General features: G+C 39.0%; 2 protein-coding genes, 1 long non-coding RNA gene and 1 pseudogene across 3 annotated transcripts; 3 read left to right on the top strand and 1 right to left on the bottom strand.

The window, feature by feature from the left end:
- Window positions 1-19,608: 19,608 nt before the first annotated feature.
- LOC133800387 (polyadenylate-binding protein-interacting protein 3-like) lies at window positions 19,609-25,660 on the top strand. The gene is made up of 15 exons (XM_062238344.1): window positions 19,609-19,770; window positions 19,849-19,995; window positions 20,205-20,341; window positions 20,705-20,895; window positions 21,133-21,310; window positions 21,409-21,642; window positions 22,139-22,266; window positions 22,435-22,498; window positions 22,999-23,091; window positions 23,168-23,342; window positions 23,940-24,098; window positions 24,311-24,393; window positions 24,505-24,675; window positions 25,037-25,240; window positions 25,325-25,660. The coding sequence occupies exons 1-15, from the start codon at window positions 19,629-19,631 to the stop codon at window positions 25,559-25,561; spliced, it is 2,343 nt and encodes a 780-aa protein (XP_062094328.1). The 5' UTR covers window positions 19,609-19,628; the 3' UTR covers window positions 25,562-25,660.
- Window positions 25,661-27,925: 2,265 nt separating this feature from the next.
- LOC133802577 (uncharacterized) lies at window positions 27,926-28,514 on the top strand. The gene is made up of 2 exons (XR_009877392.1): window positions 27,926-28,033; window positions 28,284-28,514. It is a non-coding gene; the product is annotated as an uncharacterized LOC133802577 (long non-coding RNA).
- Window positions 28,515-34,059: 5,545 nt separating this feature from the next.
- Window positions 34,060-36,185, bottom strand: LOC133802575 (L-type lectin-domain containing receptor kinase IV.1-like). Its single transcript, XM_062240915.1, has one exon. The coding sequence runs from the start codon at window positions 36,183-36,185 to the stop codon at window positions 34,125-34,127; it is 2,061 nt and encodes a 686-aa protein (XP_062096899.1). The 3' UTR covers window positions 34,060-34,124.
- An 18,643-nt stretch (window positions 36,186-54,828) lies between these two features.
- LOC133800386 (small ribosomal subunit protein uS15-like) lies at window positions 54,829-65,542 on the top strand (annotated as a pseudogene).
- The last annotated feature ends 6,547 nt before the right edge of the window (window positions 65,543-72,089 follow it).

Genomic DNA, 72,089 nt, shown 5'->3' with positions numbered 1-72,089 from the left:
GGCTTACAATGTAGTGCTCGGGAGACCCCTCGGGATGGCGTTACATGCAGCAGTATCTATCTGGCATCTGTCTTTGAAGTTCCCCACAAGCGTAGGGCAAGGATACGTATAGGGTAACCAAAGGGAGTCATGAGAATGCTGTAATGCATCAGTGGTCAAGGATAAGAAAGGACCATGTGTAAAAATCATGGTAGTAGCCTGCTGCGAAGGGAAGGAAAGAACTGATGAGGTTGTCAACATGGAAATTGACGTTGAAAGAAACACTCTACTAGAGCTGAGGGCTCCTTTTAATGAATATTTGTTATTATAGCAAGTTTCCCAAAGAGAGGGAAACGACATCGATCCTCGCTTTGGGGATGACTTCATGGGGGTAGGATAAGTCGAAGAACTGGACAAAGTCCTACTAGATGAGGAGGACCCGACTAGAGTAATTAAAGTTGGGAAGGACCTAAAGGTGGAAATTAAGGTACGGGTGGTAGAATTTTTTAAGAAGAACCAGGATGTCTTTGCTTGGTCACATAAGAACGTGGTTGGAATTTCTCCTTCCGTGATAAGCCATGTCTTCAATGTGGACAAGAACTACCCACCAGTGCAACAAAAGCAGAGACTGCTTGACAAAAACCGATCTCAAGCCCTGAAGGAGGAGGTCGTGCGGTTAAAGGAAAACAGTTTTATAAGGCAGGCCTACTACCCAAATTGGGTATCAAACCCGTGCTTGTCCCAAAGCCAAATAGGAAGTGGAGAACATGCGTGAACTTCATAGATTTGAACAAGGCTTGCCCCAAAGACTGCTTCCCACTACCCAGAATAGACCAACTGGTCGATGTAATAGCAGGACATGAAATACTCTCATTCATGGATGCGTATTCTGGGCATAATCAAATAAGTATGCACCCTCCCGGCGAGGAACATACAAGCTTCCAGACAGACAAGGGATTTTACTATTATAAGGTAATGCCATTCGGCTTGAAGAACGTAGGAGCCACCTACCAGTGTTTAGTGAATGGCATGTTCCGAGACTTGATCGGCAAAAATATGGAGGTATACGTCGATGAAATGTTGGTCAAGTGCAAAGAAGATGGAGGGCATATTCCAGACTTGGAGGAATGCTTTGCAGTACTTAGAAAGTATAGCATGACGTTAAACCTTCTCAAGTGCTCCTTTGGAGTTGGTTCTGGTAAGTTTCTAGGACACATAGTCAATTCACGTGGAATCGAGGCTAACCCTGAGAAGATCAAAGCATTGATCGACATGAAGTCACCTACCACAATCAAAGAAGTGCAAAGCTTAACATGGAGAGTAACTGCACTAAGTAAGTTCATATCGAAGTCAACGGACAAGTGTGTCCCCTTCTTTAACCTACTAACAGGCAGCAAGAAGATCCAATGGACCGAGGAGTGCAAGAAAGCTTTCCAAGTCTTGAAGGAGCATCTTTCTCAACCTCTCGTCCTAACAAAGCCAATATATGGTGAAGTATTATTAATCTATTTGGACATCACCAAGCATGCAATCAGCGATGCTTTGGTAAAAGAAGAGAGCAGGGTACCACACCCTGTGTACTATATCAGTAAAAGGCTAGTAGGCGTGGAGTCTAGTTATCCCCCTCTTGAAAAACTTGCCTATTGTTTAGTAATCGCTTCTCGAAAGCTACGTCCATATTTCCAAGCTCACTCGATCCGAGTCCTGACTGATCAACTGCTGAGACAAGTTCTACAGAAACCAGAGGCCTCAGGATGATTACTCAAATGGGCAGAGGAACTAGGATAATTTGATATCACTTATCATCCGAGGACGACGATAAAAGGACAAGCATTGGCAGACTTCATAGTCGAAGGCACCAACCTTGCAGACCCTTCCTACCAATCGGAGAATGGAGATATCGAGAAGGAACGAGATACTCCTATATGGAAGCTATATGTTGATGGAGCATCCAATGAACACAACTTAGGCGCATGAATCATACTAATTACTCTGGAGAATCACCGAATCCATTGTGCTCTCAGATTTGGATTCAATGCTTCAAACAATGAGGCTGAGTACGAGGCATTATTTTTAAGATTACGCTTGTATTTGGATGTGCTTGCACAGTCCCTGGAGATATTCAGTGATTCCCAGCTAGTAGTGTACCAGGTACTGGGGGAGTATCAAGTCAAGGGACTTAGGATGGTGCAGTACCTGAACAAGGTGAAGGACTTGTTGGCACAGTTCAAGAAATACTCAATTATACAAGTCCCGAGGGAGCAAAATGCCAATTTTGATGCCTTAGCTAAGCTTGCAAGTGCAAGAGATGCAGACACCCTGAATGTCATTCCCGTCGAATACTTGGCAGAAAGAAGCATAACCGAGGAGGAGTCACTACCTGTTGAGATAGGAGAAACATGGATGACCCCTATTATTAACTCTCTCAACCAAGGAGTAGTATGCAACGATTGAAACAAAGCAAGGAAGTTGGTGAGACAAGCTGCACGATATCTAATAGTCGAGGGGGTCCTGTACCACTATTAAGGTGTGTTACACCCGACCAGTCAAAGCTATTAATGATTGAGGTACACTAGGGGTTTTGTGGAGATCATGCTTGGGGGCAGAGCCTATCAAAGAAAATCCTAACACAAGGATACTTTTGGTTGACGATGAATGAAGACTCGATGGAGTATGTCAGAAGATGCCACAAGTGTTAGATGTTCTCCAAGATACCTCGGGCGACACTTAACGAATTAACACGAATGCAAAGCCCTTGTCCCTTCGTTGTATGGGGGATCGACCTGATCAGAAAGCTACCTACGGGAAGGGGAGAAGTCCAATTTTCTGTTGTAGCCGTGGACTACTTCACCAAATGGACAGAAGCAGAACCACTCGCCACCATAACCTCAAAGAAAGTCTTAGACTTTGTGGTGAAAATATCATATGTTAATTTGGCCTACCAAGGAAGATAGTCTCAGGCAATGGGACTCAATTCGACAGTGATATGTTCATCGATTTTTGTACGAAGAATGGAATCACAAAGAGCTTTTCCTCGGTAGCACACCCCAAGCTAATAGTCAAGTAGAAGCAATGAACAAGACTATCAAAGACACTCTGAAGAAGTGCCTTGAACAAGCCAAAGGAGTCTGGCCAGAATTACTTCTAGAGGTCCTATGGTCACATTGAACGACGACATGAATGACAATAGGGCATACGCCATTCTCTTTGGCATTTGGGTATGAAACAATGTTGCCAGTTGAACTCACTCCCGCATCGCATAGACGAGAGGCATACGATCAGGGGATGAGCCATCAACTGATAGAAGAGTCACTCGATTTAATCGAAGAAAGTCGAGAAAAGGAAAGTCTCAGAGTAGCAGCGGATCAACAAAAAGTGGGCAGATACTTCAACTCCAGAGTGAAAGATCAAAAATTCCAAGTTAGGGACTTAGTACTCACGAGGGTATTCCTAAACACTAAGGACACTACAACAGGGGTACTAGGACCTAACTGGGAAGGGCCATACCTTGTGGAGGAGGTGATCCCACCAGGGAAGTACAAGATAGCTCGACTGAATGGAGAACTAATAAAAAACTACTGAAATGGTGAACACCTCCACTGGTACTATTAGTGAAGCTGTTCAGCAGCGACACAAGTTTTAATTTGTAAATGTAGTATTTTTCAAATTATCTATGTAACAGTCGTTGTGCTTCAATGAATGAATTTAATTTCTTAAGTTTCTCTTAATTCTTTAAATTACATTCAACGAGAGACAAGTCCTAGTACCTTGTCACCAAATTTATGGATCATGTTCGATCTTGGTTCTTGAGGAGCCTATCGACCCATACGATCCAAAAAAGAGACTGGTCCAAGGACCTTGTCACCAAATTAATGGATCATGTTCAATCTTGGTTCTTGAGGAGCCTATCAACCCATACGATCCAAAAGAGAGACAGGTTCTAGGACTTTGTTGCCAAATTATGGATCATGTTCGATCTTGGTCCTTAAGGAACCTATCGACCCATACGATCCAAGCGAGAGACAGGTCCTAGGACCTTGTCGCCAAATTTATGGATCATGTTTGATCTTGGTTCTTGAGGAGCCTATCGACCCATAAGAACCAAACAAGAGACTGGTCCGAGAACCTTGTCGCCGACTTATTTGATCATGTTCGATCTTGGTTCTTGAGGAACCTATAAACCTATACGATCAATAAAAAAGACTGATCTGAGGGCCAGTCGCCATTATTTGATCATGTTTAATCCTGGTTCTTGAGGAACCTATCGACCAATACGATCAAACAAGAGATTGGTTCAAAGACCAGTCACCATCATCGGATCGTAATCGAATCTGGTCCTTGAGGGGTCGATCAATAACTTGATCTAAGACTCGTTACAGGCTCGATTAGCCCATCTAGAACTGGTTGGTCCAACTCAGACACTTTTGTCTACAATCATTATAACGAGTACACGAGAGATTACGTAGATCGTGATCGACACTTGCTACACAATCTGCATCTGTGTATAGGTATCATTACTACTGAGATGAAACCATCACCCGACTACAAATGAGGGACAAGCATTTGCTGCTTGCATCATTGGGTGAAAAAGGATAATATTATGTGTCTAAACGCTCGAAGCAAGGCATGGTCAAGTAGCAAGTGACCAAGGCTTTTAAACCCATGATCACTTGGGGGCATATAGTACATACCGATCGGGGTGTACACAAGCAATGAGGGCATGACCTTAAGTACTAAGCAAGCTCAAGTTTTTCTAGGACATTTGTTCAACATATGTTCCAAAAATGCAAAAACAAAAACAAATAAGGCATCGGTGAGGTGACTCCTAGCCATGTCCCTTATAGGGTGGTCGGCCTATCACCCATGGGGTGGTCGGCCTGGCCTATTTTGTTCATGGTACTTGGTGAAGTATCAAACTACTCACATTACCATGGTTGTTGGCATTAAAAACATAAAAGAGTAAGGTTAGTACGACACGTGAAATACATGTGTTCAGAGTATACTGATACCTGAACCAATGAAGGTTGTGAGTTGATATACTCAGTCAGCATTGGAAATAAAAAAATTTGAATCAGTACATTGAGTAGTCATAACAAAGTTGCATAAAGGCATAAAATTTCATATGTAAAAACTGTCAAGTACAAGGTGCCCCACCAATGGCATGAAAAGAAAGACAGAATAAAAGACCAAGAGAAGACTAACTAAGGCGAGGAGTACCATCTGAAAGATCACCCTGAGCCTCAGTAGCCTCACGAGCCAGACACTTCCTAAGCTCCTTCGCTCGCGTCTTCTCGGGAAGGAAATTCAAGTTCAGATCTTTTTTGGCTTCTAGATCAAGTAGAGGCAAGAGAAATTTCTCTTTGAATACTCCTATTGAGCCTTGTACTAGGAAGCTTTGGCCTCTTGCTCCTTCTCGACAAGAGCATCCTTCCGCAATTGGTCCATGTCAGTAATCAGCTTCTCTTTCTCAGTTTCAGACTGTTGGAGCAGAATGACAAGTTTCCCCTCCATTTGGGTTATCCTAAGAGTCAACTTGGCCACTTCCTGCTGTTTGAGCTCCATAGTACCGCGGAGGGGGTTGATCTCTTCATCCTTTGAAGCAATGTCAGCATCCCTAAAGCCGAGAACACGCCTAAGGTCCAGCACCTCTTGGCGGATAACTTCAAGCTCAGAACGAAGGTTGGAGAGCGTAGAGGTATACTCCACAAATCTATCACGGACATGAGAGACCAACATCAGTGCCTGCAGAAAACATATAAGTGTTAAATAAATGTTAGCACACAAGCTAACGAGACAAGAAGAAAAATGTAAATGAGTCACACTCTGAATGTCTAGGAGTGACTTTGTTAGAATGGTGCTCAAATCATCATTCTTAATCCCATTAAAATTTGTTGTCGTCTGCTCCAGATGTGACTCTCGTTCCATGAGGGCACCTAAGTTCCGTATAGCAGATTGGTGTGGCTCAGATAAAGGAGCGGGCACTGAACAGGAAGCATTCGCATCAGTGAAAATGGGGGGAACTGGAGTAGGCAGAGATGGCTCTACCTCTGCGATAGGACTAGACGCCAAAGGAGTCAGAGGAGACACCTCGAGAAGAACCTCCATTACCAACTCAGCCTCAACCGTGGTCCATTTTGCCACTCGAATAGAAGGACTAACCTTGGTGGGAGTAAACCTCTGCTGGGAATGAACAAAACCAAACATGTATGAGCCTACAAAAGAAGATCAAATGTTAAAAGGATATTAAGCACATATGAATCATAAAATAAAAGGGATAAAGTGTTGAATCTTCTTAATGAGATTCAGGCTCGAACGTAGTCTCATCAAAGTCGTTTGAAGCAAGCGATGAGTATTCGATGGATGCACCCACCTCTTTACCCTCCTGTCTAGCTAGCACAGGCAAAGAGGGTACATCCTCAACATGAATGGGTCCTAGGGAGTCTATGGTGTTCACGGCCTCGGGACCATCGTCATCCGGAACATCTACTATAGTAGGAGGGAATAGCCCGACCTTCCTAAGGTTCTCTAAAGTAACGAGGGTCTTGACATTCTTCTCCTCAGGGGTCATGGAAATCAATGCCTTGGACCTAACTGACATAGCCTGGGTCAGGAGCGGTCTATAAAAAGGCCCAACGTGCTTAAGCTTGGAGTAGTTAGCCTATGTGTCCTTAGTGAAGAAATAGTTGTCGGCATATCTGAACGCTTTGCTATTTCCTGAGATCTCTTCCAAGAAGGTATTGATACCCTCGATCATATAATGGTGGAAGTAGAAATACCCCAAGTTGCGTTGAGAGGGGTTCGTCTTCAGGTCAAACAAGTAGTGGGTCCCTTGAGGCACTGGAGCAACCCATTTTTTGTAATGATAGATAATGTACAACGCAGATAACACCAAGATCGCATTGGGCTCCAGTTGAGAAGGACTAATACCAAAATAGTCTGCAACGCTACGGAAGTATGGATGAAGAGGAAGTAGGGTGCCCGACTTGATGGCAGAACGTGTCCAAGCGCACATACCCAAAGGGGGGTCCTCATCTCTGTCATCTGGACATGGGATAATAATAGACACGCCAGAAAGGTCAAAGGTGTTCCTTAAGTTCTTTACCTTCTCTTCAGTCATGTTAGAGGCAGCCCCCTTGAACCACACAACCTCGTAATCAGCAGGGTGAGGCTTCTCAACCAGTTTCCATATGATCTCACTGGCTAAGGTGGCCCCAAAATCTGATGAATGGAACTCCTTTTATTGTCTCTTCTTCTGCTGCGCACCTGGCAAGACTGTCTTGCTCTTGGAAGAAGACAGAACCACCTTAGGCCGGAACCTATGAATAGAACACTCCTGAGGATGAGTAGCATGGCGATGAGAGCCCTCGGTATGTTCTCACTGAGAAGAAGAGTGATGAGGAACCCGACTGGTATCCCGATGCAAAGGGGATTGCAATGCGTCTTGTTGACCGGACATATTCTACTGAGAAGAATGACTTTGCTGAGATGTGCCTTGAGAGTCGCGGGGAGTACTATGCTGAGAAGAGATCTGAGAAGAGCCAGGCAAAGAGCCTCCAGTGATGTGCCTGGCAATATGAGGATCATCTTCGGAAGGTTGCTGAGTTGTCTATTTTACTCTGGCCATTGGGCTATACCTTTCCAAGAAGTCTTCCTCATTGAAAAAATATAAAGCGGAGCGAGGGAAAATCCTTTTCACCCTTTTGGAGAACTCCTGGAGAGTACGCTCGCTTACTGACTTGTCTGATGAAGAGAAGTTGGACATCTGCAACAAAGGAAAAATAAAGAGTACAGTTAGTAAGTGAACATAACGAAGCCAATAGCTGGGGACATATGCATGAACTAAGGAGAAAAATGAAGAAATCAAGGAAAAATGTCTATATAGGGGGTTGTCCCAGTGAGACTAAGCTCAGGTCGACCACCGTAGGACTCCCCTAGATTTGGAAAAAATGATCGAGGTCTTAAAGGGGGGTTAGCCAAGTGAAACTAAGCCTGGGCCGACCACCCTGAGTCCCTAAGATTACAAAACATGAAAGAAGGGGCATAGGTGGTCGGCCTACCACCTTAGGCCGACCACTCCAGGGATGCAAACCTTAGAAAAATGCTAGAAGACTAAAGTTCAAGTCTCCAATAAATTGTATTGTACAAGGAAGACCCCAAAGATATCAACATGAGAAGAGAAAAAAAAAATTTAGGGTCCCAGGTGGTCGGCTTATGCTTGGGCCGACCACTCTGGATCCTTGGAAGTCACCCAAGGGTGTGGTGGTCGGCCCATGAGGTAAAAACTGCTCGGCCCATGAGGGAATGGACATCCCTGGAAATCGCATAAGGCATGGGAAATGCAAGGGAAGCCCTAGAGGTACTCGACCCATGATGGAAACCCCAAGGGTAGTTGGCCCATGAGGGAATGGACATCCCTGGAAATCGCCTATGCTAGGGTTTGGAATCCTAGAAATTGCCAGGCTAATGAATTTAAAAGAGGTGGTCGGCTTAGGGTTTTACATCCATGAAATCGCATGTGCTAGAGTTTGTAACGCTGGAAATCGTCCAAGCTAAGAAAATTCTAGGGAAATATCAGACTTGATTCAAACAATTCAATTATTTTGGATCCAAATAAAACAAAACAAGAAGATTCAGACAAACTCCTCAAAGATTCAAAGTATTTCTTCTTAATCTAAGCACATTTAAATTAGATGATGTAAGGATTAGGAGAAAGTACTTACCCAAATAAAGATCTAAGTTTGATGAAGAATTTGAGAAATCAGGCTTGGAGACTCCTATGGGTGAGGTGGACAGAGCAAGGATGTGAGAAGTGAGGTCCTACTTATAGCCTCTCATGCTAACCATATATTTTTAGGAATTCAAATTTTCTTGAAAAATATCTTGTATGGTTAAAATTTCAAATTCCTTGAAAAATATCTATTATTTTTAGGAATTCAAATTCCTTGAAAAATATTTTGTATTTTTAGGAATTAATATCCTTGAAAAATATTTTGTATTTTTAGGACTTCAAACTCCTTGAAAAATATATTATATTTTTAGGACTTCAAATTTCCTTGAAAAATATACTTGATTTTTAGAAAATTAATTTTTCTTGAAAAATCTAGTTATTTTTAGGAATTACAAATTTTCCTTGAAAAAATCGTGCTGAGAAAATTATCGATAGTTGATAAAAGTACTACGTAATTTCCCGAGGGACTTTGCTATTAAAGTACTGCTACAACATTTTTCTCGAGCCAAGATCAGGTTTACCGTAATGTTGAACACATTACAATAAACTTGGGGGGAAAATGTTATGTTATAATATTTCAAATAATATAATGTTAGATTAAATAATATGACAAATGTGATTTGTCAAACAAACGTGATTTGTCACACCTTGTAACATATTATTGAGAGTCACAAAATTAGACACATGTGTGTGCCCAAATGTGACATATTTTGGAGTTACAAAACCATTTACAAATTTGTAACTCCCAAATATTACCCAATAATGTGTATATTATATGTTACACATTATGGATTGGATTTCACAAAGCCATGATGAAATATGGCTGTTGGAGACATGTTTTTAACTCCCAATAGGTGTTTGGAGGTTACAAAATCATGTGGGAAAGGATTTGGGACGTTTTGGAAAAATGACTTTTTTGTGCTAGAAATGGCCTGTGGCCGCTTTCAGTGACTGCGACCTGGGGGACAGAAGCCAGTGGCCGCGGCCAGTGAGGCTGACAGCCTATATGATTTTAAATTTTTTCCAAATTGAACGGTTCTAACATCCCAAATAACTCCCAAATCTCCATTTTAATTCCATAAACATCCAATTAAACATTGGTAATAACCATGGGGGTTGGTGGAATTTGAAATTCAAAGGTGTGAATGCCAAAAATTGACCAAAGCCATAGTCAATTCTCAAGAGAAAAAGTGAGGGTTACCCTCATTAGCCCCTGGCAAACCAAGCAACCCGAAGTCTTGCCCCACACGAGACCCATGTCTCATAGGAGGCCTTAGCGAAGGTTCCCAAAAAGACCCAAGGGCCACCCACCATGCGCGCGCGTCTGCCAAGGACCCAAGTGCCTCGCTATGCGAGGCTGCCAACCATGCGCGTGCGTCTGCCAAGGACCTAAGTGCCTTGCTATTCGAGGCTGCCCATCGTGTGCGCGCGCTTGCCGAGACCCCTAGGGCCTCCCTATGCGAGGCTGCCCATCGTGTGCGCGCACCTGTCGAGACTCCTAGGGCCTCGCTATGCGAAGCTGCCCACCGTGCGCATGCAGCCGTCCCATGCTAGCACCCGCCTAGGCACCAAGGGTCTCGCCTTGTGAGACCCATCCCCGAGCCTCGTGAGTGCCCAAGTCACACATGGGTACTCGTCTTGTGAGACCCATCTCCGAGCCTCGTGAATGCCCAAGTCATGCATGGGTACTCGCCTGGGGACCAAGGGTCTCGCCTTGGGAGACCCATCCCCTAGCCTCGTACATGCCTATTTCAAGGTCTCATACATGGAAATAGGGTCGGGATGAAAGAAGTATGGTTCGACACTTACTAAAATATGAAGAACCCTAGAGAAGATATTTAAGTAAGCGAGACCACTAGGCATGAGATGAATGTACAAGCACGGGATGTACAACCCTGAAAAAGGGCAAAGGCATGACTCTGACATCTGTGTCCTACAAGTGGTGGAGGTATGGGTTTGTACAGAGAGTGGAAGCACTACATGCATACCTCTGACTGTGTACCAGGCCGACACCATAACCTTCTGCTCCACCACGACCTGTGCCACTACCCTGACAATGTAACTATGTACAATCTTGTCCCCTGGGACCACAATGTATGGGGAGTCATTAGAGCTCCAGTATAAATAGATCATCACCCCTCCAGAAAAGGGGTTGGAAAATTGATTGTATGCTAAGGCTGTTAAGTAATATACAATTTCAACTCCATAGTAGTTCTGCAGATTTACTCTTTCAAGTTGTCTCCATCTTCTTCTAAGATACCTTTGGCAATACAGTCTTAGTTTTCTAACCTTATATCGTTGACGAGATTTCACCGTCAACAAAAGGGGTATCTCAAACTCTATAAATAGGAGCCTAATGCTCACTTGTAAGACACTATTTTCCTTCCACAAAGCACTTGGCTGGAAAATACACCATAGAGACTTGATAATTATAGAGAGCTATTTCCTAGAGAGATCCCTTAGTGCTTAGAGAATAGGGGGAAATAAACTTTTGGACAAAGGTTTTGAACCTTGTTCAAGTTGGTGATCCCCACTACTCTACACTTTGGTTGTGTGAGAGTTTGTTTTTTCCATTGATATTTTCATTCTGTTTTTCTTCTTGTATTCTTAGTGTATTGAGTTTGTAATCCTCTACTTGTATTTCTATTTACATATTTATTGGTGTCTTTTGTTTTAGGGTTTTAGTTCTTATAGTTCTCTTCCTTCTCTTATTTCCATTTACTTGTATTTTGAGCAATTGAGTTGTAATATTTATTTAATCAATTACCTTGTCTATTGTATTTTTGCATATATTTGTATTTTGGTTTTTTCCACATTTCCATTGAGTATAAATATATATTCTCTAACATGTTATCCCTAAAAAATCCAAGGATGACATGGAAAATGAGAAAGTGGCACGTAGCATCACAAATCAGGGAAAAACAATAAAGTATTGAAAAAAGACTGATGAGCAAAAAAGATAGGTCCAGGACCTATAGAGAAATCGACCAGGCCTAAACCCCTTATAGGTGTTCAGGCTGGCCCTAGCCCTTAGGGGTGGTCGGGCTGACCCTAGCCCTTGAGGGTGGTTGGCTTGACCCCAACCCCTAGGGGTGGTCGGCCTGGCCCTAACCCCTAGGGGTGGTCAACCCAAGCATGCCGAAGAACCCCTCCAGGTGGTCGGCCCATCCTATCCTCCATAGGGTGGTCAGCCCACACTTTCGAAAATGGGTAAAACTCACACTCGTTCATAATGAGATGAACAGGCCTGGCACCCAGAAGATCAACAAGCCTAGCACCCAGACGATCAATGCTAAAAGTAATTGTCTATTGAGTGATTCAATACTAAAAGCTAAGTGGATTAGGTTATTACTATTCATCAAAACATGTTGAACCACAAAAAAATTTGTGTTTGTTTGTTTAAGATATTTGTACTCTATCGTTTATTATATTTTTTTCGTTCAAAAAAGTCGTATACTGTACATACGATTGTTGGCCGATTTCATAGGTCAACAATTTCCACCTTTAGCTCCTTCCCAACTTTAATTATTCTAGCTGGGTCCTCCTCATCTAGTAGGACTTCGTCAAGATCTTCGACTGGTCCTACCCCCATGACATCATCCCCAAAGCGAGGATCGATGTCGTTTCCCTCGCTTTGGGAAACTTTCTATAATAACAAATCTTCGTTAAAAGGAGCCCCCGACTCCAGAAGAGTGTTTCTTTCAATGTCAACTTCCATGTTGACAACTTCATTGGTTCCTTCCTTCTCTTTGCAGCAGGCTACTACAATGTTTTTTACACATGGTCCTTTCTTTGCCTTGACCACCGACACATTATAGCATTCTCGTGCCTCCCTTTGGTTACCCTGTACTCATCCTTGCCTTATGCTTGTAGGGAACTTCAAAGATTGATGCCAAATAGATACTGCTGCGTGCAACTATATCAAGAGGGGTCTCTCGAGCACTACATTGTAAGTCGATGAGAAATCTACCACCAGGAACTCTGTCATCATAATCTTGTGCTTGGGGGCATCTCCCACCGTGACCAGTAGTCTGATAGTTTCTGCTGGTGCTAGGCATTCTCCCCTGAACCCATATATCACTTGGGAACACAGTGTCAGTTCCTTAATTGTGAGCTTCATCTTCTTGAGGGATGTTTTGTAGATGATATCAACTGAGCTTCCCATATCAACCAAGCATCTCTTCACTCGGGCATTGGCGATATGAATGGTAAGGACCAGAGGGTCATTGTGGGGGTACCTCACATGCTTGATGTCATCCTCCATAAAAGTGAGAGTTTCACTTTCATATTTTGGATTCTTTGGAGACCGCTCCTCGACTGCCACCCACTGGGAAGTCCCCCTACCTCATTTCTTAGGTTCCTTGCATATCGCTCACGAGCATTGTTACTGTTACCTTCTATGTGGGGCCCTTTCATATGATATCCAGTGTGAAGTCTACGACTGCTGGCTCCATTGGTGGACTCCTCTGCCTTCAGAATTCTGGATTCCTGCTCAGGGTTTCGGTCTTGACTCAATATCTCGAGAGTTTTCCTGATCGCAGAAGAAACTCTATCTCATCCTTCAATTGTTTCACTCATTTGTGTCGTGTCTCTCTTTCCTTCTGAGCACAAGGGTGGTGGCTTTCGGTATGGTACCCCCTGGTATGTTGCCAAGTAAATCTCAGCCCTTGATGTAGTCAGGACGGTATAATTGGTGAACTTGGGCTGGTAGGACTGATGCTTAGGCTGTTTGTCAGCAGGTGCTGACTTAGCTTTCTTCTCTCCACCCTTCTCGACACCTGAGGTATTCCTCTTCTTACCGTTGCCCCCACTACCGCCTTGAGGGTTTGCACTGTTCTTATCTACCTTGACAGTGGTCGGATGGTTTATGCCTTTTGCTTCATTCATGATAGCGTCATCTAGCTTCGTGTATTTGTCTGCTCGGTCCAGGAACTCCTGAAATGTGTTGATGGGGTTTTAGTGTATGCTATCCCCAAGGGACTACAATAAATTATTCCTGCTGAGATGGAAACAAACTTCCCTTCATTTCCTACTGTGGATGCTCGATTTTCCTCTCACATGAATCTTTGGATGTAGTCCTTTAGGGATTCATCCTTCCCTTGCTTGATGTCAGCTAACTGATTGGCATAAACTGGTTGAATCCATCAGGCACTGAAGACCTTGCAAAATTCCTTCCTGAACTGCTCCTAGGAAGTGATGGATCCAGGTTTGAATTTCCAATACCATTCCTGAGTTGAGTCAGGGAGAGTGGTAGGGAATACTCTTCACCTATAATCATGCTCCACACCGAGTAACTCCATTTGATCCTCGAACTTTCCAATGTGTCGTACTGGGTCTTCCTTCCTAGTGTATGTTGGGAGTTTAGGGGTCTTGTATTTTGGTGGTGGTTGGGCAGCTTGGATATTAGAATTGAAGGGACTCCGACTTCTATGAGCCAGCTCAATATTGGAAGGTATCTTTATCAAACCCTGAACAACCATGACGAGTGCATCTATTTGAGCCTGCACTTCTGGTGGGATCACTGCTCTAGGTGGGGTAGACATCCCTGGTACCTCCTTCTGAGCGTTGGTCCTCCTGCTGATTACTTCCCTTAGATCCTAAGGTTGTGCATCATTCCTGAGCCTATCAAACACGGTATTGGTGATGTTCGTCGGTTCCTTTCCCTTGCGAGAATGAGGCTGTAGGGGTTATAGGTTTGCCTTACCCTTATCAGTGCGACCCTGCCTCTGAGCCTCTCCTCCTACATGACTTTGAGACTTTGAGCGGCCATGTCCATTCCTGTCACGCCTCTCAGATGTTTGACCCTCTTCTCCTGCGTTGTTTCGTTTGTCCCACTGGGAGGGGGCCTTTGGGTTGGTAACACTTTTACTCCGAGATGAAGTGTTATTCTTCTTAGTCATGGAGGAGGTAGTCTTGGACTGTGCCTTTTCATTTAGTCTCTGGGAAAGTGACTCTGAGAGCATCCTAGGGGTTCGACTCCTCCCCTGGGACTCCATGCTACTGTTATCTCGCATTCCTGCTACTTTGGCCTGAACCTCCCTCATCGCCTGAGCAGCAGCTTCATTGTTAGCTTGGGCTAACTGAGTAGCCGCCTCTAGGGCCACAACAACCTCTTGGTGCCTCTAGCCAGTTTCCTGCTCCCTCTGGATCATCCTTTGGACCTGCTCATCTATCTCCCGCCGTTGTCGTTCCATAGTCACCCTCTGGAGGGCAATTTCTGCACAAAGGCCTCCTGCCTCGCCAGAAATTGCACCATCTCCTCCTGGTGAGCATCCTGTGGATCTTCTGCATTAGGTTGGTCTCCAACCTCCACCCGAGGTTCGTTAACAGGATCGATGGGATCCTGAGTGGTGGAATCCTTAGGAGCCGTATTCTTTGTCTGGTTGGGTTTTAGAGGCATCGAAAACTGATGAAAGTGTGTTTCTTGATTTCATACTCTCAATGAAAGCACCAAAATGTTGACCTGTGAAATTGGCCAATGGTCGTATGTACAATATACAACACTTTTTTAACGAAATAAATATAATGAACGACAGAGTACAAATATCTTAAATAAACACACAAAAATTTTATAGTGGTTCGGCCCTGTTCTGATGAACAGTAATAACCTAATCCACTTAGCTTTTAGTATTGAATCACTCGATAGACAATTACATTGATGAACAAAAGTATTTACTCGTTACTAATTTGCCCAGAATTTCTCCCAAAATATTCGTCAATCCCCTTCAATGAAGCCCTGGGTCCTTTATTTATAGTACCCAGGGGCTGTTACATGATCAGTAGTGTTGGGATTTTGGTTTAGTACATGATTATTAGGTAGTGGAGATACATGTCTACATCCCCATGATTATGAGATCGTGGGTCTTCTCGTTGTTTATCTGGATCGTGGTAGATAATGCATGATTGAAACCTCTGGGAAAATGCTATGTCTAGATTGGTCTATGAGACTTAGGTGCTAGGCTTGATGACCCTTTAGAGCTTGGGTGCTACGCCCGTTGGTCCTCTGGGTGCTAGGCCTGTGATATTCTAGGTGCTATGCTTGTTAATCCTCTGGGTGCTAGGCCTGTTCATCTCATTATGAACGAGCGTGAATTTTACCCGTTTTCGAGAGTGTAAGCCGACCACCCTATGGAGGATAGGGTGGGCCGACCACTCCGAGCGATTCTTGGGCATGCATGGGCCGACCACCCCTAGGGGGTTTTCGAACATCTCTGGCCAACCACCCCTAGGGGTTGGTGTCAGGCCAACCACCCCTAGGGGCTATGGCCAGGCCTACCACCCCTACGAGGTTTATGCCTAGTCGATTTCCCTATAGGTCTTGTACCTATCTTTTTTTTTCTTTCTCATCGGTCTTTTTTCAATACTTTATCATTTTCCCCTGATTTGTGATGTCACGTGTCGCTTTCTCATTTTCCACGTCATCCCTAGATTTTTTAGGGATAACAAATTTCATCCCCTATATCTCTCCCATTCCAGGAGCCTAGTGATGCGAATGTGGATAAGGTGAATTATTGATGGAGCCAATGTGTTTAGCCTAGTTCTATTTAGTGCCATAGTCCTATATTTTGAACATTACAGATGTATTTAATTTGGAACCTAATGGTCTGTATATCTAAATTAGCTATGCAATAGTTAGGAATGAGGAATTGTGGATGCTAAGTATTATTTTGGGTGTTTTATGACTTATTAAATTTAACTGTTTGGTGACTACATAATTGTGGGGATATTATTATTCTATGTATAATGATAAATGATCATGCTTTTATCACTAATATTTGTATATATAATTATAGGAGTTATTCCATTGTTTTGACTTATGATTATAGTACTATTTAATATAAACTAAAGGATAATTTATAAAGACTATTTTCCAACAAGGGTCAAAGTTTGACCTTTGACCACCCAAGTTATGGATATTACAAATCTGCCACAACCTAGGGCTCAGGTCGTGATATTATCTATTGGTTGTGAGTAGGTTATCACTAGGGGCTCGGAACCGGGATCGTGCTCTAGGTCGTTCTTAATATACGTTGTAGTCGGACCTAAGGTAAGAAAAATGCTCCTAATACGTGAAATATGTGATTAGAGCTTGGCCCGGTTGTTGATTATAACTATTAATAGGGCTCGACCCCTGAGAATGAATGTGATTTAGATAATGCTTGAATGATCTATGTCTGGATAATTGTTTAATGAATGCTTGCCTTGTTTGCATAGGTAGGGCTCGACCCCGTTAAGGAACATGATTATTATTGTGTTTGTGTTTGATTGGTTAAGATACCTTGATTTATATGTATGCATACTTGTTTCTGAAGTATGCTTATCTATATCTGTATCTGTTTGTCTGGTTATCTGAATGCGTGATTAAAGTCTTGACTTATTAGTCAAGGGCGGCAATAGCGCGATGCGTGCTAGTCGAGAGGCTTAGGCCCAATCAGAGACGTACAATTACAGTGGCCGACCCTATGGTCATTGGAAAACAAAGCACTTGGATAGCTCTATGGCTAGTTACTCAGAGCTAAGGGTAAGGGCCCCAAATGACTCTATGGCCACATAGCTAGGGCATAAGGCCCGAGGTTGAATCTATGGTCATTTATTCAGGGTAGCGGGCCCCAGAATGATCCAATGATTATTTATTTGTAATTGTATACATGAATGAGTAGGTTATTACTGTTGGGTATACTAGATATTTATTTGGAATTTGTATTTGTGTTCATGCTCATGTTTAAGTTTTCTTGCCAAGCCTTGGCTCACGAGTGCTAAGTGGTACAAGTAAGGGGAAAGGAAAGCTAGACCAGCCATGAGTTGGAGAGCTTTGATGGCGGCGTGTATATATGCGACTGCTGGTCCACCATGACCGAGGATATCCCAGAGGAACTAGGGTTGTATCCCTTATTTTGCTGCTTAATTACGCCGACGGGTTGTAACTTTTGATTGTTTATGTTGGGGTTTTATGCCCTAATTAAAACCCAATTTCTTTGTAATCTCATTTATTATCAATAAAAGAATAGAAATCATTAATTGACTTGGTCAATCACTTTGCTCACATGTTTTATTTTCATGATTTTTTGTTTGATATAAACTTCTATTAAATCCTGAGCATATAGGTAATCATATTTATAGTGACGTAATAAAAGTGGAATATAAATACGATTATATGTTCAAATATAAGTTAGTCCTAAGATTAGTCAGTGCACAGGATTTACACTGACTTGTCAATCTACGATATGATCTACTTACACATTGTAGTGTAATGTTCTTTCCAGAACATTAACAAAGTGGATAAGATCGGATGTATTTGTTACATCGGACTGGACCAATATTGACAGAAGATATAATAAGTAAACATACCGTTATATCTATTCTAGTCATATCATATAGTTGACCATACACTACACCAAATACCCATTTCCATAACACATGAATATAATAGAAATGAAAAAGAGTTATGGTAAATGTTATGTATGCAGCAAAATAAAAAGGCGGTAATATTTTGGGAGCCCGCCACTCGTACATTTTTTTTCAGAAAAAATCACATGGACTCACCATTTTCTTCTTCGGCTAAGCAAAGTCCGAACTTTATCTTCGGTTTCATCATCCCTGCTTCAAATCTGAGCTCACATCTCCTCCATCCCTCAAATCTCAGCCTCCATCCCTCATATCTCCTCCATCTCTCTCTCGTCTTTCTCTATCTCTCTGTCAGTAGGGTTCCATTCGTTGGGTTGTTTCACTCCTCTTCGGTCTTGGCAAGCCAGGTAAGGATATATAGTTTTAGGTGTTATTGATCTGGGTCATTGGGTTTTTATGCTAATCGAGCTTAATTTGGGAATAAATCTAATGGGTTGTTTGATTTTCTATTTCCCTCTACCTCCGGCCTCCCCCGACCTCTGCTCTCACACACTCTCTCCATATTTCTCGGCAACGGACAGTCCAGCAAGTCGAGCAACGGAGGAAGTAGAGCACCCACCAACGGCGACTTCTCCAATAGGCTCTCGGCTCGCTCTCTCTGACTAGCAACGGCACAGGAAGGGACTCCTCCAACAGGTTATGTCAGCTCTCTTCTTTCTTTGTGTCTTGGACTGAATTAACTGGTCATAGCGAATTGAGATGGATGTGAATTTTGAAGCGTGGTTTGATTTTTTCTATGTAATTTTCTTCAGTCCAATTTTCCTTACATATAATACAAATTTTTCTCTTAGAGTGTCCCTCAATAATCTGCAAATTGGTTTCCTTCTCCATCCGCCCCTCCTCTCTGTATATATACTATAAGCACATAGGCTAAATATTAGATAAATGTAATTTGCAGCAATGGTATGTCGAGTATCCCGACGAAGGTCCATGGTATGAGCCTTGACGAATTCAATCAATATTAGAGCCTTGACGATAATGCAAGTGATAAAACTTCAATTCACGGGCACTTAAACAGATGCTTAGAATAATATGATCTTTCTTATTTTTGAAATTATACTGTGCATTTGGATTGATTCCTCATTCGTTCTGTTTGGGTAGGTTCATTGGGACTACAGGAGCTTTAGTGGGTAAGGTGAGACTTTGATTTGATTAATGTTATAATCTTCTCAAAATTTCAACATTATTAAATATGGTTATCTGGATCAGGACATTATTTTGAGATATTTTGGCAGTGGCATATCTTGAAAATTGTTATTGCTATTCCAATTTTGGTCAACACTTTTTGTGTTTTCTTTGCACTATGTTATATGTTGAAGGAACACAAGTCAATAGATTTTTGTAATAAAAATGATCTCTGGATAAGAATTGCAGTGTTTACTTTCACCTTGGTTTATTAGCATCATCTGAACATGGTTTTTAGAACATTGATCATTCATTCAATGTATGTTAATGCAATAGAGTGGCTTAAACAGATGCCAAGTTCTTTGTCATAGGTTAAAGGGTTCTGTGAAGGATGAATATGCAACCGGCTGTCCATTCCAAATCATCTGCCAATGGATTTGGCCGTCGCAGAGGCGAAAGCGATGTGGGGACCAGGCTGGAGAACAGGTCACAGAGTGGGAAGTCAAATTCCAATAACAGATTAACATCTACTGGTGAAATTCGCTTACAATTTCTGTTGTTTCTTGTTAGGATTTATTTTCCATTGTTAAAGAGTCTAAATTCTATGACAGGGAGCAAAACTGGTGGCCATGGGAGTCCTTCGCATGATCGCTTAGTATATATAACTACTTGTTTCGTTGGTCAGCATGTGGATGTCCATGTGCAAAATGGATCCATATATTCTAGAATATTTCATGCAGCAAACGAAAAAGATTTTGGTAGGTTTCACTTTTTCTATTTTTGTTGAAGAGCTTATGTTTTACAGGTTTCAACCTTTTTTATTTATTAAAGATCCAATCTTTAATATCTTAGTCTTCATTGAGTATTTTGCATTTTTTCTGGCGTTTAGTATTACTTTAGTCAGTTGACAGTTCTAATCCTGTATTTTAGATGAGCTTTATCACATTCACCTGTTTGTTACATTCAGGAATTATATTGAAGATGGCTCGCTTGACAAAAGATGGTAGCTCTCGAGGACAAAAGTCTCCCGCGGAGTCAGTTAGCAAGCCTCCCGCAAAGACATTGATTATACCTTCTAAAAAACTTGTGCAAGTTATAGCAAAGGTTTTGCAATATTTATGTTCTGTTCTTATTTCTGATTTCAATTTGTTGCATATATTTTAAAAAGTTCCACTGCTTATGGTTTTTGTTTGAGTTATGTTATTGTTTTGTTATTACTATAACTAATAACAAAACTATTGCTACTATTGCTACTATATTACACTAATGCCTTGCTTGGTAAAATTTTTGGTTTCAAAAGTGAATAAAGGGTGGAGATCTTATCAAGATGTTACTTCAGAAAATCTTCACAATTATTTTGAATATTGAAATAGAAATGTTTACGGGCAATAGCTTAATAGGTAGCTACATTAGATATTACATAATTGGATAGAGTATGATGATGCAGTGGTAATTCAACTATGACAGGATGTTTCTGTTACAAGTGAGGGGTTTTTAGATGAGGCTCAATGTGAAAAACAGCAAGAACTTATGATAGATTCTGTCATATCGCAATCTCGCCATGTTGAGTTGGAGAGAGAACTTGAGCCATGGGTCCCTGACGAAGATGATCCGCAATGCCCTGAATTAGAGAATATTTTTGATGGCCATTGGAATAGGTTGTTCTAACATCTATTTTTTCTCATATTTATTGGTGATATATTGCTATTTCAATGTTGCAAATGATTTTTTCTTTCAAGTAGGGTGCCATTTAAACAACTTTGCGGTTCGATTGGTAATTGTCATTTTCTTTTAAATTTAAAGCTAATTTGTGATAAGTCTTTAGAGCACTGATGCTTCTTTAGATTTTTTTTTTTTGCTTTCCTAAGTAATTACTAGTGCGCTTTTCCTTTTAGGGGATGGGACCAGTTTACAGTAAATGAAGCATTGTTTGGAGTTAAAAGCACATTTGATGAGGAACCTTACACCACAAAGCTTGAGAGAGGTCCTAAGACTCGAGAGTTGGAAAAGGAAGCTCAAAGAATTGCAAGAGAAATTGAGGGTGAGGACACTCGTGATCTTCATTTAGCAGAGGTGAGGCTTTGTTGATGGTATTTTGAACCTATAAATACTTTTTTTTTACCTTCGAAGTTTTCTAGTTTTGGATGTTGATTTTTTTAAATGCAACACAGGAAAGAGGCTTTCAACTCAGTGGCAATTTAGATATTGATGAGGAGACAAGATTCTCTTCTGTCTATCATGGTAAGATAGCTGATGACAGTGGTTATGATGAGGACGTATTGGTGGATTCACATAATAATGATACCTTTGGAGATTCCTCTACCTCTGGAATTTATAGTTCAGCTGACTGGAACAAAGGAAAAAGTAATGATGTGGCTCGAGCTTCATCAAGTTCTTGTGCTATGGTAGCTCCTTCATCAGAAATCTTTCTCATAATTTTTTGCTCAGCATGTTAGCTATTGAAGCTAGTTGTTGTTTAGTCTTTTTAATTATCTAAACAAGTTTGTTGCACTCTGGATTATTGTCAAAGTGTTGGTTGGCAAACCATATGAATATTTTGAAGCAAAATGAACTGCAAGACCTTTCTAAAATTTTGTTCTTAATTATATTTCTTTTTTGGAAATTGGGTTTATTGAAGCAACAACCTATAAATCTCCATGCTATCTCCACCCCACTCCCCTTCCTCTTTATCCAGAAAGGGAAAAAAATTAAAATAAATAAAGAATAAAAAAGTTTCTTTTCGAGGCGTGTTCCATAAATTTATGCATCCTTTTTTTATTATGAAAATTTAAAATTTATTCCTGATATAGTGCTGGTTTTTCCCCGTACATTATTTTGTTGAGAATGTTTTTCTCTATATATATTTCTCTTTTATACAAATGTTATAGATTTCTTTTGTAGGATCAAGCACAGTCTTTGCATTCAAGTGTTGGTGTGGATTTAAGCAGGTCTGGTTCCTATGATCATGCTGGGCAGCTGGCATCAGAACCACCTTTTAAAAGCTCTTCCGCTACAACCAGTGAAAGCAGGTTCCCAATAGAGTAATCATATTCATTTCTTTAGGATTTTTTTTTGGTGTGTGTGTGTGTGGAGGGAGTGGGGAGAAGAATTTTAATTTTTTGATGTACTTTAAAGCAGCACCCGCCTATTTCATAACCGCCTATTTCATAACTAGCTTCTCTTGTCTGAAATTTTAGGATCTTGGATAATCAACTTTGCGAACATGGAGGGAGTGTGAAAGAGTATTCAGAAAAACAGGCTGTGAGAGGTATTATCTTTGTGGCATCCCATGCCTGAATGCCCTTGTATTTGGCATCTGGCATGAAGCAAAAGTAATGGAGATCATATATTATTGTATATAGTGTGCTCGTTTGACATATCTTTTGCTTTTACTTTTATATAGTAGAAGAAAAGAAGTAAAAGGCCTAAGTTTTTTTTTTCAATTACGGTTTGGATAGTCTATTTTATTTTATTTTTTTAAATCACAAAAAATATTTTATTATATTTAATTTTATTTTATTAATTAGACTAAGGATAAAATATGTAATCTGGTGTACTAACTTTGGCATGTAACAAGATTCTATACACCGTTAGTATCCTTGTTGCTAACTTGGCACAAGTAGCTGAGCATGGTCACATGCTTATATCGTAGAATTATTGCAATGGCAGTGTTTCTTTTTCTGTAATCCTGTAACTATTTTCCTTTTGACCTTTACAATTGCTTAAACATGTCAAGAACTTGATAATGTAACTTCCTCCAGACTTTTGCTCTAGATGGTGAAACTGATCTAAAGACCAGGTTTATTCCCTCAGCTTGCATGGGGATTGATCTAGAAGTCTTGCACAAAATCAAGGTAAGCTTTCCATGAAGATTTCTATCGGGTTTTATTTCACTTTAATAAGTGATGATGCATTTCTCTCTCTCTGCAGGGTGTGATTGAGTGCCCTGTTCCTGACAAGGACATTAGAAGATTTGATGCAAATTTACGGTTGTTTCCTCCTTTTATTGATAACGATCTGTGCCCATTAACCATTAAAAACACAATTCTTCAGTCATGTTACTTGCGGAATACCGAATGGGCATGTGGAGTAGCTGTTTATACAGGCAAGTTTGTTTATTCTAGTTGTCAAGGCCATATTTTAATGCATACCTCTCTGTTCATGCATGCACATATTTGTTTTGTTTTGAAGCAATAAGAAAAGGGAAGTTCTCATAAATGGTAAGTGACCTTATGCAGTATATGAAAAAAATTATTAATAAAGTATGAAAATTTGTACTTTAATCATGACATCTGCTAGTGAAGTCAACAACTTTCATATTAATTATCAACATCAATATGCCAAGGGAAATATCTTAGTACCTCCCAAACTTGCTACTGTATCTTAAGAAATAATAATTGATAAAACTTGTATTTCTGATTGATGGGAATAGCACAAATTTAAGTGAGTCATGCTTCTTCTTCTCTCTCTCTTTCTCTATCTATCTATCTATCTATCTATATATATATGTCTCTCTTTAAAGGCTGTCATGTGGTTGATGGCTTCAGTGCCTACAAATTTTGTACCTTCTCTGCAGTCTGACCAATTTTAGTTATGGAAGTTTCCAGAGGATTGATGCTGTAATGTTAGAATATCATAATATACGTGTATCTTAATGTTATCTCAACGAGTTTACATAGTGAATTATTCTTATTTTTATCAGGCAATGAAACCAAGTTGGGTATGAGTAGGGGCATACCTGAACCAAAGCTTACAGCTATGGATGCTATGATTGACAAGTTGACTGGAGCTATATTTGTTTTTCAAATTTTCGTTGTTATGGTTCATTTAATCTCTTCCTTGATGCAACATCTGATTGTTGGTAACCTGAAAATTCTATTATAGAGAAGTCAAAGTCAAGGCCATTGTTGGCATTGCAGTTTTATATACTAATAGAAACACTATCGTCTCTAGTGTTTTGATTTTTCATCAGTCTGAATTTCATTAGTCTAGGATATGCCTTGTAGCTGCCCTTTGTATTGATGTTGCATATAGTTACTGCAGAAATGAAATAGATGTAGTTTTCTCTTACAGGAAGCTGTTTTGTGAAATTTGCAACAACTATTGAAGCCGACAAGGCCATCGCAGCTCTAAACAATCAACATTTTTTTCCTAGGGTGAGTTAAAGCTTTAGTGCTCTTTACATGGAGGATATGAATACTCTTGTTGTCTGTGGTCGCATCAACTGAGTTATTGGTTAAAGATTTTGTTGTCTTTACCTTTTTTAGGAACAAATGCCTATTACGGTTAAGTATGCAGGCAAGCCAGACAGAGAAAGAGAACGTCATGGTATATTTCTGATCTTCGAGGCAGTGCCTTTTGAACTCCCTCTTGTAGTTGCATCTAGTCAATTTCTAGGCATCAGATGTCACGTTGGCAACAACTTTTGTCTAGCTCATGTATCTCACATTAATGAACATTTATTAGATCTTATAAAATCAAATCTTTGCGAGGTGCTAAGAGTTTGATGCACAGAGTTATGGACCAATTGGTTATAAAATATTGCTCCAAAAATATTTTTTGTGGCTTCCTAATGAATTTACAAACAAGTGGATCTTTAATAAATTTTGTATTGTTTGATGGAAATGCATAATATATTAGTATTCAAGAGGGGTAGCTCTAATGATCGGATATGTGGTTTAGACCCACAAGGTATGAGGTTTGCATCCCTCCTCGGCTGGCCCTTACATATCTGAAGGGGTTTATTCAATAGAATATTATATTGCATTCCTTCTGCTTCATTTTTTTTTTTAATTTAAGAACTTTATCTATGTTATCTTAATGAAATGTTTAATGCAGCCTCTACCAACTGGAAGCAGTTCTCGGGAAGTTGCTTACAATATTCCCAGAGCTGCAGTGCCTGCAAATCCTCAGATGCCTGAACTTCCAGAATGTGATTGGAGTGAGCATACCTGCCCTGATGGGCATAAGTATTATTATAATTGTGTCACTCGTGAAAGGTTGGTATGTTCTTTCGTTCACCCTTGTTTATTTTTCAGTCTTATATCTGTAATTTACGAGGATAAGGGCTTGAAAATTAATCTGCAGTGGGACAAGCCCAAGGAATATGGTTTGTTTGAGGAACAGTTAAAGAATGAGAGACAGCAGCAAACTATTGCCCACAAGCTTCAGTCTTCTTCCTTGGTTCTCTCTAAACAGCAACCTGCTCAAACACAAGAAATTCATTGCCAAACTCATGTTGACCATCAAAATCTCCAACTAGAAAAACCTGCTCTATCTGCGCCGGTGCATATTACTGTTTTCTTTATCTTCCATTTTCAGTAACTTTTCTGTTGATTTATGAATGCGACTTTGGTGCCATGAAAAGACTTCTGTTAAATAATATTTTTTCCCATCTCATATGCATAGCAATGACAATGTGACATATCTTGTGAAGGTTGGTATGTGAGGTTTCACGAAGAGTTATTATTATTTCCTTGTTCATATAACATGAATTATTGATTTGAATACCCTCAATTAGAACTTGGACTGGTAATATGATAGGCCACCCTTGACCTATGTGTATGCCAGGAAGGATAGAAGCAAAGAGAATGCATATAGTTAGTATTTTTTATTTTGTATAGATGTGATCTCAATCATTAGGCCAGAAGTAAATGAGGGTTTGAATAAGTAGAACCTGCACATACAGAGCATTTTTCTTGATATGTGTATATAACTGGTGTTATCATGTCATTTGTTGTTGCTTTATTGGTATTCTATAAATATGAAAGAGATCAATGCTCTAAACCTGAGTTTGAATGTTTGCTATTTGTGTATTGTTTAAGTTTATTCATTTTTTTTCTTTCACTTTTGTCTGCTACCTTGTTTATAATATATGGTCAAATTTGTTAAAATTCCATTTAGATAGATAGCCATGTAGAGTATTTGTGGAATACATAAGTAATATTCGGTCAGGTTAAACAGTTAGGGAAATCACAAAGGACTAACCAGTTCTTGGAGTCTTTGAAAGCAGAAGGGGAGGTTATCCTTGAAGATGTGCAGCCAAAAGCAGGCCAATCTAGATCATCTGCCCCACCTTTAATTGATCCCGTCACTTTGGCTGTTGAGGAGAAACTAAATGTAACACTGAAACGAGATGGTGGTGTCAGTAACTTTGATGTTCAGGGAACACTATCGCTGCAGATTCTAAATGCAGAAGATGGGCAAATCCAAGTTCAGGTAATGTAGTCCAAGCTACTTTCTACTTGTAATCCTTGTGATAGTTTAATTTTAAGATGAGGTATAATGTATGTGATGACATAGTAGGTAAGCTTAGACCTTGTCTTAATGTGTCATCAGGCTAGGAAACTAGTAATAATGTTTCTTCAGTGAGTCAACAGGAGGCCTCCTGTCTTTGTGTTTGATAATGGACTTCCAAGGTTGTCCTTCAACTGTCCTGCTTTAGTTTGTCTGGTTATAATTGTGCTATGATTGCCAGGATGATTTGATACGCTGAACAGACTAAGAACATCTTAAGTAATTTAGTTGCTGCTGTTGACAATTTATCATATCTTCGAGCACTGATCTGTAGACTTATCTCAGTTTTTGGTTCAAAGTTTTGATTATGAATTTTTCTTGCAAATGTTTCATCTGGGTATCAGTATAATTTCGATTTTAGTCACCATAATTGCTTAATATGGTTTTTTTTTCTGGGTTATTGATCTCTTATGTAATTGAAGTTAATTTTATTGCCTCTGAACTTATATTTATGTGAATTTCCATTTAGTAATGCAGCATTTTGATTCATATCTTGTTAATGAATTTTCATAATTTAATCCGATAAAAATCAATTTTTTAGTTGGAGTTTATACTGCTTTTATTCATGTTGTTTCTGATAGTTTTTAGTAAATTCTCTTACATGGTTAAATTGTGTCTACTGACTGCATAGTCAATGCATTACTTCATAAGACCACTCAAGAGAGTTTTATATGTAGTTAAGGAGTCTAATTAGTTAGCATCAGGATTAGGACTCCTAGTGAGACTAATTAGGCTCTTGGGCTTTCATTAAAATTTTCAACCTTTATTTTTAATACTTGTGCTCTGTAACTGTAAATTTTCTATATATAGGGAGCTTTGGAAGACGAACTATCCGCAACAGAGAGCCAGCAAAAACCATAGACACAGTATTAAGATGGTAAGCTAAAGCTTTACTACATATTTTGAGTTCTTTCTTCTTTGAATTAAATCTGGTATTTTTATATGTATAAATATGTATATATATATATTTATATATGTATATTCTACCTAAAGACTCCTTTTTTTGTGGTCAATCTTTTCTAACTGGTTTGTTGAATTAATTCGAGTTCTGTAGCTATTAGAAACAATGGTAAAGAACTGTGGGGATTACAGTAACATCTGATTATTGAGACAATATTATTATTTTATAGAAGTAAATATTCAATTAGGTTTAAATTGCATAATTATTATGTTTGTTAAAGGTGCCTTTATTTAAAGTGCAATACCGATAAAATGGATATTTGGAAGACTTTTTGATGTTCCATTTGGCCATTCCTCACTGTTAAATACAGCTGCTAGTATCATGCTTGTTTATTACATCATTTTTTGTGAGTAGTGCCTTTTTCTTGATTTAAATCCTTAATTTGTTTTGGTTAATGATGGCTCTTTATCTATTGTGGTACAGGCGCAAATGCGAGATTTGGCAAGGTTTGTCGAGACAAAACAACAGCTCTTGTCTCTAAAATCAAATCATCGTATGAATTGGATCGGCTTTGCTGTTGCTCATCATTTAAACTCAAAGTACGAATTTGACCTTATTTATTGATCCTTTATTTATATATATTTATCTTTCTAGTGGCCATCATTTACAGTGACAAACCTAAATTGTTTTTCTTGTTGGTCTCACTTACTAATGTTACTCAAATACTTAATGTTTGATATAAACAACCAAGAAGTTTCCAAACTTATGTTAATTTGGATGCCATACTTGATGCCCTGATGGTTACTTATGTTCTTAATAATAAAATGACTTTTTTTTTACAATGTGCAGGTATATTGAGATGATTTCTTTGGAGCAATTTTTGACAACATTTGTAGTTGAGGCCTTTAGAATGGAAGAATGTATTTCACTAATTTTTGTATACATTTCTTGTTTTGTATTTAGTGATAAAGGAATCTGAATTGGGCATAAATTATGTTGTAATATGATTTCTTAAGCCTAGACTAGTAGACTAAATATTGTAATTACATTTGAGTAATTAATAAAAATCTATTTATGTTACCTTATTTGGCTTCAACTTTCATATTTGTTTTCCTAGTTTTGTGTAAGTAATAAAAGATTATGTTTCTCTAAGCTAATATAACAAATGTGTTATACTAAAGTGTAGTATAACACAAAAAAAGTGTTATACTAAAGTGTAGTATAACACAAAAAAAGTGTTATACTAAAGTGTAGTATAACACAAAAAAAATGTTATAGTATCGACTATAAATAACATAATTCAACACTTATCTATATATTAAAATAACACAGAAATTGTGTTATCGTTGACAGTACAATAACACATATGTATAACACTGATAAAGTGTTATGTAAAGTACCTTGACCTACGATAACATAGTCTGTCTTAACACATCAGAAAGTGTTATCGTAGGTTTTGATAACACATTTTTGGTGTTATTAAAAGCATTTTTTCTTGTAGTGATATGTCAATTCAATCTCAATTCTGAGTGGTTAGTATTGTAACTGGTTGTATTATTTGAGTTTTTTAACTTGTTTGTTACCAGCTTACCCTACGGACTAGCTCATACTTACATCTTGGGAACTCGGTAGTATAATTGAATGGGGGTGTTAATCATAGATATGAACATCTATAGCTTCTGATGAAAAAGTGAAACGATGGTTTACTTTTAGTTTAGTTCAATGTGCTTAATGATAGAGATCTCATTTCAATAATTAATATTAGTTTACTGAAATATCATTTACAAGGAACTAAGTGTATTAAGGATAAAATACAATGAAGGGTAAAACGGTATTTTAGTCTTATCTCATTGTAGACTGTTTAAAGATGATTGAGTGACAATTATGGTTGTAACAATAGATGATTAATAATCTATATATATATTTCTTATAGAGCATTTTATGAATTCAAGAGTGCAATTCTGAGTCTTTAGAGGGATCACGAGGAATTAATAAGTTAGTAAATTTATTTGTTAGATTTAAGATAACTTATTGGAACTTGATTTCATAGGCCCATGGTCCCCATTGTACCTTGGATAAAATAATCTAGATAGTCTCAATTAATTGATTTAATTATCAATTAGAATTATTAAAATTGACCAGGTCAATTTTGGATAGTTTCACAGAGTTATACAATTTAGAGAAGAAAAGAGAAATTATGACAGATTTATTAATTAAGATAAATTGGTATCTAAATTAATAAACAAGTTTAAACCAATGTTACAATTATAAATAATTAATTTGATAAAGGATTTGAATAATTATTTAATTAATTAAATCAATAGAAAATAATACAAGCATTGATTTTAAGTCCAACCGGCTTATAGTCAAATGAGAAATTTCACGGGCCTAAAGCCCATGATAATTTTGACCTAGGGCTGATATTATTTATTATTTTATTGATTTTTTAAATTAAATTAAATGTCCTAATTGAGTCTATAAAAGGAGTGCTAAGTGAGAGATGAAATCAGATTTCTGAAACACATGGTTCTGAGAAGATGAGAAGATCTATTAGGTTTTAGATTCTGTCTACTGCATAAGTCCAATTATAAGCTTCATTTTTTCTCTTCTACTCTTCTTCTTTCTGTATCTATCTCGTGTGTTGAGAATTTCCCACCCTAGCCTAGGTGATTCCATGGATACTTTGGAAGGCTGTGAAGAAAATTGAAGAACGGTTCAGTTTCTTGGTAATACTCTGCGACAAAAAGGATACAAGGGTTAGAGCAACTGAGGGAAGGACTCTATCATTCCGCTGTGTATAATGGAAGAATTCTTATCATTATTTCTCTTTGAATTCAATTTTAGAAACATGTTCTAGGTTGTCTCATAATAACTTGTTTAATATTAGATCTACATGAGAATAAATAAAGATCTTGTATAAGTTTTCCCAACAATATATACATTTTCAAACATCTGTTTGTAACCTTTTGGGATCCCATGTATCTATTAAACTTTTAAATGAAAAGTCAACGTTCCCTTTGACCAAAAATTTTAACCCTAACCTTTGACATTAACTTTAGTTACATGTTTATAACCAAATGACTTTATTAGCAAGTCTGACAATATTTAAAGTTCACAGTGTAACATTCATGGATTAGGAGGACGTTACATGAAGTTTGCTAGAGAATTTATTTCATAGCCTAGATCGAAGACCTACTTGAAAAATGAGGTATTGTTTTACCCTTTAAACTTAATTTAAACTATCAATTATGATTTTATTTGGATGCATTCTAACTTATTATTTTAAATATTTCTTAAATAGTTTAAGAATATAACACCATATATAATTGTCGAAATCATTGATATACAGGATGAATGGACTGAATCAATTTTGGCCTATCGCAGTTACCAAATGAGCAAGTTTAGTGAGGAAATTTTAGTTAAAGTGTTTAATGCTTAGATATTTAGAATACAATAGTTATAACTATATACATATATTAACTTTGAAATCTGAATTACTTTTGTAAATTTAATCACAAATGTTAACTATACAAATTTTTTATTGATTTCTAGTGGTGCTTTTATGTTTATACTATTGTTTTTCTATTTTTGCTGCTGTTTTTTTTTATCTAATAGGTCAGGAGAATTGGAATAAACTTTGCAATTTGCCTGGTTAAAACATTATGTGATAGTTCCTAACTTATGCAAAAATAATGTTTTTTTTAGCGTTTGTGGCAGTTTTCCACTGAAGCAAACCAATCTAGCATTTGTGTCAGTGCTCAACTGTCACAAACGTGGCATTTGTGACATTTTTCCACTGGCACAGACGCCTGACATTTTTATCAGTGCTCCACTGTTACAAACGTGGCATTTGTGGCAGTTAGGCGCTAACGCAAATGCCAAGTGTTTGCGTCAATAGAAAACTATCACAAATGCACGTTTGTGATAGTGGAGCACTCACACAAATGTCAGGTTGGTTTGCCTCATGGAAATCCTCGTCAATTTTGAAATTGACGCAAAAAATCAATTGTGACGGTTGAGAACTGACGCAAATGACTATTTTTATAGTAGTGTTTTGAGCATGTTATTTTGAGATTCCAGGAACTAATAACCTCTTCTATTTTCTCTTTTCTTTGTCTAGGTATTTACCCTCATAACTATCTATCCCTAAAATTTTTCATTTTATAATTATTGGACCCAATTGTCTATCTCATTAGCATCCTCCATTTCTCTCTCTAAACTATCTCTCAAACTCTCTTCGCCCTTCTCTCATTCGCTTCCACGATGGCACCACCACAACCACTTCTCAAGGTGGCAGAACCATCACTCCATGCTGCCATTGCCATTAAAAAAAATTATCTGAAATAGACATTTGAGTGACAAGATATGAATCTCCAAAGTTTTTCGTCAAATTTCAGCGTAGAGCATTGATATTGCATCGAAAAGGAATCGTTTTGACAAAAAAAAAATCAAATTTTCATGATTGCAATGCAAGAGCATCAAACACAACATCTATTTTGCATCGAAAAAGTATCATTTTGGCCAAAAATCAAGTTTTCATGATTGCATCCCAAAAGCATCGAAACAACATCGATTTTGCATTGAAAAAACATTGTTTCTGCAAAAAAAAATTTCATGATTATATCGCAAAAGCATCAATTTTACATCGAAAAAACATCGTTTTGGCCAATAATCGATTTTATTTTTACATGAGTAAAAAGTAACATATAGTTATCTAATTGTTGACTCGATTTTTGGCCAACACCAAAATAATAATTTTGTGAGAGGGTGCTTGATGTAATTAATGCCAAGGAATATAATAAATAAAGAGAGGATTTATAGTGTTAGGGATTGTTTGGCGTGTTTTCTGTTTTTGTTTTAAAAAATGAGAACTGAAAATTGTTTTTGTAGTTTTCAAAAAACAAGATATCTTTTATTAATATTTACTAAAAATAATTTTTTAGTTTTTTTAAACAATCTTAAATAAAAAATTAATAAATATAATTACAAAGAGAAAAATATTTGAAAAGTTTGTAATGAATAATGAGATAAAGTAATGTGAAAGAAAAAGTGATAAAAAAGGAGAGAAAGTAAGGAGAGAAAATTTGAGGAAAGATAAAGTGATGAAAAAGAAATAAGATGAGAGAAAGTGTGATGCGAGAAAAAATGAGAGAGAAAATATGATGAGAAAGAAAGTGAAGTTGCGAGAGAGAAAATGATAAGAGAAAAAGTGAGGAGGGAGAAAATGATGATATAGTAAGTGATGAGAAATAAAATAATAAGATTATAAGTAATGAGAGAAAATGAGGAGATAGAAAGTGATGAGAGAGAAAATGAGAAGATAAGAAAGTGAGAAGAGCGAAAATAGCGAAAGTGAAAGTTATGAGAGAAAAAATAAGTAGAGAGAAACTAATGAGAGAGAAACCAAAGTGAGAGAAACTGAGGAGAGAGAAAATGATGAGTGAGAAAGTGATGTGAGAATAAATGATATGACATAATAATAATTAAAATAGTGATGTGAGAAAAAAATAGACAAAAAAATTGGATAACAACAAAATACTTTTTATAGTTCTCAAAATTTTATATTTTTGTAACTTTGATTTTAAAAATTATTTTATGAAAATAATGCCAAATGCCAAAATCCTTTATTTGTTTTCAAAAAACTATTTTTAAGTTAATGATACAAACACTATCTTAGATTTCTGGATTTTTCGTTCAAGATATTTTTTATTTTCTTTCTTAAAGATATAGTGATTAAAAATGGAAAGTTTGTGATTTTTAATTATATTATTTAAGTTTTTAAAGTGATTTTTATTTCTATTTGTTTTAATTTGAATTATACACATGATATTTACGTGACAATGCGACATTAGTGCCTAAAGTGTCAAATAAACATTATATTAGCCAAATAAGACGGAAACTAACAGAAGTCATATAATTTTTATTAATGGGTAGGTAAATATTTGGTACCCTGTGTTTTTGTAAAGTATCGTTTTGGTACCATGTGTTTACAATAATGCTCATTTGACACTCTATATTTTGAAATCGTACATATTTGCTATCTTGTATTTTAAAATCATACATATTACTCTAAACTCAAATTTCATTAATAAAATTTTACCAATTACATAAGTTCCAAATTAAAATTTAATTATTTAATTACATATAATTGATGACAGTTTGACCATATTGACAAAATTTTATTTATCAAATCTAAGTGTAGGACAACAAATATGTTTGGTTTTAAAATACGGGGTACCATGTGAACATTATTAGAAAAAGAAACAAAATAATACTTAGCAAAAACACAAGGTACCAAATGAAAATTTTTATAAACAGAAAAATTGGAAGTATAATTTTATAGTGACAATAGTTCGGAGTACAAAAATTCTATTTAAACTAATAATAATAATGTTAATGGATAAATATGAAAAAGTGATACAATAAAATAATTGGTTTACTAAACTAGAAATAAAGATGATTTTTCTCTAATTTGACGATAATTAATTTTCTTCTAAATTTTCATAATATGCATTTTCTCAGCCTAAAAAAATTGCTAACACTACAAATAGTTATTAGTATAGTTATTGGTGTTTAACACTAAAAGAAGATAACTCAAAGCATTTCAAATTTTTTAAACACATCAAAAAAAAAAACACAGGCTTATTACATAGCCAAAAAATAAAATAAAAGTATCAAATCACTTTAAGCTTATGATTCAAAGACATCCCATCGACCACCAGAGACGAGGGACTCAGCCGTAGAATACGATGACGCCTGAGTGTAATACGCAGTAGACGACGGATACGACACCGCAAAATCATCAAACCCTTCTTTATGCGCGAATGTTAAGCCTGCCGCCGTTAGCCCCATCGTTGAAAAGTCTGGCAGCGGTACATCTCTCTCCAAAAACGAAACCACTTGCCTCATGCTCGGTCTCACCTCCGGTTCTGAAAGTGAACAAAACAACTCCAGATTTAATACTAACTCCACTTCCTCCTCTATAACGTTAGAATTTGATTCTAACAGATTCGAATCCATGGCCTCAATAATTCTTCCTTTGCTCCAACAAGAGAAAACCCAGTCCACCAAAATCATCTCCTCCGTCCTCGTCCCTCTCCCTTCAATGGGTCGTCGTCCGCATGCCACTTCGAGCAGAAAAGCTCCGAATGCAAAGACGTCAGAGCTCGTTGTGGCCTTCCCGGTTCGGGCATGTTCCGGGGCGAGGTACCCGAGTGTGCCAACGACTTGGGTTGTCTGTGGATTGCTTTCATGTTCGTACATTCTAGCTAAGCCGAAGTCTCCTAACCGGCCGTTTAACTCGTCGTCAAGTAGTACGTTACTGGCTTTCACGTCACGGTGGATGACGACTTGTTCCCATTCATGGTGGAGGTAGCATAGACCTGAGGCAACTCCCTTTATGACCCAAAATCTTTGGTTCCAATTTAGTGTCATTTTTGGGTTGTCGTATAGGTACTTGTCTAGGCTGCCATTGGGCATGTAATCGTAGACTAAAAGAAGCTCACCTTTCCGGCGACAATAGCCCAAAAGGGATAACACGTTCCGATGCCGGAGTCGACCGAGACTGGTGATTTCAGCCACGAATTCTTTCATACCTTGTCTTGATTCGTGAGAGATTCTTTTCACAGCGATCTCCGTTTTGGAGGGTAATACTCCTTTATAGACTCTACCAAATCCTCCAGTACCCAATAAATCGCTGTTCTGGAAACCCTTCGTGGCTATATACAAATCTTTGAATTTATACCTTTGGGGTCCATATTGGAGCTCCCAATCTTCAATTAGTTCTGCAAATTTTCTCTTTCTTCTAACGAAATAAACTAAACTCGAGATCACTAGAGCCACCAAGCTCGAACAAATAACCGGTAACCCAATGGTCAAAAGCTTGGATTTTGGTTTAGGTCCGACTCGAGGAGGCTTCGGGAGTTTGGAGAAGTCAAGCTCTTGAGCTTCGCCATTAATCTCAAAACTCCAACCCAGAACATAGTGATTACTCATAAGAGTCCCAGTTGAGGAAGAAAAACCTATATACATGGTGTCCTTTATGAACGGTGAAAGATCTTTGTTCAAAGATAAAAGCGGTTTTCGGGGTTTAACAGCTTTGGCCGGGGCTAAAGTGACGTTCATCTGCTTCTTAACAGCTTCATATTCCATCCATACTTTCATTGGTTTACCACTTATAAGAGATAAGTTCTCAAACCTTCCTTTTTTTTCGTCGAAATAACTCGCCGATTTAGCTTGAACCGATCTTAAATCATTAATGTCAATCCCCACATGGTTGCCGTCGATGTCTGCCAACTCAGCGTTGCAGACCGTATCGAACTCGACGCCGACGACTTTGTTGGCGGCGTTGTCTTTAATGGTGGACTCGTTGAAAAGGCCAAGGTACTGGCTCTGACGAGCTCCGGTTAGACCTCTGCTCGTTGGAGCAATGACGAAAACGATGCCGTGGCCGCCCAGGTTCGGGATGTCCGATATGATGGTGAAGGCGAATATGGTGGAGAAGGAAGAAACGGTGCCGTTTGGGGTGACCTTGAAGGTGACTGGTTTGGGAAAGAAAGCATGACCCGTTTTCTGATGTGTGTCGTTTGTCAGCCTCAGGACGCCATTGGATGTTATTTCAGCTAAGCCGTCGAGCTCCAGGTCTCTTGAACGGAATCCATTGAAGATGAAAGATGAAGATGCTGCTACTGTTACTGTTACTGTCACGGTTATGGATAGCAAGAGAAGCAATATCAGAATCTTAGAAATCATGGCTATATCTATAAGCTATATTCCAGTTTGCCTTGCGATTCTATATACTTTGATATGGCAAACCTTTTGGTGACCTTTTTGTTTTGTTTTATAAATGGTTAAGAAAACCATTTTTAAATATTCCAAAATATAAAAAAAAAATATACTTAAAATACTCTATTATAAATAAATATTATTAAAACTATTTTTATAAATAATTTTAATCTTAATTTTCTTTTAAAAAGAGCATATATCAAGTCAATAATTTGCTAAATAATTTATTTTCTTTTATTGTATATAAGCACAAAAAAAAAAGACAAATTACATTAATTTATTTTTCTAAAAGGTTAATACATTAATTTCTCATATGGCTTACAAACACCAATCAGTCTCAGTCAACTCATTATCCAATTATGCATGCATTAGATTCGAAATATAATAATATAAAAGGCTCATTTTGCTAATATTATTAAATGGAGATTCGAAATTCTCTCGTTATTATTAGATTTATTGTATCTTTCTTTCTCTATCGTTTTTTTTTCTTCACTCTATTTTGAAAATTATTTAGTATAGTTTATCAATACATTATTTTATTCTCAAGAAAATTTTGTCAATGGAGAGTTGAAAATTCAAGTCGGCAAGAGAAGAATTTTTATCGTGTTTTGCACTCGTAAATACTCGACTAACAGCTATTATTGTACTTTGCAAATACAATTATACATCCTGATATTAAAATCTAATTAATCTCTGTATATAGTCATCACTGTTATTTTGGTCATTAATAATTAATTTTTATAGAAATTAATATACCATCACTTTTTCATAAATGACTGTGACGATTTAACAAAGAACGAACAAATGAAAGGAATGTGATGAAGATGACAGAATGACTGAAATGATCTCAACCTTTTTGTTGAGACTAACTGAGCTGATATTAATAGACAGAGGAGCACCAAACGGTTACAACAGAATTAGTTATACAGCTGGAGACAACTGTACAGGCTCATAACAACCTAACTAATCAGTTATTAGGAGCTAAACTAAACCCAGATTAACTACCCTTAACAGTATTTCTAACACCTCCCTCAAGTTGGACATAGAGAATTGAAGTCCCAACTTGTTACAAAGACTGTTAAAGTGTTCTATTGGTAAGGGTTTTGTCAAGATATCAGCTACTTGGTTTGCGGAGTCGACATATCGAACATCCAGAAGCTTGGCCAGAACTCTGTCGCGAACAAAGTGTAAATCGACTTCAATATGCTTTGTTCAGGCGTGGTATACGGGATTCGATGCTAAGGAGCCTGCCCCCAAGTTATCACACCACAGAACCGGACAAGCAGACGTAGAGATGCGCAGTTCAGCTAAAAGCGACTGTAGCCAAATGAGTTCTGCAGTTGCCAGCGCCAAAGCTCGATACTCAGACTCCGTACTCGATCGGGCTATGACGGACTGTTTCTTTGAACACCAGCTAATCAGATTGCCTCCTAGGAATACAACATAACCAGATGTCGACTTGCGATCATCTAGACATCCGGCCCAGTCGGCGTCAGAGAAAGCATGCAAATCCAGGGAAGAGCTGCTGGTGAATCGAAGTGCTTGAGATGGTGTACCAGCCAAGTAACGAAGGACTCTCTTGCAGGCTGTCCAGTGCGTTGTTGTTGGTGCTTTCAGATACTGGCTCAGGCGATTGACTGCGAAGGAGATGTCCGGTCTCGTTAGTGTGAGATACTGTAGAGCGCCTATGACTGACCGATACAAGGTTGGATTGGCTAAAGGAGCTCCTGAATCAAGTGTGAGTTTGAAACTGGGGCACATGGGGGTCGGCTGAGGAGTGGAGTCTAACGTATTCGTCTTGTTGAGTAAGTCACGAGTATACTTTGCCTGACTCAAGAAGATGCCGTCTGATGTTCGCGAAACCTCAAAACCAAGGAAGTATTGCATTGGACCAAGCATTTTTAAGGCAAAGCGAAGATTGAGATCCACTATAAGACGATGTATTTGAGCACTATCACTGCCAGTGATTAATATGTCGTCGACATATACTAGTACAAAGAGTTGCTTGCCATTGCCAACTGAGAAGAATAAATTGGTATCTGCTTTAGAGTGTTGAAGACCCCAGCTGAGCAGATACGACTTGAGTTGATCAAACCACGCACGAGGTGCTTGACGAAGGCCGTAGATTGCTTTGTGAAGTCTACAGACATGGTTTGGAAATGTAGAGTTGATGAAGCCCTCAGGTTGATGCATGTATACGGTTTCTTGAAGATTGCCATTCAGGAAAGCATTATTGATGTCGACTTGTTGTATTTCCCACTTATGAGCTGCGGCAAGTGTGAACATAACCCTTATCGTGCATGGCTTCACCACTGGGCTGTATGTCTCAAGAAAATCGATGCCTGGAGTCTGCTGGAATCCTTTTGCTACTAAACGGGCCTTATGTCGATTGATAGTGCCATCACTGTTATACTTTATCCTGAAGATCCATTTGTTGTTGATGACAGCCATATCTGGAGTGGGAGGAACTAGACTCCATGTATTGTTTGCCTGCAAAGCCTGAAATTCAGAGAGCATTGCTTGTTTCCAGCAAGGGTTAGTGAGTGCACTTTTCACATTTAGAGGTTCTAATTCAGTGGAAAGATTAGCCAAATAATTCTTTGGTTTTAGATTGCCTGTCTTTGACCTAGTGACCATGGGATGACCATTTGTGGGGTTCGGAGGTGAGGGTAAACTATTTTGTATATCTGAAATGGGAATAAAAGGGGGAACAGTTGGCATATCTAAGTGTTGAGACTTAGATAATGACTGTGACTCAGAAGAGTTTGGTGTTGCAGGGGACTCATGTGTACTAATGATTGGTGAAGAAGGAGTAGAGGGGTGATTTTGAACAGGAGAATTTGACACTGGAGAGATCTGTTGTGATGACTCTGAAGGCCTATTAGGTGAGGATAATGGCACTGGTTTGTTGAGTGACACTAGGGGAAGACTAAAGCCAGGAGTAGAGTATGTGGTGTTGGGTGATTGTGGAGTTTTAGAGGACTGAAATAATATACTATAGGGAAACTCAGATTCATTGAAGGTGACACTACGTGCAATATAGAGTTTGCCTGATGGATGGAGACACTTGTAACCTCTATGTAGGGAGCTATATCCAACGAACACGCACTTGGATGACCTGAAGGAGACTTTGTGATTTTGGTATGGGCGAAGGAGGGGAAAACAAGCACACCCAAACGTTTTAAACAATGTGTAATCTGGTTTTGATTGGTGTAGAGTTTCATATGGTGAGATGTTGTTTAAGATTGGTGTGGGGAGCCTATTAATCAAGTGAGCAGCTGTGGAGAAAGCTTCCCACCAGAGATTGAGTGGCATGTTGGCATGGGCTAAAAGGGTGAGTCCCACATCAACAACATGTCTATGTTTCCTCTCCACTCGACCTTGTTGTTGATGTGTGTGAGGACAGGAATGCCTTCGAGAGATGCCTAGTTCATTAAGCAGCTGAAACAGAGACCTATATTCACCCCCAAGATCCGTTTGGATGCTTTGAATCTTTGTATTAAATGAACGTTCAACAAAGGTATTAAACTGCTGGAATAAGAGAAAAACTTCAGATTTTACTTTCATTGGATAAAGCCATACATGTTTAGAGTAATCATCTACAAAACTCAAATAATACCTATAGCCATCAATTGAAGAGTAAAAGGAAGGGCCCCATACATCTGAATGTACTAATTGAAAAGGCATAGTTGTTTTATTAGACGTAGTCTTAAACGTAAACTGATGTAGTTTGCTAATTTGGCATGCATCACAGAACTCTACATGTTTACACTTCAAAGAGGGATTTATTGATGACAATACACTTGCTAGTACAGGTTTAGAGGGGTGACCTAAACGAGAATGCCATATCATAGCATCTTTAGACTTATCAGATACTACATTGCTTGTAGTGGTTATATTGTAGGCTTGCTTGATAGGCGGTTTTATTGTAGTGGACTTAGACAATGGAGTAGCAAGAGAAGACTTGGACGTTGAGACCTGAAGTGTATAGAGTCCATCACAAAGGGAGCCCTGAAGAAGTGGTTGCCTCGTATTCTTGTCCTTGACAACACAGGAAGAGGAATCAAACTCAAGAATGACATGGTTATCTTTTGTGAACTGTGATATACTAACAAGGTTTTTGGTCAAATTAGGCACAAGTAATATATCCTTGAGGATTAAAGACTCATTAGCTTTAACAGTAGATATTGAATTAAAACCAATATGTGAAATAGGTAGAGACTCACCATTGCCGACTGTTACCTTTGCTTTCCCTTTGTAGTCAGTTCTGTTTTTCAAGGCGTGATCGTCATGAGTCATGTGGTTCGTGGCTCCTGAGTCAAGGATCCAAGCACTCGGTGCATTTTCAGTGTATGTTGCTTCAGAGATCAAGGCATGTGGTGACTCAGTGTTGTTGTTTGGGGGCGAATCACTGGGAGGCTGAGTCCCTGGAAAATGAACATCAAACCGATGAAAGCAACGATGCACCGTATGTCCAGTCCTTCCACATAACTGACAGCTCAGTCGGCTCGATCGACCGAATCCACGTCCACCACTAGGAGGTCTGTTGCCCCGCCAAGATCCACGTCCACGAGGTTTGTTCTGATCGCGAACAGAGAGTCCAGCAAGATTGGCTTGTACATTGTCGATGTTGGACGATGTAAGCTGCTGGAGTCGCATTTCTTGCGTGTGAAGGCTGAACTGGACGTCTTGGATCGTCAGCGGCTCAGATCTGTTGGTCAGATTGACTACTGTAGCTTCGTATTCCGGTCCTAATCCACCAAGAACATACAGGCACAAGCTATCGTCGGAGATCGGATCTCCTGCTTCAGAGAGATTGTCAGCGTAGGTCTTCATCTTCAAGAGATAGTCATCGATCGACATGGATCCCTTCTTGGTGGACTGGAGGAGTCCTTTGATCTGAAGTATCCTTGCTTTCGACTTTGTGGCAAAGAGTTGTGCAAGAATCGTCCAGATCTCGGCCGAAGTCCGGCAACGCACCACATGTCCGAGCATGTTTTCAGTAACAGAATTGAGAATCCAATGCATAACAAACTGATCAAAGCGAATCCACTGAGCATGAAGAGGATTTGGTTGATCCGTACCTGCAGTCATCGACGGTGGCTGAGGAAGAGTGCTGAGAACATATCCGTCAAGATTGTACGCGCGCAGAGCAGCCAGAACTAAAACACGCCAGTAGGAGTAGTTGTGACGATCTAGACGAAGATGAAGCGGAAGCAGATTGTTGTTGGGGAGGGGAACTTGAGCGAAGGCGGCGGGAACTTGGTCGACGGCGGCGGGAGCTTGTTGAGCATTGTCAGCAACGGAGTGAGTCGTTCCTTGAGACGCCATTACCGTGTAGCTCTGGTACCATGTGACGATTTAACAAAGAACGAACAAATGAAAGGAATGTGATGAAGATGACAGAATGACTGAAATGATCTCAACCTTTTTGTTGAGACTAACTGAGCTGATATTAATAGACAGAGGAGCACCAAACGGTTACAACAGAATTAGTTATACAGCTAGAGACAACTGTACAGGCTCATAACAACCTAACTAATCAGTTATTAGGAGCTAAACTAAACCCAGATTAACTACCCTTAACAGTATTTCTAACAATGACCACATATGACTGGCCTAATCGAGCAATATATACATGGGATTGGAAATCACACTTTCTTAAAAATTGAAAAACTTTTTGTTGATCGCGTTTTTGGCCAACGATGTGAGAACGTAAAAAACGATAAAGTCTTCAAGAGAAATAAAACGACACAGACGGTTTTTGAACAGAAAGTAAATAACACAGCAATTTTTATAGTGGTTCAGCCCCAATATGTTGGTAATAGCCAAATCCACTTAGAGTTGTGATTATAGATCTGTACTCAAGATCAGATGAACTAAGTCAACTGAGTTTCTTCAGTACAGATTACAATAATATAAGAATTTTTCTAGATACAAGCACTTTCTCTCTCTAGAAAACTTTGACCCAAAATTTCAAATTGCCAAAAGTCTAAAAAGAAAAAGCTCCTTTCTGATCTCATAAGCCATGTATTTATAGGCTTAGGATCATACATCTCATATCCCCTAGAATCCGGATATTTTATTATTCTTATTATATTTAAATTACAAAAATATTCAAAATATAACAGAACACCAAATTTGTGGGAAGAATGAGAGATTCCCGCGTGTGCTAAGACAGGTTCTTGTTGAAGCCGTTTATGGGAATCTTGACTTAGTCCTCCTCTATGTGGTTGATCCACATCACCTCCACTCTGGTCGAACATACACATGCTGGTCGGTCATACACTTGCTGGTAGGACATGCACTTGCTGGTAGGACATGCAAGTGCTGGTAGGACATGCAAGTGCTGGTCGGACACATGCATGCTGGACATATGCAAGTGCTGGTAGGACATGCACTTGCCTCTCGTCTAACATGGCACTCTGGTCTAGCATGCCATGTCTCTCCTCTAACATGGCACTCTGGTCTAGCATGCCATGTCTCTCCTCTAACATGGCACTCTGGTCTAGCATGGTGCACTGGGCAGTAAAGTCATTACTGGGCAGTAATGTCGTGACTGGTCGGACAAGGTCATGCCTGGTCGGTCATGACACTTCTCAAGCCAGTCAAAATTTTATCACAACTCTGAGGAGTCAATGTATTTATTGACTATTTAATGTGTCTTTTACGGACCATGTACTGCCACTTGTCACCTCTGTTGCCACGTCATCGATCTCCATTTTTTGGGGATAACACTTTTATTACACTATTGTGTCCCACATGGAATAAGGGTAAGAATATTGAACCATTAATAAGAACATGTGTAACTCCACTAATCACCAATTGGTTTTTAGATGGAGCCTCATGATTCTTGTCATGGTATCAAGAGCCAATTCCCTAGCGGGCATTCGATCCACACCGATCCAAAAGAGTAAGTCAAGCCGCTCGAGGTCCGCATAGTGTAAAAAGACACTTGAGATCTGAGATCTGCATAGTGCGAAAAGACACTTGAGATCCAAAAAAATAAGCGAGCTGGAGAAAAAAATGGGCCACTTGTGATTAGGTGATTCAAGATTGGTGAGCGAAAAATCGCCACCATCTTGAGGGGGGATATTAGACTATTGTGTCCCACATGGAATAAGTGTAAGCATATTAAACCATTAATAAGAACATGTGTAACTCTATTAATCACCAATTTGTTTTTAGATGGAGCCTCATGATTCTTGTCAACTTTCACTTTCCTACTACAATTTTTTTTAAAAATTTGTATTACTATTTAAGTCAATTAACACGTGAGATTGGTTCGTATCTTTTTCCATGTAATTTCACTAGTTGCAAATTTAAGCTCTGATTCATATTAGGCGGCTTGGTAGCCTCTATAGACGTCACCAAATGTCACGGGCCGCCAACTTCGATACTCGAATTAACGGAACGTGCGGCACTTGTTAGCGCTCTTAGCTAGCAAGTTAGCCTAGAATTCACACCTGCGGTAAACAAACTCAATGGTTAGCCACGTTACAAGTCTCACACATGTAAGGGAAATTATGAAGCGGGAGCAAGCACGAGGCAAGCTATCCAAAGACAACATCCCAGACAACAACTAGAGCATACAACATAGTCAAGTGGCATGTGATGGCCCAACGAAGGTAACAAACAAGAAACACATAGACTGTAAAGAAAGCATACACAAAGGGACATGGAAAAACATCGTTTCATTCATATAAGGCCTTGATAGGGCAAGGGAGTACACAACTTAAGCCCCTATCTGCTGGTGGCCATGGTGCTTCCCTAAGTCACCAGGTCACCTCCCCCTAAGGAGCTTTCTAAGGAAATGAAGTCTTCCCAGGAACATATATGATTTTCGTCTGGGAGACATATGCATAATTATAAAAGTGCCATCCCCTACCCATGAGGTTACTTGGTGCAAGACTTCACAAATGATCAAGCACCAAGGCATACTCATATCTACAAAATGGCCCCCTGGAGGTGTGTCATGACGCAACACGTCACACTCTCCCCCACTTAAATCTTCGGCGTCCTCGACGAACCTGCCCCTTGCTGATCTTCAATCTTCTACGTAAGCTTGTGCAAGTCCTTCGCCCTTTCCCAGCAAATTTCTTCATCTCCGAGCCCTTTCCACTTCACCAGAAACTCTTTGTTCTTCTTTCTGTCCACGACCACAGTCCTCTCTGCTAGGATTTCTTCAGGTTGTCTTCTGCTTCGTGGCTTGATGCAGAATCCTTCTCTGGTAGACTGGTTGCGCACTGGATCTTCTGGATCTTCGTGATACGGCTTGAGGTTGCTGACGTGCAAGACCGGGTGTATCTTCATCCATTATGGTAAGCTGACTTTGTAGGAGGTCAGGCCCACTTTCGAGATGACTGGAATAGGACCCTCATATTTGTGGACGAGTCTGATGTCCTTATTCCCTCAGAATCTCAGTTGTTCAGGCCTCAGCTTGATCATCACTAAGTCGCCTGCTTTGAGTTCCAGTGGTCGTCTCTTATGATCTTCCCACTTCTTCATTCTCTTTGATGCCTTCTCTAGATAGGCTCGGGCAATCTCGGTGGTTTTCTTCCAGTCTTTCATGAAATTAAAGGCCCTCGGATTTCTTCCTCGATACTCATCCAATGTGTGGGGTAACAGCAGTTGCTGACCGTTAACAACTTCAAAAGCGCTCTTGTTTGACGAAGAACTCTTCTAAGAGTTGAAACAAAATTGAGCTACGTCTAGTAGTTGCGGCCAATTCTTTTGGTTGGCGCTGACAAAATGCCGCAAGTACTCTTCCAGCATATCATTGAATCTTTCAGTCTGTCCGTCTGTTTGAGGATGGTAGCTTGAGGAAATATTTAGTTGTGACACCAAAAGGTTGAATAACTCGGACCAAAAGGTTCTTGTGAATCTTCTATCACGGTCACTGACTATATTTTGGGGTACTTCCCAATACTTAATTACATACTTGAAGAAAAGTCTCGCTGTCTCTTCTGCCGAGCAATACTTCGACACTGGGATGAAGGCTGCATACTTTGAAAATTTGTCCACGATCACTAAGATTGCACTCAAGTCTCCTGTCTTCGCTAAACTAGTAATGAAGTCAAGTGACACACTCTCCCATGGTCGGCTTGGGACTAACAAAGGTTCCAACAACCCTGGCGTCTTGTGTCTCTCCACTTTGTCTTGCCGGCAGGTGAGACAGGTCTTGGTATACTCCACGATATCATCGCGCATTTGTGGCCAGTAGTACCCCTGCTTCAATAGGGCATGAATTCTCTGCCACCCTGGACGACCCGCCCACAAGGTGTCGTGACACTCACTCATTAGTGTCCTCAGCAAATCTCCCGTCTTTGGAACATATAAGCGGCCACCCTTGGCCCACAAAAGATCATCTTCTACCCAAAATTGGCGATTCTTTCCCTCTTTTGCAAGATTCATGATGGTCTTCACCACTGGGTCTTTCACCAGGTTCTCCTTAATGCGCTCTCGGATTGGAGTAGTTACCATGCTAGTCGACATATTTGCTAGCAATTTTAGAGTCGGAACTCAGATTTGCGACTCAAGGCATCAGCTGCCTAGTTTAGACGGCCCGCCTTGTGTTCGAAATGAAAGTCGAATTCTGCTATGAACTCCTGCCATCGTGCTTGTTTAGGGGTAAGCTTTGGCTGGGTGAGGAAATGACTCACTGCGGCATTATCTGTTTTCACCACAAACTTCGACCCCAACAAATAGTGCCTCCACACTCGTAGACAATGAATTACTGCGAGAAGCTCCTTCTCTTGAGCAGTGTATCGCCTTTCTACCTCCATAAGTTTGCGGCTTTCATAAGCTACGGGGTAGCCCTCATGTACAAGTACCCCTCCCAAAGCATAATCAGACGCGTCTATCTGCACTTCGAAGGGCCTACTGACATCTGGTAAGGCGAGGACAGGATCTCGCATCATAGCTTCCTTCAAACTCTTAAATGCTTCGACACACCTATCGGTCCACGTCCAAGTTACACCCTTCTTCAACAACTCAGTCTAGGGTGCCGCTCTTCTGGAATAGCCCTCCACAAATCTTCGATAATAGTTGGCTAAACCAAGGAAAGAGTGTAATTCCTTCAAATTGGTGGGGGCCTTCCATTCTTGAATGGCCCGCGCCTTCTCTAGATCCATGCGGATCCAACCACATTCTACTATGTGGCCTAGGAACTTGATTCTCTCTTGTGCGGAGGAGCACTTTTCTCGCTTCACATAGAGTTGGTTCTCTTTCAATTTCTGAAACACTTGAGATAAGTGTCGTTGATGTTCTTATATTGTGGAGCTATAGACCACAATTTCGTCCAAGTAGACTACCACGAGCTTGTCTAGGCATTCCTGAAAATTTTGGTTCATCAACGTACAAAATGTGGCTGGAGCATTTGTCAACCCAAACGGCATGACTCGAAACTCGAATGCTCCATATCGAGTCACACACGTTGTCTTCAGCTCATCCCCTTATGCTATTTGCACTTGATAGTAGCCTGATCTCAAGTCCAGTTTCGTAAAGAATTTCGCTCCACTCAACTGGTCGAATAAGTCAGCGATCAAGGGGATGGGGTACATATTACGCACTGTCACCTTATTGAGAGCCCAATAATCAATACATAGTCTCAAGCTCCCATCGTGCTTCTTTTGAAATAGCACGGGCGCACCAAATGGTGCCTTCGATGGTCTGACGAAGCCTGCCTCTAGTAATTTCTTCAACTGCTTCCTCAGTTCTGCTAGTTTAAGGGGTGCCATCCTATAGGCCGCCTTTGCAGGTGGTTTAGCTCCCGACACCAGCTAAATCTGGTGATCAATCCCTCTTTTAGGTGGTAAGGTTCTAGGGAGTTGATCCGGTATAACATCCCCATACTTCTTCAAGACCATTCGAATTTCTGGTGGAATGACTTCATCCACCGTATCCTCGTATATTGTGGGTAGGATAATATACGTGGGATCTTGTCTTCTCACGCCCTTCTTCAATTATAAGGTTGACAACAACTTGGTTTCTAGGGGCTGCTCTACTTTAGCAGGCACCACTGCAGGTGTCTCCCCCATTATGAGTAAGCTTCCCGTAGCTAGGATGGGAACGGCTCCCTTTTCCGTAAGGAAATCCATACCAAATATCACATCAAAGTCGTCCATTCGCACGACCACCAAGTCAGTTTGCCCCTCCCATGAGCCGATCTTCATGTTCACCTTATTAGCCACGCCGGTTGTGCCCAAGGCTTCTGAGTTAACCGCTTTCATGCGGCCATGGTCCTTCTCCCATTTTAGTCCTAGACGTTTAGCTTCGATCTCCGAAATGAAGTTGTGAGTGGCACCCGTGTCGATCATCACACTTCCGGTCATTTTATCGTTTAGAGTGTGTCCACATACATTAGTCCTTTTCCAAGGGACTTCTTCACTTTCGCACCGTGTTTCTTGAGAGCATTCAGCATCCGAAGGGCACCCATGTACATATACTCCTCCTCCTCCTCTTCGTTGGTTTGTTCCCCTTGGCCAAATGACGCCTAGAGGGCACTCATCTTGGATTTGTGAGGACATTCTGTCGACTTATGAGGTCCGGTACAAATCCAACATGTAAGAGGCTTCTTGAACGGGGGGTTATTACCTTTGTTAGGAGAGTTAGACTCCACACTCCTTTTCTCTCCTCCCCCACTCTTGCTCTGCCAAGACTTCCCAAACTTTTTACTCCCAACATTACTTCCACTAGTCGACAGATTGGTCTTCTTGGATTGAATGTTCCCTGATGAGTAATCAGTCAGTCGTTCGGCAGCAGCTTAAGCAGTGGCTAGGTCAGCCACTCACTATCTCTCGAGCTCTTGCTTTTCCCAAGGCTTCAGACCTTCTAAAAACGCGAAGAGTTTGTCCACTTCGGACATGTCTTTGATATCCATCATCAACCCAGAGAATTTCTTCACGTATTCTCGGATTGTTCCAGTGTGCTTCAGCTCTCTCAACTGACGTCGAGCTATGTAGGCAACATTTTCAGGGAGAAACTGCGTCTTGAATTCTTTCTTTAGATCTTCCCATGTTGCTATGGTGCATCTGCCGTTCTGAATGTCATCATACTTCGTCCTCCACCACACTTTGGCATCCGCAGACAAGTACATCGTTTCCATGGCGACCTTGCCATCTTCTGATTCACCTCTCACGGCTCTGAAGTAATGCTCCATATCAAAGAGGAAGTTCTCTCAGTCCTTTGAATCTCTAACCCCACTGTAGGGCCTCGGCTCAGGGACTTTTACCCTCCCATATTCCATGCCAATGGGTCCAGTTGTAGTCTGATTCCCGACCGCCCTCATGGTGAGGTTCAGCTTAGTGTTCATCTCCAACATTTCATCCTTCAATGCCTCAATTGACCCCCTAAAATTCTCTACGAGGTCATTTAATGCTTCTTGTAGGTCCTTCACCGCTCGCTCCACTGCCTCAATACGTTCCTCCCTCTGAGGACTATTGGATGTGCTTGAAAGGTTCTCCCTTCGCTCGATTGCAGTTATGTGGCCTAGTAGATTGGTCGTATCTCGCTCCAACACAGCCACGCGATTTTTTGCGTTAGTCATCTCCGGTTCTAGCCGGACAGAGCTAAGATCCCTAACTCTTTCGTCCAGGCCGTCTAGCTCTCCAACGCGCCTCTCCAGCGCTTCAATCCTTTGAGTGTTGCTCACCATCATGCAGGGTCACCAAGCTTTCTCAAACTTAGCTCTGATACCAACTGTCACGGGCCGCTAACTTCGATACTCGAATTGACGGAACGTGCAGCACTTGTTAGCGCTCTTAGCTAGCAAGTCAGCCTAGAATTCACACCTGCGGTAAACAAACTCAATGGTTAGCCACGTTACAAGTCTCACACATGTAAGGGCAATTATGAAGCGGGAGCAAGCGCGGGGCAAGCTATCCAAAGACAACATCCCATACAACAACCAGAGCATACAACATAGTCAAGTGGCACGCGATGGCCCAACGAAGGTAACAAACAAGCAACACATAGACCGTAAAGAAAGCATACACAAAGGGACATGGAAAAACATTGTTTCATTCATATAAGGACTTAATAGGGCAATGGAGTACATAGCTTAAGCACCTATATGTTGGTGGCCATGGTGCTTCCCTAAGTCACCAGGTCACCTCTCCCTAAGGAGCTTTCTAAGGAAAGGAAGTCTTCCCAGGAACATATATGATTTTCGTCTGGGAGACATGCATAATTACAAAAGTGTCATCCCCTACCCATGAGGTTACTTGGTGCAAGTCTTCACTAATAATCAAGCACCAAGGCATGCTCATATCTACAAAATGGCCCCCTGGAGGTGTGTCATGACGCAGCACGTCACACCAAGCGCTAAATTTTTCATACAAGGTGTCATGTCATTTGATGATGATGATCGAACAATGGTTACTATCACTATGACATTTCCTTTTAGCAATTTTCATAGTCATTTATATGCATGAAACAGACAGCCCAATCACATATATATATATATATTTAATTTTATGGATTATTAAGTATGTTAAAAAATATATGAGGGGCCTCACTTTAAGTCCTACCGGTGGGGCTCTCACTGTTTCTCGACCCGTGATCAGTTTTTGGTGCGATTTTTTTATGACCGTATATATTGTAGCTATTTAGACACTACTATAAAAAAGGGCAATTGTGTCAGTCAAACGCGTTAGTCAACGCAGTTGACCAAGAATTAACATTTGTGGCAGTTGGACACTGCCACAAATGAGGGCCCAATTGCGTCATAACATACACTGACGCTGTTTAATGGGACCGTTTGTGTCAGTGGGGCACTGACGCAAACGGGCCGTTAACGGCGTCAGTGGCCCACTGACGGTAACTGAGCGTTTGCGTCAGTGAGGCACTAACGCAAACGCCCATTACCGTTAGTGGGCCACTGACGCAACTGGGTCTCCTATAATAAAACCTTCATCGTCCCAGCCGAGTCCCATTTCACTCAAACCATAATTTCATACCGTTTTCCTCCCAAACCAGCGGCACCCAACCAAGGTTCTCCCCATTTAGGTATGTTTTCAGCCATTTTTTTTTTCAATTTTAATGTTAAAATAATGATTTATATATGTTTATGAAACTTATATATAGTTTTTATGGATTTTTTTGTATAGATTTTGTTTTTTGAAGATATAATTTGAAAACCCATGATCTTTATTGGATTTTTGGGGTTTTCTACATCAAGAACCCACATTGCACAATTACCACAAGTAAGTGTAATTTTATTAATTTTTATGATTTAAATATAATTTTTGTGAATTTTTTTTTTTTTTTTATAAATTGACTATATTTCGGATTTTTAATTTTTAGATAGTTTTATTAACTTTTTTTTTTAAATTTAATTAAATTTCGAATTTACTATGTAAATGAGTATATATATAGATTAATGTATATATTTTGTATAAGTTTCATTTTATTAAATGTTTAGTTTGATTATTATTAGTAAATTTTTGTTTATATTTTGTTAACTTTTTAAAATTATTTTTAAATTTTGGGTTTAATTGGTTAAATAGGTATATATTAAAATTGTTTGTTTTTTTAAGTTATATTTTATTATTGATTTAGTTAGGATATTTATAGTCGATTTTTATTTATGTGAGTTGTTAACTTTAAAAAAAAAAATTATTTCGGATTTAAGTAAACAAATGAGTACATATAACAAATTATTTGTTTTCTTTAAGCATTTTATTGTTTATTTAGTTACAATATAACTTTATGATATTTTTCTTTATATTTTGTTAACTTTTTTATTATTTTTTTGTATATTGTTATATTTGAGTAGGTATTTTGTTGACTACTTTGTTGGTGAGATCAAGCTTTGGAGGATTTTATATTAGAGGTAATATTTTAAACCTTAATGTATAATTAATATATTGAACTTAGTAGCATGTACGAATTATAAAATAGTGGAGATAGGATCTGGGACTGTGCGCTGCGGTGATATAAGGTTGTAATTGTGCATGTTTGATTGATTACTTGATTTGTTGTATTTATGTGATGAACAACAACATGCTCCGCCACCACCGACATGGACATCATATGCTCACCGACCACCCTCACAGCTACCACTTGCTCCACCACCATCGACGCAGGCACCATGTGCTCCCCCACCACCACAGTCAAATTTTCCTGAGGAGGTAATAGTTTCTTATTAATTTATTATTGCATATATTTGATATAGTAAAAATAAACTAGTTTATCGAAAAGTAAGTCTAACAGATTAATTGGAATGTAACAGATTAATTGTAAGTTGTGTCTTGGTTCGACACAAAATATAGTTGCAGAGGGGAAACTTGTAAGTACCTGTTGCACAGAAATACATAGCGTTCAACTGCCTCCTGGAAATTATCATTTCAGAGTTGAGGCAGCCATTCAAGAGAACGCTAGTTTACCATATCCGCTTACAATGGAAGGTTATACATTGGTTGGACAAGCAGTCGGGTATGATGTTGGATGGCCACAACATTGGGTTCTTACTAATCAACAAATGAAAGAGCCACTTGTGCCCTCTACTCAACAACCAAGACAATCAAAGAAAAGAATAGAGGCATTGACACAGGAGCCTACAGAAGTGCCTATCACAAAAATATTGAGGTGTTTGGTGAAGTTTATTGATAAATGGCAAGCTGACCGCGTGGTAGAGATTCCAATTGTTGAAAGGGTATTTGGATTCGAAACTATCGCTCTCTTAGGGAAAGATGATATCCTCCACTTGTGCAACTATGAGATGATTGGACAGACTGAGCTAACATTATATATGAGGTTCAATGGTGTTTATAATCTTAGTTTATTTAGTTTAACTTGAAATTTAATAGTTTATTAACTTTTTTAATTATATGTAGCTTCCTCGATGATTTGGTGCAAACGAAGGGATTGAACCACATGTACACTTTCATGCATCCCGCTTTAGTGTCCACTAATGCAGGAACCAATGAAATACGTGCTAAAAATCTCTTTGATCGGTTTCTACAGATGGAGCTAGAGACACAGTTTCTAATTTGTCCTTGGAACAACAAGTAAGTCAACTTAATTTTATATTCATATATTTTGTTTATTGATAAATATCTTACACAAGTTTTTTTATTGCAGCTTTCATTGGATGTTAGTATTAATTCAGCCCCACAGTCATTCAGTAGCTTTTTTGGATCCTATAAACTCACATTTCCGTCCGGAAATCAAGGAGATAATTATCATGTAAGTTTTTCATTTTACTTAATTAATTTATGATTTTATTTCAAACTCATATATGGGTAAATATTAATATTGTGTGCAGGGCGTTGGATCAATATGATACACACCGAAGACTAAAAGAGTCAATGAATCTAAAAGTTTGTGTTCCTAAGGTAAGTAAATTATATTACTTATCGTATTCAACTTTTTGACATATTTTTATTATAATAACTTACTAAATATAATACTTAACTTTGGATAACTATGTTGTAATAGTGTCGAAACCAGACTGGGCCAACCGAGTGTGGCTTTTACATTATGAAATTTGCTAGAGACTTGATTTCACAGCCTAGACCGAAGGCCTACTTGAAAAATGAGGTATTGTTTTGCTTTTTAATTTTCATTTAAACTATCGTTCATGATTTTTTTTGGATGATTATTTCTAACTTATTATTTTAAATATTTTCTAATTAGTTTACGAATACGAGTCCATATTCGGCCGACGAAATCAACGAGATACGGGATGAGTGGACTGAATCAATTATGGCGTATCTCAATTAGCAAATGAGCAAGTGGGTGAGGAAATTTTAGTTTAAGTAGGTTTGACACTTAGAAATTTAGAACACAAGAGTACATATATTAACTTTGATATTTGAATTACTTTTATAGTTTTGATCACACATGTTAACTCTAGATAAATGTTTATAAAAACTTATACTCTTGTATTTCTGTTTCTGCTGCTATTTTTCTGTTTCTGCTGCTATTTTTTCTGTTTCTGCTGCTGATTATTTTTATCAAAACAGGCCAAGGAAATTGGCATAAACATTTGCAACTTCCCTGGTTAATACTTTATGTGACAGTGCCCAACTGACGCAAAAAATACTCGTTTTTAACATTTGTGGCAGTGGGGCACTGATGCAAACCAGAGTGTCATTTGCATCAGTGGGGCACTGCCACAAATGCCAGATTTGTGACAGTTCCCCACTGACGCAAATGACACTCTGGTTTGCGTCATGGGCAATTGCGTCACATAGTACACTGACGCAAAAACTCAACTGTGGCAGTGCTAAACTGACGCAAATGACCTTTTTGTTGTAGTGAGAGCATCCTGCAAATTTTCGGAAAATTCCAAATAGTTTACAGTACCGAAAACTAGGTTAGAACATGTTGTTTTCCATGCACATAAAAAAAATTAGTCATGCGTGCAACAACGTGTTTGAACTTAGTTTTCGGTACTGTAAACTATTCGGAATTTTCTGAAAATTTGCAGGATGCTCTAAATAGCTACAATATACACGATCGTAGAAAAACATCGCGCTGAAAACTGTTTACGGGTCGAGAATTCTGAGAACCTCACCAGTAGGGCTTAAAGTGAAACCCTATACAGAATTCCCCCAAAAAAATATATAGTTGTAAAAATTGTAGAACAAAAATAGTATTCAAATTGATAGGATTTTTTTAGGTTGTTCACGTATATCTATGAGAATTTTAATTTTGTCCAAAAATTATTTTAAAAATAAAAAGCTTGGTTGACTTTTATTTTTTTGAAACAAACTATTACCATGCTGATGCAAGCCTCGAAGTCAAAGGAGAAGACGTTGACCTCCGAAAAAGCAAGAATGATAGGCGAGATGAAGCAGTTACCAGGACGCTGTGAACATCCCATTCTCATCTTCCTCTTGTATCTTGGTTCAAGATCTTCTTGTTGTTGATGTTTCACGATTGAAGAAAATGATTTGAGCTCGCAAATAAAGTGTGAGCTTGCTGAATTTCATTCACATATTTACAAGATTACATGATAAGCTTATTATGGAAGCTTTTGGAAAGATTCTTACCGTTGAAATCAATTGAAAATAATTAACTTCCTCTAACAAACTTGAGGCAAAACGTATAAAAACACTTGCTATAGATAATAACCTTCTAACTAACTAACTTATGAATTAGTTACATTACTAACAACCTTCCTCAAGCTATATTTGGAGTGCTCCAATTGTAGCTTGTGATACTGACATTGAAATCTATAGGGAGATGACAATGGCTTAGTAAACAAATTAGTCGGTTGCTCTTCCGTGGGAATGTAACGAATTTCTAAATTTTTGTCAGCAATTTATGCTTGGACATAATGAACATAATGATTAGTTCAAGAATAAAGCACTAGATTTAGAGTCAAAGATTAAGCACCTTGATTATCACACCAAAGAATAAGAGTATGATGATGAACCAAATTTCTTTGTGTAAAAGACTAAAACCTTGTATTTTGACTCATTTCTTGATCAAGAAACAACTCATTCACTGCACCAAATACTCATTTTCATAACATATTAATATAATACTAATGAAAAAGTATTATATGTGGCAAAGTAATAGAAAAAAGGGCGGTAATTTATTTTGGGAGCCCACCAGTTATATTTTTTTCAGACGAACTCACCCGTTTTCTTCTTCGGCTATGTACGGTGTCTCCGAAGTCAGTCCCCTGCTTCGGTCTCCTCCATCACTGCTTCAAATCTCGGCTCCAAATCTCCTCTCTCTCTCTCTCTCTCTCTCTCTCTCTATCGTCTTTCTCTATCTCTTAGTCACTCCATTTCCAGTTGTTGGGCTTCTCCGTTTCGCTCCTTCTCTTCGGTCTTGGCAAGTCAGGTAAGTATATTTCGTTTTAGATCTTATTGTATCTCCCTAAATCTCTCGTGACCTTCTCTAGGTTGGGATATGAAAATTTCTATTAACAAGCTTATTTCCAGTATGATGGTAGTAGGTTGAGGAGAACATTTGCAAGTTTGCAAAGAAGGGTCTTACTCTATCTCAGATCGGTGTGATTCTTTGTGACTTTCACGGTATTGCTCAGGTTAAGAGTGTTACTGGAAGCAAGATCTTGCGTGCTCTCAAGGCCCACGGTAATCATTCTTAGTGTTTTGTTTAATGAGCTCAAGAGTAGAACCTTATTTTCAGTCAATGTTGAGCCTTATGTTCGGTCATTGTCGACCCATTTCATTGCTTTTTTTTTTTTGTGTGTGGAAGAACTTTAGATCTAGTTAACTGTTTGCTAAATATTTGAATGAGCGAAGGGAATAATTAATTTTTATGGTTTTTCATTTGTTTAATTTTGGGTAATTGGGATTATAGTGTAATTGAGCTAGTTGTTTTTCTTGTTTGAGTATCTTAATACGGTTATTGAATGATTAAGAGCATGTAGCCTTTGTATAACGCCCTGGTTACCCCAGAACAGTTACGGTGAATGGTGAACGGGAAATTTGACTCGCTACCCGAGTCATTTGGTTAAAAACGTGCATCTAAGTGTTATTAACAGGCTAAGGTGGAAAACCAATAAAAAGGAAAGGATATATTTTATTAAATACATAAAACTGTTCATGGGCCCATAAAAACATTTACAAGTTATTTACAACTCAAAATGGTCATTACTGTTTCAAATTTACAAACCTGCCAACCTAAGCGACAAAAATAGGGTAAACCCCCTAGTTCCTCTGAGAACTCCTTGGCCATGGTGGTCAAGCAGCCACATATGTACACATCACCACCCAAGCTCTCAACTCAAGGCTGGGTGAGCTTTTCTTTCCCTTTACCTGCACCACATAGCACCCATGAGCAAAGGCCCAGTAAGAAAACACAGCATTGCATATTAACATTATCAAATGATTATTATTATAATCACACAGAGCTTATAGCTCTTAAATAGATGAGTGAATATCACTTGAGGTTCTGGTAAACCATAATGAGTGACTGACAAGCAAGTCACTAATTTAAACAGATGAGTGACTGCTGGGTAAGTCACTAGCTTGAACAGATGAATGACTGCTGGGTAAGTCACTAGCGTAAACAGATGAGTGACTGCTAGGTAAGTCACTAGCTTAAACAGATGAGAGACTGATGGGTAAGTCTCTAACGTAACAAATGAGTGACTGATGGGTAAGTCACACAAGCGCTTTTAGTTTTCATCGAATTTGAGGTCGGTCCGGCATTAACGCTCTTCTGAGTCATTTAATGCAAATTTTGATTAGATCTAATCTTTATTGGCTTGCGTTGAACACGCTAAGGCTGTCCTGACTTATGAGTCAGCACTGTTTGACCAGTGCCTAGTACCACTGCCGAACTTGACTAATAAGTCTCAGCTTCACAGTTGATACTGGCACCTTTGCCAATTCTGACTAATTAGTCAGTACCATGCACAAGTGAGCAAGATTTTCTAAGGCATCAATAATCAACCCATGTCCACATTTACACATTCAACATGCCTCTTGAATAACCATGCATGTCACATATGGGGTGCAATTTTCTTACCTCTGATTTGAGCGAGAATGAATAAAAGAACGACCCTTGAGAATGATCTGACTTTTAATCCTTTAGCGGTCACCTAGTCATAACAAAAATATAGGACACCATCAATAAAATGAACATCAAAGGCTCCCAAACCAAGATCTAGCCTCCGTGACATCAATCCCCACTAATCCGGGTAGTAGGAACCATCCCGAGGCCTAAAACCAAGTTCCCAAGGCCAAAACACTTAAACAGGCTCAAACCTGCCCAAGGGATGCAGCCCTAACACCTTGGGCTGCGGCCCCAGCAAAGGCAAAAACACTCCAGCAGCTTCTTCGAGCTAGGGCTGCGACCCCCAACCCAGAGCCATCCCCAAACACGTTCTCCTTCATCCCAAACCCTCCAAAAACATACCTAAACACTTCCAAATCATCAAATCAAAGTTCCCAAGCTTCCCAATGATCCAAAACCATCAAATCCCGAGGCTCAAACGAGCCAAAAACTCAACGATTCACAAAAGCCAATTCTATGCTTAGAAACTCTAAAATCTCAAAACTTAAAACTTAGATTACCTTTGATTGGGTTGTTTCTCGTCAAATCCTTCGGTCAAGAAGCTTCTAGTCTTTCCTAGGATCGCTATGCCTCGATCCTTGCTTGATTCTAACTCCTAGAACTCGAGATTTCTTCGAAAATGCCTCGAACGGTAAAAATGAACTAACGGAAAGAGAACGAGAGGTTTTCTAACGTATGTTCTTTCTGAAAAACTACTTCAAGCTTAAGTAACCTCAAATAAAACTAGTGCTCGGGGTCCCAAAAACACACCCGGGAACATTATAGTCAGAACCTCCAGAATTCCATCATGATCTTAGTAACTCCCAATTTATCATCAATAGCATTCTCATTATCCAATATTCCAATAAAAGACCCCCATTATGACAAAACCGCTAATTTATAATATAAGACTGTCTCATGCCGAATAGCTCAAATATATCTCCATAATAATGGGATCTCATTCAAAAATCACATTATGCACCCAAATACACAAATATGCCCTTAACGGGCCAAATTATCAAAACACCCTAATATTCAAATGTGGACCCACATGCATGCATATAACATCATATTATAATATAATTCACATAAACATACATATTATCATTTAATGGCATAATTAAATAGTTATTGCCCTCCCGGCCTACTAATCCAACCATTAAACCACATTAGGGATTTTGGGGCATTATAACTATCCCCTCCTTACAGAAACTTCGTCCTCGAAATTTACCTGAACAACTCGGGATACTGACTCTGCATATCTGAATCTAGCTCCCAGGTCGTTTCCTCGACCTTGATGTTCCTCCACAATACCTTAACCAAATGTATTGTCTTATTCCTGAGGACCATATCCTTCCTATCAAGAATTTGTACTGGCTGCTCCTTAAAGGAGAGATCTGCCTAGCTCCAGATCTTCATAACTCAAAATATGATTCACATCAGATACATACCTTCGAAGAGCTGAAACATGAAATACATTATGCACGGCTGACAACGCCGGAGGCAAAGCCAACTTGTAACCCACCAGACCAATCCTCTCCAGGATCTCAAATGGACCTACAAACCTAGGGCTCAACTTGCCCTTCTTCCCAAACCTTCTCACCCCTTTCCATGGCGAGACTCTAAGGAAGACAAAGTCTCCCACTTTGAACTCCACGTTCGTGCGCTTGGGATCTGCATAGCTCTTCTGTCTACTCTAAGAAGTGAGCATCCGAGCTCTAATCTTCTCAATGGCCTCACTGGTCCTCTGAACTACCTCAAGACCTAAGTATCTCGTTTCACCTGTCTCATCCCAATGAATGGGAGATCTGCATTTCCTACCATACACCATCTCATAAGGAGCAACTCCAATGGTAGACTGATAACTATTGTTATAGGAGAATTCTATCAAAGGTAGATACTTACTCCAAGATCCACCAAAGTCCAGCACACATGCCCGCAGCATGTCTTCCAAAATATGGATCGTCCTCTCAGATTGCCCATATGTTTGATGATGATAAGCAGTACTGAACTTCAACTGTGTCCTCATGGCCTTCTGCAAACTTCCCCAGAACTTGAAAGTAAAAGTAGGGTCCCGATCAGACATGATCGACCTCGGTGCTCCATGGAGGCGCATGATCTCTCTCACATAGAGATCTGCATACTGATCAACTGTAAGTAGTCCTCACTGGCAAGAAGTGAGCTGACTTGGTGTGGCGAGCCACTATCACCCAAATAGAGTCATGCTGACCAACAATCCTGGGTAAGCCCACCACGAAATCCATCATGATGTCTTCCCACTTCCACTCTGGGATTTCCAGAGGCTGCAATAACCCTGCCGGCCTCTGATGCTCAGCCTTGACCTGTTGACATGTCAAGCAGTTAGCCATATACTCTACTACATCTCTCTTCATCCCTGGCCACCAATACAATGATCTCACATCCTGATACATCTTCGTGGTGCCTGGATGCAAAGAGTAAGGTGTAGTATGAGATTCATCCAAAATCTCTCGCCTCAAAGCAGTGTCTAACGGAACACATATCTGCCCCTTGTACCTTAACAAGCCTAATTCAGACATTGTATAATCTCTGGATGCTCCAGCCAAAACATCCTCTCTGATCTTGATCAGATGTGGATCACTCAACTGATCTTCCTTGATTCTCTCCAATAGCGTAGATTGTAGCGTAATATTAGCCAACTGGCCCACCAGCAACTCTATACCAGCTCTGGTCATATCATCTGCTAACTCTCTGGCTATCAGCCTCATACCATAAATCTGTCCCGGACCCTTCCGGCTTAAAGCATCAGCTACCACGTTGGCTTTTCCTGGATGATATAGAATCTCACAATCATAATCTTTTACTAACTACAGCCAACGCCTTTGTCTCATATTCAAATCTTTCTGGGTGAAGAAGTATTTCGGGCTCTTGTAGTCTGTATAGATCTCACACTTCTCTTTGTAGAGATAATGCCTCCATATCTTTAAAGCAAATACCACAGCCACCAACTCTAAATCATGAGTGGGATATCTCTTTTCATACTCCTTCAACTAACAAGAAGCATAAGCAATTACCTTCTCTGACAGCATTAGAACACAGCCCAAACCCTGATGAGAAGCATCACAATAAATCACAAACTTCTTGGAAGACTCAGAATCGAAACTGTAATCAACCTCTGCTTCAGTTCCTAGAAGCTGTTCTCACATTTATCTGACCACACAAATTTCTGACTCTTGCGTGTCAACTCAGTCAATGCAGTAGCTATCTTTGAGAACCCTTCCACAAAACACCTATAAAAACATGTCGATCCAAGGAAACTTCTAACCTCAGAAGCATTCTTTGGCCTTGGCCAATCTATGACCACTTCAATCTTCGCTGGATCTACCTTAATCTCCTCCTTACTGAAAATGTGCCCAAGAATGGATACCTGAGATAACCAGAACTCACATTTCTTGAACTTGGCAAACAATCCATGCTGCCTCAGTCTCTGTAGAACCAACCTCAAATGCTGCTCATGCTCTGACTCAGTCTGAGAATATACCAGAATATCATCGATGAAGATGATCACAAACTGGTCCAGATAATCCTTGAACACTCTGTTCATCAGATCCATAAAAGCAGCAGGGGCATTAGTCAATCCAAAAGACACGACTAAGAATTCATAATGCCCATAACTGATACAAAAAGCAGTCTTCGGTATGTCTCCCTCCTTGACCCTCAACTGATGATAACCAGAATGAAGGTCGATCTTTGAAAATACCTTCTTACCTTGCAATTGATCGAACAGATCATCGATCCTCGACAAAGGATACTTGTTCTTGATTGTCAATTTATTCAGTTCTCTGTAATCAATACACATCCTCAGAGAATCATCCTTCTTCTTTACAAATAGAACTGGTGCACCCCAAGGTGAGAAACTAGGCCTGATAAAACCCAATTCTAATAGTTCTTGCAACTACACCTTTAATTCTTTCAACTCAGCTGGGGCCATTCTGTAAGGTGCTCTAGACACGGGCTCCGCCCCTGGTGCCAGTTCTATAACGAACTCAATTTCTCTATGCGGTGGAAACCCTGGAAAATCTTCTGGAAACACATCCAGAAACTTACAAACTAACATGGTATCTTCTAGTCTCACTGGCACGACCTGAGTGGTATCAACCACACTGGCCAAGAATCCAATGCAACCTCCTTGCAATAGATCCCTAGCTCTCAAAACAGAAATCAATGGTATATGAGGTCCATGCATAGTACCAACAAACACAAAAGGATCCTCACCTTCAGGCTGAAAGGTGACCATCTTCCATCTACAATTAATAGTTGCCCCATACTTTTCCAACCAATCCATACCCAATATCATATCGAAGTCAGTCATAATCATCTCTATCAAATCTACTGATAACTCTCTGCCCTCCACTGTCACTGGCGAAGAGCTGACCCATCTCCTGGATACCACTAACTCTCTAGTGGGTAACAAAGTTCCAAACCCCACAGCATAGAAATCACAAGGTATACACAGTCTATCAATAATACTACTAGCAACAAAATAATGTGTAGCACCAGAATCAATCAATACATTATAAGAGGTTCCAACACTAAGAAGCTGACCTGTAACAACTGAGGGAGAAGCCTCAACTTCTGCTTGTGTCAATGCGAACACTTGAGCTGGGGCCAAGCTGTCCGCTTTCTTGGGTTCTTCATTTCTTACCTGAGGGCAATCCTCTTTAAGATGACCCACTGCTCCACATGAGAAGCAGGCCCTTACCGTACACTCTCCCAAATGATGCCTCTCGCATCTAGGTCATTCAGGATAAGACTTTCAGGCTTCACTACCAACTGGACGACCCATTGAAATACCACGGGGCCGCCTATCAGGACCTGGAACTGGGAAGGTGTTAGGAACCTTCCTTTTCTGATCACTGGGGCCTCCACCCCTACCTGAACCCACAAATGGAGAACTTGTCTTCCTGAATTCCTTCCAGGTTGCACTGTCTCGCCAGATCCTATTCTCTGCACTCTCACCTGTGAGTGCCTTCTCAACCACCTGTGCATAGGTAGTAACCCCAACCACAGTGGTGATACGTACATCACGGGCTAAATTGGGTTGTAGCCCCTAAAGAAATCTCTCTCTCCTGGTCCCATCAGTGGGCACCAGCTCCATGACAAATTTTGCCAAATGATCAAACTTTAAGGCATACTCAGTGACTGAAAAATTTCCCTGAAGTAGCCTGATGAACTCCTCGGCCTTCACCACCCTGATAGCATCATTATAATATTTCTCATTAAACAGATTTTGAAACTCCTCCCAACTCAGGGCATTTACATTTCTGGTCTGGGTAATAACCTCCCACCAGATTCGGGCATCCTCCCGAAACATATAAGTGGCACAAGCCACCCTCTCATTACGAGATACCCTGATGAAATCAAGGATAGTGGTAATCATACTCATCCATTGATCTGCCTTGGTAGGATCTGCACTACCCTCAAATACCGGAGGCTGTTGCTTCCTGAACCTTTCATAAAGGGGTTCCCATTTATTTCAACCTTAGGCAGCTGCCTAGCTGCTGGCACCAACATAGAAGGTGCCTCTGATCCACTGGCCACTGCAGGCACTTGCTGTTGTCTCAGGAGACGGAGCTCTTCTCCCTGTCTCAAAACGGTTGCCTGCAAATCACTGATTATCTGCTGCCTGTTTACAGGAGCTGGCTGTGGAATCTGAGACTGGTCATTCTCCTGACCCTAACTATTATTATTCTGGCCTTGATCACTCTGGCCAGCTGAAGTATCTGTCTGCCCTAGATTCATTCTTATTACTGATACTTTGCTGAAACAATGATCAATATGGCCAGTCAGTTAGTAATAACTAAACCTCTTGTCGCCTTACGGTCCAAGAACAATCAGACAATTATCATACAAGCAGATACATGTTTATAGCATTTAACACTTAGCATGTATCACATAATAATTCACAAACAACAATACTAATGAGTATGTTCCAACAATTTGAGTACTAATCATCACACAGTTGTTGAGGATATAATATTTCAGGGCACAAGTTTAACATGGTGTCTCATGCATAGAAGTAAAGCATATATACTATATTTAAGCAGTTATACATATAACTACATAAATAGTTAACAAACCATGAGTTGAGCTTGACTTCAGTGATGTGTGTACATGCCCAGCCAGTCTACAGGAACCTTAACCTTGGCACGCTCTGATACCAAGTTGTAACGCCCTGGTTACCCCAGAACAGTTACGGTAAACGGTGAACCAGAAATTTGACTCGCTACCCGAGTCCTTCGGTTAAAAACGTGCATCTAAGTGTTATTAACAGGCTAAGGTGGAAAACCAATAAAAAAGAAAGGAAATATTTTATTAAATACATAAAACTGTTCATGGGCCCATAAAAACATTTACAAGTTATTTACGACTCAAAATGGTCATTACTGTTTCAAATTTACAAACCCGCCGACCTAAGCGACAAAAATAGCGTAAACCCCCTAGTTCCTCTGAGAACTCCTTGGCCGTGGTGGTCAAGCGGCCGCATATGTACACATCACCACCTAAGCTCTCCACTCAAGGCTGGGTGAGCTTTTCTTTCCCTTTACCTGCACCACATAACACCCATGAGCCAAGGCCCAGCAAGAAAACACAACATTGCATATTAACATTATCAAATGATTATTATTATAATCACACAGAGCTTATAGCTCTTAAACAGATGAGTGAATATCACATGAATGACTGCTGGGTAAGTCACTAGCTCGTAAACCATAATGAGTGACTGACAAGCAATCCACTAATTTAAACAGATGAGTGACTGCTGGGTAAGTCACTAGCTTGAACAGATGAATGACTGCTGGGTAAGTCACTAGCTTAAACAGATGAGTGACTGCTAGGTAAGTCACTAGCTTAAACAAATGAGAGACTGATGGGTAAGTCTCTAACTTAACAGATGAGTGACTGATGGGTAAGTCACACAAGCGCTTTTAGTTTTCATCGAACTTGAGGTCGGTTCGGCATTAACGCTCTTCTGAGTCATTTAATGCAGATGTCGATTAGATCTAATCTTTATTGGCTTACGTTGAACACACTAAGGCCGTCCTGACTTATGAGTCAGCACTGTCTGACCAGTGCCCAGTACCACTGCCGAACTTGACTAATAAGTCCCAGCTTCACAGTTGATACTGACACCTTTGCCAATTCTGACTAATTAGTCAGTACCATGCACAAGTGAGCAAGATTTGCTAAGCATCAATAATCAACCCATGTCCACATTTACACATTCAACATGCCTCATGAATAACCATGCATGTCACATATGGGATGCAATTTTCTTACCTCTGATTCAAGCGAGAATGAATAAAAGAACGACCCTTGAGAACGATCTGACTTTTAGTCCTTTAGCGGTCACCTAGTCATAACCAAAATATAGGACACCATCAATAAAATGAACATCAAAGGTTCCCAAACCAAGATCTAGCCTCCGAGACATCAATCCCCACTAATCCGGGTAGTAGGAACCATCATGAGGCCTAAAACCAAGTTCCCAAGGCCAAAACACTCAAACGGGCTCAAACCTGCCAAAGGGTTGCGGCCCCCACCCACTCCAGGAGCAAGGGCTGCGGTTCCCTACACCTAGGGCCGCGGCACCTAGCAAAGGCAAAAACACTCCAGCAGCTTCTTTGAGCTAGGGCCGCAGCCCCCAACCCAGAGCCATTCCTAAACATGTTCTCCTTCATCCCAAACCCTCCAAAAACATACCTAAACACTTCCAAATCATCAAATCAAAGTTCCCAAGCTACCAAATGATCCAAAACTATCAAATTTCAAGGCTCAAATGAACCAAAAACTCAATGATTCACAAAATCCAATTCTAAACTTAGAAACTCTAAAAACTCAAAACTTAAAACTTAGATTACCTTTGATTGGGTTGTTTCTCATCAAATCCTTCGGTCAAGAAGCTTCTAATATTTCCTAGGATCGCTCTGCCTCGATCCTCGCTTGATTCCGACTCCTAGAACTCGAGATTTCTTCAAAAATGCCTCGAACGGTAAAAATGAACTAATGAAAAGAGAACGAGAGGTTTTCTAACGTACGTTCTTTTTGACAAGCTACTTCAAGCTTAAGTAACCTCAAATAAAACCTAATGCTCGGGGTCCCAAAAACACCCCCGGGAACATTATAGTCAAAACCTCTAGAATTCCATCCTGATCTCAGTAACTCCCAATTTATCATCAATAACATTCTCATTATCCAATATTCCAATAAAAGACCCCCGTTATGACAAAACCGCTAATTTATAATATAAGACCGTCTCATGCCGAATAGCTCAAATATATCTCCATAATAATGGGATCTCATTCACAAATCACAACATGCACCCAAATACACAAATATGCCCTTAACGGGCCAAATTATCAAAATACCCTAATATTCAAATGTGGACCCACATGCATGCATATAACATCATATTATAATATAATTCACATAAACATGCATATTTTCATTTAATGGCATAATTAAACAGTTATGGCCCTCCCGGCCTACTAATCCAGCCATTAAACCGTATTAGGGATTTCGGGGCATTACAGTTTGGTTGGGTGATGTCTTATCTGCATGTCTTGGTTGATTGGATTTCTTTGTTTTTATTAAATTGGTTTTGTTTGTTAGGTCTTGCCCCTGAAATTCCTGAAGATCTGTACCATCTTATTAAGAAGGCAGTCTCCATTAGGAAGCATCTCGAGAGGAATAGAAAGGACAAGGATTCCAAGTTTTGATTGATTTTGGTTGAGAGTAGGATTCACAGACTTGCACGTTACTATAAGAAGACCAAGAAGCTTATCCCCATTTGGAAGTAGTAAGTACTTTTGTTTCTCCATGTCTACCAGTCTATAACTTGTTAATAGAAATGTTATTCTTTGTATCCATTCGTTTATTAGAGAATTGAACTGTGTCTTTTATTTATTAGATAAAAAAGAAGCGAATAGAAGATCTGAGTAGTATCTGCTCAAGCTTTTATTTATTAGACTAACTTTTTATGTACTAAGGAAGGCTTATGTAGAAAATTTTATTTATTAGATTCAGCATGCCTATTTACTTGAAATAGAAAAATTAATATGAAAAACTCAATGTAAAGTTCAAACATAGTTAAGGTTCAGCCAATCATTTTGTTTACAAGAGAGCATAAACATTTATTTTTTGGGGCAAAAAATGAGTAATTTTAATTGCTGGTATAAATGAAATGAGAGTGGTACTGATCGTATAGTTGTGTTTAGGAGTCCACTTAGCAGTTGACTGGGTTTTGATGGTGAGCTTCAGCGAATTACTTTTGGATTGGTTCTGCGGATGTGAGAGAAGATTCTATGTTTCTATCTTATTAATATGTTAAAGTTCCACTTCTTTTTATCTTTGTGGTGTATTCTTCTTCACTTAAATAGGTTTTGTGGATTAAGTTAGGATCAGATTGTATACTAGTTTTTGTAATGAATCCACTGATGCTTGTTTGTTTTTACTGAATAGCCTTTACCACTGGTTTTCTAGGACCATAATTTTATAAATTCAAGGGTGAAAAGTGGAAGCTTTCCAATAAGATAACAATATATGTATATATTGTTAGACAATGTAATATTACATGATTAGTTTTCTGTTTCTAGTTTGTTAGTTTTGTTAGCTTCAGTTGTATTCAGTTATACGGTTACAACTTCCATATACTTCTATGTTGTGTATTGTTACAATTGTAAAGTTCTATATATGAATAAGATTTGCCTGAGTCTCAAAATCTTCTTTAGAACTCCTTTTTCTCCATTTACATTCTTGAATTAACTTGGTATCACAGACAATCCTTCCTCTGCGTATTCCTTTTTTTTTCTCAGCTTCCTGTTTCTTCTTTGTTCTTGCTCTGTAGTTCCCATTTCCACATCTGCACATCCATTCTCCTGTAAAGCGTCTTCACATTCCTGGGTTGGGCTTGCTTCCCCTGTATATTCAGTTTTAAAAAAATTAGAGACACATATCAAGTTAGGGGTCATAAGCCTAGGATTTTTTTGGGGGCTTTTATTGGGCTTTTTAAAACAGATTTTTTAAGTTATTAATAACCCAAATAACACCTAAAATACTATTTTGACCTTCAACTATCGACATATTTCATAATTTTGATTGTAATGTTTCCCTGAACCAACAGGTTGTACAAAATTACTTAACCTGCCACTTTCAGTTCTCAAAACTTTTGCTCAACATAAAATAAATGTACATGTTCTATTGCAGTATTTGAAGCGCATCCATTCCACGGCTCATCAAATTCTTGAAAGGTTTGCTTTGCTTTTATCTTATCCAGCAATAAAAAGTCTTATTTTTTGTTGCTACTCTGTTTATTTTTTTTTGTTACATATTGTTTTTAAGTTGCTGAAATATTGTTTATTTAGTATTTTGGTAGCTGAATTTAAGATAGAATGAGCGGAAATGATGATGATTATGAAAATGATGATTTTTTTAGACATTTGAGTTGGAATATGTTTCTTTATGTTAAGTTTGAACCATTAATGAATATAGTTTATGATTTTAAGACTCGTAACAAGTAATTTCATGAATTTTATGGTTTTATTGTATCATTTAATTTTAATTTTGTATTAATCTTTTAGGTATTGATTATATTATTTAGGTTGTGGATTGAATTGGCAAGGAGCTTTGCAAAGTTAATTAACTTGATTATTAATTGCAAGAGGTACAGAAGTATGTTCTCTTAACTCTTTTATTAATATCATACAAATGTTAGAAGAGTTTGAATATCTTAAATATTCATTCATAGAGAAGTAGGTTCCGAGATTAAAATTGTGTGCTGCGATGACAGCGGAAGGTTGAAAACTTGTGTGTCTTAGAGAAGTAGGTTCGTGAAAATTTGTTTGTGTGTTGCGGTGATATAAGGAAGGAAACTTATTGTGTGTTGTTTGAATTTTTTTTACTTGGTATTGATAGATGGTTAGGTAAGCTTTTATATGGGAAATGATTTCAGATTTTATCTAGAATTATATATTATCTTCTTACAAATAAATTGTGTTTGCTTGAATTGGTTTGATTATATTGTTAGATATCTCGCCTAGGGTGTGAATAAGGGTAGTTTTCACGTCCCAACTTCACAAACAAAATTACGACAGAAAAATACAGTACTTGATGCAAAATTAAGACAGAAAAAATAAATTTTAAAATGCTATAAGAGGTTTATAATAGAGTGAGAAAAAATTAAGATGCCAATAGAATTATCCTAAAACTAGTTTTCCTATACAGTAGAAAATAAAACTATGACTAGCAAATATGAACAGCTAGTGTCAAAGAGTAATTGTGGTTGAATTAGTACATTTTATACATGTATTTTGGACAAATAATAGTATAACTAACTTTCTCTTCTTACAATTCTATTAATAAAATATTATTTCTACTAAATACAATTAGTCTCATAACATTGTCTTGTAATTCAAATCATAATCACTTCTCTGTTAAAATCATTCATAACATTGAATTGCATTGGATACTTAGTGGGTCTGAGAAGAGAGGAGCAATGAAGAAAAATGTTCCTCCATAAACCACATAGATATGATACTTCAAAGATATTTATCAGCCCCTGTGTTGATCATTCTGGATGTATGGGGTAATATACACAAATAATGACTCTACATCATTAAAATAATTTCACCTATTTTCATGATCAATATACCATAGTATTACAATTTGAAACACCTGCAATGGTTTTTCTTTTAAAAAGTAATAGCATATCAAGAAAAGGGATGAATGGCATCAAAAAACTTTCATCGCTCTCTCTCTCTTTCTGTCTTTGAAGTTCATAGAAAAGGGATGGGGATGGGGTGGTAGTAAAATGACTTTCATTCCTCATTCCATTTATATTTTTAAAACTCAAAAAGAAAATTGAAAACAAAACAAAATTTTAACACAAAAGTTATACATATTATTTCTAAAAATAAGGGTAAATAAAAAAAATAGTTACCATCAATGTTCTTGGATTTCTTCTTCTTCTTCTTCTTAATTTTACAGCCTTTTCCATGTTGAACAGTAGTCCACTTCACAGCTATATAAATTAAATAGAAAAGAAGATATAAGCTATGGAATTAGTGTATATATATTCTTATAACATGTTCGTATATAAATTTTGTTATAATGTACAAGACAATAAGTAGTAGTAAACCATGTTATGAAAATTAGGAAAGAAAAAAAGTAGTAGTAAAAAACTATTGTTTGATCCTTCTTGCTACGCTACTAGGGTGTTGAATGATGCTTTGTAACGCCTTGGATAGCCAAGACCGCTACACTGTGTACTTATAAGGTGCAGGACTTGCTAATCAAGTCATTTAGTTAAAAACGTGTCACTAACCATGAAAGTGCTAGGGTTAAAAAGGTTTTGGTCTCAAGAGTTACACTTTATATAACTTAACAGTTTATTACATCGGATCCCAAAAAGAAACAGTGTTTAAAAGTTGGTTTGCAGAATCTATAAAATACAGACAACCATCAGCCATACTAAGGCAAAATATGCATTTCTGGTTCTCATGTTCCTGCCTTTCCTCCAACCGTGGCGACTGAGCAGCTGGTCATGTACAATCAGCTCACAGAGCTCTCCAAGTCAGGGCTGGTCAAGTTTGCCCTTTCCTTTACCTGCACCACGTAGCACCCGTGAGCCAAGGCCCAACAAGAAAACATAATATGCAACACAAAAAACAATAACATATAGTCAATTCTTTAAGCATGACCAAACACTTAATACACCACATTAACCATTCAGCGCTTATTCAGAACCAATGATGCAACTAATCACAAATAACAATTAGGTCACGTAATATTCAGGGCCGACAACTTAGGCCGCACCCTTTGTTTACCCTGTTGGGGTTTTATGCCCTAATTAAAACCCAAATTCTTTGTAATCTCATTTTATTATCAATAAAAGAATAGAAATCATTTTTTGACTTGGTCAATCACTTTGCTCACATGTTTTATTTTCATGATTATTTGTTTAATATAAACTTCTATTAAATCCCGAGCATATAGCTAATCTTATTTATAGTGACGTAATCACAGTGGAATATAAATATGATTATATGTTCAAAAATAAGTTAGTCCTAAGATTAGTCAGTGCACCGGATTTACACTGACTTGCCAATCTACGATATGATCTACTTACACATTACAGTGTTATGTTCTTTCCAGAACATTAGCAAAGTAGATAAGATCGGATGTATTTGTTACATCGGACAGGACCGATATTGACAGTTGATAAGATAAGTAAACATACCGTTATTATCTATTATAGTCATATCATATAGTTGACCATAGGTCAATTCAATCTCAATTCTGAGTGGTTAGTATTCTAACTGATTGTATTATTTGAGTTCTTTGACTTGTTCGTTACCAGCTTACCCTATGGACTAGCCCATACTTACATCTTGGGAACTCGGTAGTATAATTGAGTGGGAGTGTTAATCATAGATATGAACATCTATAGCTTCTGATGAAGAAGTGAAACAATGGTTTCCTTTTAGTTTGGTTCAAGGTGTTAAATGATAGAGATCTCATTTCAGTAATTAAATTAGTTTACTGAAATATCATTTACAAGGAACAAAGTGTTTTAAGGATAAAATACAATGAGGGGTAAAACGGTATTTTAGTCCTATCTCATTGTAGACCGTCTATAGAGGATTGAGTGAAAATTATGGTTGTAACAATGGATAATTAATAGCGTATCTATATTTTTTATAGAGCGTTCTATGAATTCAAGAATGCAATTCCAAGTCTATAGTAGAGTCACGAAGAATTAATAAGTTAGTAAATTTATTTGTTAGATTTATGATAACTTATTGGAGCTTGATTTCATAGGCCCATGGCCCCCATTGTACCTTGGATAAAATCATCTAGATAGTCTCAATTAATTGATTTAATCATCAATTAGAATTATCAAAGTTGACTAGGTCAATTTTGGATAGTTTCACAGAGTTGTGTAATTTTGAGAAGAAATGAGAAATTATGGCAGATTTATTAATTAAGATAAATTTGTATCTAAATTAATAAATAAGTTTAAATCAAGGTTCAAATTATAAATATTTAATTTGATAAAGGATTTAAATAATTATTTAATTAATTAAATCAATAGAAAATAATATAGGCCTTGATTTTAAGTCCAATGGGCTTATAATCAAATGGGAAATTTCACGGGCCTATTGCCCATGATAATTTCGATCTAGGGCTTCAAAATGGCTGTTATTTTATTGATTTTTTTAATTAAATTAAATGGCCTAATTGAGTCTATAAAAGGAGTGCTTATAGAGAAGTCAAAAAAAGGGGGTTTTTGATAAGTCAGATTTTCTGATAGTTTTATATTCTCTCTAAACACAAGTTCTTTTCTAAGCCACTTTGTTATTTTCTCTTCTTCTCTCTATATCTATCTCATGTGTTGAGAATTGCCCACACTAGTCTAGGTGGTTCTAAGGATACATTGGAAGATCGTGAAGAAAATAGAAGATCGGTTCAGTTTCTTGATAATACTCTGCGACAGAGAGGATACAAGAGTTAGAGAAACTGAAGGAAGGACTCTTAATTCCGCTGCGTATACTGTAAGTATTCTATTTTTGTTTCTCTTTGAATTCAATTTTAGAAACATGTTTTAGGCTATCTCGTATTAATTTGTTTAATATTAGATATACATGAAAATAAATAAAGATCCTGTATAAGCTTTTTCCAACATACCCCACTGACTCCGGCCCGCTTAAACCGAGCTCAGTGCATAATCAGCTGTCCTCGGCTACCAGTGGCCAAGCCGCGCCCTGTGCGCTAGTGTAACCCTTGGCACTCTTAGGCCGTTGGTTCACTGTTTACATAACATAATATCATCCTTTCAAGCATACATATTAGGGAACCCTTAGTCCCATTACAAGTACACAACCGGGTGCAGTTTTCTTACCTTTAATTTCTACGTTCACTGATTATGAGCGACGTTCCTCGAGCACGATCCGTTTCCCGAGCCCTAGCTTTAACACCTAGTCACAACCAAGGTATTGGATTCCATTAATATTCAAATAAAGGCTTTCGGGTACAATACTAACTTCCGGGACATCGAATTCCACCAAGCACGGTGGTGAAATCGATCCCGAGCACCCTAGGCTAGATTCCCACGCTTAAAATCCCCAAATGATCAAGAATGCACCTAAGGGCTGCGGCCCTTGAAACCTAGCCGCGAATAGCACCTAAAACATAGCCCAAGGCCCCTAGCAAGCAGACACGCGCCGCGACGCTCTCCCTTGGCCGAGCCTCCCTGGCTCTCTTGCTTCGTAGGGCCGCAGTGCTCTAGAATGGAGCCGCTGCCCTCCCCTTCGTGCCCAAGAAATCCACCATTTCTAGCATCCTAACCCC

This window comes from Humulus lupulus, chromosome 9, assembly GCF_963169125.1.
Source record: "Humulus lupulus chromosome 9, drHumLupu1.1, whole genome shotgun sequence".
Classification (NCBI taxonomy): Eukaryota; Viridiplantae; Streptophyta; class Magnoliopsida; order Rosales; family Cannabaceae; genus Humulus; species Humulus lupulus.
The sequence above is the reverse complement of the archived record's forward strand: the minus strand, read 5'-3'. Positions and strand labels throughout refer to the sequence as shown.

Coding starts and splice junctions, on each gene's coding strand:
- LOC133800387 (XM_062238344.1), top strand. CDS start 19,629: ATGAATATGCAACCGGCTGTCCATTCCAAATCATCTGCCAATGGATTT. Junction 19,996..20,204: donor AGCAAACGAAAAAGATTTTG/GTAGGTTTCACT, acceptor TGTTACATTCAG/GAATTATATTGAAGATGGCT. Junction 23,343..23,939: donor TGGAGTAGCTGTTTATACAG/GCAAGTTTGTTT, acceptor TATTTTTATCAG/GCAATGAAACCAAGTTGGGT.
- LOC133802575 (XM_062240915.1), bottom strand. CDS start 36,185: ATGATTTCTAAGATTCTGATATTGCTTCTCTTGCTATCCATAACCGTG.